Source organism: Podarcis raffonei, chromosome 4 (genome assembly GCF_027172205.1).
Source record: "Podarcis raffonei isolate rPodRaf1 chromosome 4, rPodRaf1.pri, whole genome shotgun sequence".
NCBI classification, from domain to species: domain Eukaryota; kingdom Metazoa; phylum Chordata; class Lepidosauria; order Squamata; family Lacertidae; genus Podarcis; species Podarcis raffonei.
Window position 1 is genome coordinate 10,270,527 of NC_070605.1, and position 72,089 is coordinate 10,342,615.

Sequence of the window (72,089 nt, forward strand, 5' to 3'; positions counted from 1 at the left end):
AGAACTTGAGATCTTAGGCTTTAATGAGAAGAGAATAGATTAGCTGACTGGGAAGCGATGGAAACTGAAAAGACGAAAACACCCTAAAGGTGTTTAGAACTGGGCATAGAAGTTGGATTTCAAAATGGGATCTCTATTTATCTACAAGCAGGACCGGATTTAGGTTTGATGAGGGCCTAAGCTGCTGTAGGTAATGGGGCCCTTTATATGTCCAGCTGTCCTTTGTCAACAACAAAATGTCACTGTTTTTTGTATTGAATATATGCTAATTGAATATATGGTAATTTATGGACCTAATAGGTATCTTAAGCCATTTGCACATAACAAAATATGTATTTTATCGAAGTAATTGTTGAACTGAAATACAATTAAGAAGTACATTAATAGTGAAATACAATTAAGAAGAAGCATATTAATAGTGAACTGATTATTACGCTCTAACTTAAAATGATTTTTTATTCACAACAAACTTAATAATACAAATACATTGGCATTTGGCAATAACAAAAGTTCCTTTAGAAACACAATTTACAAAGACTCACAGTGAGCAAACCAGTGATATTTTAGTACGTAAATCTGGCACTGCACATGGGGTTTCTAAGGCAGAAGACTGATGAGAAGAGAGACCATATATTGGTGGGAGACCATCTGCCCAAATATAATGGCCAATGGCCCAAGACAATCAGAGTTGTCCAAAAATATCTGGGAGGCGCCAGGTTGGGGGAGTTAGCTGCTTTGGTACTCAGCTCACTTCCTGTTATGTACTGAGTTGAATAGGACCCAAAATGCAGCAGTCTGATTGGTCCTAGAACAATAGGATTCAGAATGCAGCAGTCTGATTGGTCCACAGGAGCCACCCAATCCAGCTCCAGGTGGAAGTGAATCCACAACCTGATTGGCCTACAGGAGAATCCCAGAATTAGCCAATCACGTGCAGCCCATTGTGTAAATAATGTATATAAAGCAGATATTTTGGGGGAACTTTCATTCCTCCTCACCACTATGAGCTGAATAAAGAGCATGAAATCCACTCTCGACTCTGAGTATATTTCACTTCCAAGACATGGAGAAGAGAGAGAGAGAGCAGAGAGGTACACTGCAGAGCACATGTATGTGTGTGTGCAGGCCCCACATTGGGAAGCTAACGCTGTGCTTGTGTACTTGAAACGAAAGCAAACATTACGCCCACAAATAGCATCCCTCTGCCGTGTTTACTCACCCAAATGAGAGCTGCCCCCAGCTGCTCAGAGGAGGCGGCGGCTGGTGCCATATGCCCTCCATTCAAGAAGGATGAGTAATGGCATGCCCAAACTCAAGCCACCCCGAACGCTTCCAGAAAAGAACATATCTGCATTTGCCTGCGCGGAGCTCTTTATTTTCACAAGTGTTTAGCTGGCTGTGAGAATTCGGTTCTGTTTATTTATTTATTTGCTTCTGTTCCGGACGCGCACAAGAAAAACCAAGCGCCTCCTCTGCTCCCGGGACAAAATGCAGAAAGGGGTACAAGGCTGAACCCCATAAGCCAATTCTGGCTTTCATTGAGAATCTCAGCCTTCTCTCTCCCCCTGATTCAGCCGTTGTATAACACCTCTGGACCCTGGCCCAGAAAATGTGTGGTTTCTAAATGAAATATAGAAAGGGGTGTGTGTGTAATAACTTTTGTGCCAGCTAATTCCTCTGAAATGTAGGTGGCCCAAGAAATTGGCCTCGTCCCCATTTCATACTTTTAAAATGACTTGACGCTGGTATATATATAAATTCTGCGCGAACTTAAAGGCGTTCAAGTAGCAACTCCGAAAGGGCATGTCAACAACCCCTTAGCTGCTAATACCCGTTTGTGATAATAAAAGGACCGAGCCAGGAATAGTTGGCTGCCAGAAGCCAGCATTTCAAGTAGTACCCAAAAAAATAAAAGAGGGCAGGTTGGTTTTGCAGTCCTTTGAAGGATTTTGGTGGAGGTGCTTTAAAAAAAAGAAAAGAAAAAGGTAGGAGGCCATAAAGGAAATTTGAAAATGGACATGTGGACTGTAACGTATTTTAACATTTCCTGTGCAAGAGTTTAAACTTGGTTAACGATTAATCTTTATTTTTCCAATAAGCATTTAAATGGTAATGTCTCGGAGGTAAATATGATCATCAAAGGTTTCGTCTCTCATTGGAGGGAAGTTGGAACAGGAGGAATGCGAAGCTTGTAGAAGTTTTGTTTTTTAATTTTTTAAAAAAAAGCTTGTTTGCCCTTTTTATGAGTGCATGCCTGTCAGTGAGAATACTTCTCACAATTGCTAATTATGTCTTGTAATAGGGGTGGACCAGGTGAATTTTGATCAGCTTGCTGGTTCCAATTTGTACACACAAGATTAAACCCTAAATGACTTGTGAGTCCCAAATATCCACATCGACCTGCCGGTGCTCTAAAATCAGCAAGGCAGGCCTATCTGGTGTTCCCTCCTCAGTCTTCTTCTTTTTTAGGCAATCACTTGTAGCCGAGTAAGATTGTATAGTTAAAGCTCTGGTTTTCCCAGTAGTGATGTATGGAAGTGAGAGCTGGAACATAAAGAAGGCTGATCGCCGAAGAATGGATGCTGAGTGCTCACTGGAAGGACAGATCCTGAAGCTGAGGCTCCAAGACTTTGGCCACCTCATGAGAAGAGAAGACTCCCTGGAAAAGACCCTGATGTTGGGAAAGATGGAGGGCACAAGGAGAAGGGGACAACAGAGGACGAGATGGTTGGACAGTGTTCTCGAAGCTACCAGCATGAGTTTGACCAAACTGCGGGAGGCAGCAGAAGACAGGAGTGCCTGGCGTGCTCTGGTCCATGGGGTCACGAAGAGTCGGACACGACTAAATGACTAAACAACAACAAAAACAACAACAAGATTGTCTTCCATAAACACAGTTTTAACAGTGAGTCCGTAAGTGACTGTGGAGGCCAATTTTGGATCCACACGTCCTTCCACAGTGGGGACATAGGTTTGCAGGTGGGAGTTGACTATGGTGAGGCTTTGCCAAGCATGCCTTCCTCTTCGCACGTTTCTCCCTTGCGTCCTGAGTTCAAGCATCTTCAAAGTCTCTGACACCTTTGGTAAAGGCTGTTCTCCAACTGGAGCACTTGCAGGCCAGTGTTTCGCAGTTGTCAGTGTTTACAGCACATTATTAAAGATAATCTTTAATCTATCTTGCGAGAGTCTTTAAACCTCTTTTGTTGACCACCAGCATTACGCTTTTCATTTTTAAGTTTGGAATAGAGTAGTTACTTTGGAAGACGATCATCAGGCATCCTCACAACATGACCAGTCCAACGAAGTTGGTGTTGAAGAATCATCGCTTCAACACTGGTGATCTATGCTTCTTCCAGTACACTAGCATTAGTTCACCTGTCTTCCCAAGTGATGTGTAAAATTTTTTTGAGGCACCGTTAATGGAATCTTTTGAGGAGTCAGAGACGATGTTTATAAGTGGTCCACAAGGCCCACCTGGTGGTCCCTCCTCAGTACGACGTATATGGCATGGTCCCCCAGAAAGGGCCTTTTCAGTGGTGGCTCTCAATATTGGAAACTCCCTCCCTATCGAGGTGTGTCTGGCCCAACCCCTCTATGGTTTCCTGGCTGGAAAGCTTAAAGCCCATCAAAGCCGCCACATGGGAGATAGATTGTAGAAAAGGAAATATGAACTGGCCCCTCCCTGTAGCTTGACCATTCGTGGCTAGGAGAGGCTGGGAGCTAGATGGAGTCATAGATCTAAAAAAAAGCGTAGACTCGCACACACTGGCCAGCTTCCATTTTGACTTGAAATGTTCGTTTGGGGCAGGGATCAGCAACCTTTTTCAGCCGTGGGCCGGTCTACCACCCCTCAGACCATGTAGTGGGCCAGACTATATTGGGGGGGGGGATGAACGAATTGCTATGCCCCACAAATGACCCAGAGATGCATTTTAAATAAAGACACACATTCTACTCATGTAAAAACACACTGATTCCTGGACCGTCCGCGGGCTGGATTGAGAAGACGATTGGGCCGCATCCAGCCCCTGGGCCTTAGGTTGTATACCCCTGGTTTGGGGTTTCCTAATGCCATTTCTGTGCCACTTGCGAGACCATAGCTGTCAACGCTTTCCTTTTTTTATGGGAAATTCCCTTATTCTGAATAGGATTCCTCGCAAGAAAAGGGAAAAGTTGACAGCTATGTGCGAGCCTGGTTGTGTGTGGTATGGTTCTTGGACTTGGCCATGGCTTAAACTTGAAGCTCCGCCACAGTTCAGGGCAAAACCGGAAGAGCACGGAGAAATTTAGTTTAGTTCTCATTTCGATACCAGGGTGTTACGGAAGTCAATGCTGAAGGCAGAAAGCTCTGTTTGCGTGGCGAGTTCCCACCTCCCCCCGAAGAAATAAAGACACGGACACAAGAATTCAGGTTAATGGGTCAAATTAGGCCACAACTTTATTGATTACAGGAATTGAGCGGTATTGGCTTAGGCATTGGTCCTATTAACCGGCTAGAGGCCGGAAGGGTTAATCACCAGAGGAAGGAGTGCTGCTGAGGCACGTCAACTAGGACCTCCCCCGGGGTCACTGCGTGGGGGCGTGCCATGGGCCCACACCTCCCTAGGCTTAGGACAAGGCCATGCCCCCCGGAATCCTTTACCGGACTACCCTTGCTTGGGGGAAGTTGATGGCGCTCCTTCCCCCTTCATTTGCATAACAATAGGACAGTACCCCTACCAATGCCTAACCGCCACTCAAGCCCAAGCTCGCTGCCAATACCCTCAAACCTGTAACCAATCCCCAATCCCTGATATAATATTGCTCAACCAAACATCACTTCCCGCATCGGAAAGATGTACGTCATCATCTCTGTAGAGGGCCACCTTGGTGCACTGGATCTCGGGATGGTCAATGACCCGTCCCCCCAGAGCCACCACTCTACGTGCCACAGTACGTTGCAAGATCTTTCGGGCTCTATTCACCGCAGCAGGGTGAATCTCTCCACGTGTGCCTTTCTAGTAAGGATGACCACAGAATGCTAGTGCTGGGGTAAGAAGTGAGTTCCTCAAAGTCACTGAATATATTCCATTGCATATTGATGGTTTTACAATAAGCAAGATCGTTTTCGCCTAGCTGTATCACCAAAGCGTCTGGAGGGCCCTTGATCGCTGCTCTGTTCTTAATGATCGGCATGAACTCGGCCCGTCGCATCCCTCTCCCTGCCATCCATATCATATCTTTGCCTGGCGGCAAACCGAGTCTTAGCCCCAAGCCTTGTTCTTGGACTTGGCCATGGCTTAAACTTGAAGCTCCGCCACAGTTCAGGGCAAAACCGGAAGAGCACGGAGACATTTAGTTTAGTTCTCATTTTGATACCAGAATGTTACGGAAGTCAGTGTTGAAGGCAGAAAGCGAGGCATGAAAAGTTCCAAGCGTCTGCACTGCAGCACCACATAAAAGGGTGCGAACGTTACCCTACCTGGAAGACAGCTGGGTGGACATGCAGCTGCTGTCTTGTGGCCACCTCAGTAAAATCCAGTGCAGGAATGTCAGAGATAGCATATGGGAAAGGGTGTTAATGGCTTCCAGGAAGCCCAAGGAATTCTCTGGTTCTCTGCCAGAATAGATGGTTATTTCCTCCCTTATCCATTGTGAACTCTATTCTACCAAAAACGACTCTCTCCCTGCAAAATGCACTTCCATTTGCAGAAGGCGAAGGGGCGCAGAAGAGATTACATTTGCTTGGCTCTTATATATCCTTTTTTAAAAAAAAATGATTTTATTTGCTCAACACATAATAACAACAAAAAGACAAATTACACCATGATAAGAATATCATCAGTCGCACATTACATAAAGAATTAATATAAATTTCATAATCCATAAACTAATAGTCTCTTCCTTTTAAATCCGACTTTTCATTTACACTGGTACCTCAGGTTACATACACTTCAGGTTACAGACTCCGCTAACCCAGAAATAGTGCTTCAGGTTAAGAACTTTGCTGCAGGATGAGAACAGAAATTGTGCTCCGGCGGCGCGGCAGCAGCAGGAGGCCCCATTAGCTAAAGTGGTGCTTCAGGTTAAGAACAATTTCAGGTTAAGTACGGACCTCCGGAACGAATTAATTACTTAACCTGAGGTACCACTGTAGTGGAAAAGGCTGTGTAAAGCCGCCCAGAGCTATCTGTTTATTTTCACAACAAATCATCCTTTTTAATTAACTACCCTCACTGTGTTATCAAGCCGGGGACTGGACTCTGGACAGCAGTTGAGCTTTTTAAAAAAGTTTTGCTCAAAGTTGAGAGGCACAAATACAAGATGGGTGACACCTGGCTTGAGAGCAGTACATGTGAAAAGGATCTAGGAGTCTTGGTTGACCACAAACTTGACATGAGCCAACAGTGTGACGCGGCAGCTACAAAAGCCAATGCAATTCTGGGCTGCATCAATAGGAGTATAGCATCTAGATCAAGGGAAGTAATAGTGCCACTGTATTCTGCTCTGGTCAGACCTCACTTGGAGTACTGTGTCCAGTTCTGGGCCCCACAGTTCAAGAAGGACACTGAGAAACTGGAACGTGTCCAGAGGAGGGCAACCAAAATGGTCAAAGGTCTGGAAATGATGCTTTATGAGGAACGGCTAAGGGAGCTGGGCATGTTTAGCCTGGAGAAGAGGAGGTTAAGGGGTGATATGATAGCCATGTTCAAATATATAAAAGGATGTCACATAGAGGAGGGAGAAAGGTTGTTTTCTGCTGCTCCAGAGAAGCGGACACGGAGCAATGGATCCAAACTGCAGGAAAGATTCCACCTAAACGTTAGGAAGAACTTCCTGACAGTAAGAGCTGTTCAACAGTGGAATTTGCTGCCAAGGAGTGTGGTGGAGTCTCCTGCTTTGGAGGTCTTTAAGCAGAGGCTTGACAACCATATGTCAGGAGTGCTCTGATGGTGTTTCCTGCTTGGCAGGGGGTTGGACTCGATGGCCCTTGTGGTCTCTTCCAACTCTATGATTCTATGATTCTATGAAGTTGCTGGGTTGTTGTTTTTTGTAAATTCGCAATTTTATGGCAAATCGGCAAAGGCAACACTGACAACATGGGTTGCCATACATGGGATGCCAGATTTCCCCGGACGGTTTTCCTGATTTCTGCCTGGACACTGCTTCTGACTGCGGTATTCTGTATATGTCCAGGAAATTCCAGCAACCCTACCCCTTCCAACTCTTCTATGACTGGTATGGAAGTGCAACCGGCTGCGTCACCTGCTTCAAGCTGAAGCAGAAATTACCGTATTTTTCGCTCTATAAGATGCACCAGACCACAAGATGCACCTAGTTTTTGGAGGAGGAAAACAAGGAAAAAAATATTCTGAATCTCAGAAGCCAGAACAGCAAGAGGGATCGCTGTGCAGTGAAAGCAGCAATCCCTCTTGCTGTTCTGGCTTCTGGGATAGCTGTGCAGCCTGCATTCGCTCCATAAGACGCACACACATTTCCCCTTACTTTTTAGGAGGGAAAAGTGAGTCTTATAGAGCAAAAAATACGGTACATGGTTAATAGGCATGAAAGCAAAGATTCCACTATTGCATGTGCTAAGTGAAGAGACAGAGCGTATCACAAACATTTTGGTAGGATTTCCATCCCATTCCTTTCAGCATCTGGCTAACGGATGGCTTCTAACATCACTCGAAGCCATTTTTATTTATTTTTTGTTAAGGAGCAGGAGAGGAAATCTCTCCGAAAGTGGGATTGAGCTGCGCACCGCACTGCCTGGGAAAGAGATTGGGGAGAGTTATTGCAATCCCCGAAGCCTTTAGCCGTACAATGCAGGTGCAGAATTAAAGGGGGGTAGGTGGGGGGCGAGAAAGGCTTCAGGGCTCCGGTGCTGGTATAAATCAGAGGTTGTTACGCGCACGGAAAGATTATAACAGAACTGGAAAGGGTACAGGGAGAGAGCAAGAGATTACTGCGATCATGTTGCACGTTCTGCGGGAGAGGACAAGATGATGATGATGATGGGTTTTGCAAGAGGAGGCGAAATTGGAGGCAGCAGGTTCTGCAGCCTGCAAAGGGGAGAATCAAAGGGAATTCCCACACAAAGAGAAACGGACCTGTCCCTTTCGATTTCTCTCCGTTTTGCAGCTTTCCAAACTTGAATTCATTTTACCACATTTCCACCACATCAGTTTGCGATTTTTTAATGAAAAAAAATATGTTCTCCTAAAAAAAAAAACAAATCACATGCATTTCCTCTGCATTTCATATAATATACATGTGCAAATGATGTGCATTTTGCAAAGGACACATTTTTATTTTTGTTGCAATTCCCCCTAATCCAATTCATTCTTATGTGCTATTGTCACCAATGCGTTCGTACAAGGTGTGGCCAGAAAGTTCGGTGAATGGCCACAGAAATCGGACAGAGAGAAATATTCGAACATAAGTACCTTCAAAGTAGGCCCCCTCTGATACAATGCACCGTTGACAACATTCGTAGGACTGTTAGAAACTTCTGGAGAAGTCCTTTTCTCGTACTGCTTTCCGTTCCCTCGTCACAGCAACTTGGGTGTGTGAAATGTTGGGAAATCTGTGCCCTTTCAGTGCAGATTTCAGTTTTGGAAAAAGAAAGAAATTCGGTGGGGCCAGATGGGGAGAATATGGAGGGGGGGACACAACTCAGTAACCTCATTTTTACTTATCAGTGACTCCCCTTCTTCTCTTTCTATAGTTCATTTTACATATCATAAATCCCTGCATAATTTACAGAAACTATACCATTAAGTATCCCATTATTACATCTGTCAAAACTTATTTACACTGTTGGATTTATCTTAATGCTGCCAGTGTTTTCAGCTGTATACAGTTATTTCCCATATATTCAATAAACGTTTTCCAATCTTCTCTAAACGTATGTTCTTCTTGTTCTCTTATTCTGTATGCTAAGTCTGCAAGCTACACATATTCTGTCAACTTAAGTTGCCATTCTTCTTTGGGGCAAGTAACATTCTTGCTTCTGTAGAAGCACACATAAATAAATTTCTATACAATTTTGGTAGTTCTGTCCCTATAATTCCCAAAAGAAAATCTTCTGGGGTTTTTTAAATTAAAGTTATTTTGAACAGCCTTTTCAATTCATTGCATATCATTTCCCAGTAGTCTTTAACCCTACTGCAAGACCACTATATGTGCATCTAATCTTGCCCCGTTCTAAAATTTATTTATTGGTGTGTGTTTTCTTTTCGCAAATCTACCAAAGAGCAGAGGTGAAGAGTTTGTGTGCTGTGTCCCTTCTTTTGATAAGACATGCGAGGGTGGGAGACAAAATGGGGGGTTGAGGAGGGAAGTTGGTGGGGAGTGAGGAATATCCCTGTTTTCATCAGAGGAATGTTGAAAGGTATGCACTGGAAGTAGAATATTTCCATCCCTGCTAGTAGCAAATGTTGAGGGGGCTCAGAACTTACAGGGTTAAGAGTTCTGAGTGATGACGCCTCACATTCTGAGGGCGGGCAGAGAACACGGAAGGGGCGTGGATTTCTCTGTGTGTTTTTCAGTCTGCGTGTTAGGCTCCATGGAGAAAGGAGCAACATGAGTTGATCTGTACAGCAATAAAGACTTTAAGATAAGGAGAGCTGCGTGACAGCCTGAGTTATTGCCACCACACGACAGAACGTTCCGGCTTCTGCTTCTGCTGTGTTTACTCTGCTGGAGTCAAAGGTTCCAAGGGGTAAGAGCAGAGCTGCGCGGAGGAAGCGCGCCGGACCCCCTGGTCAAATTTGACCCCCCGCATAGGTTATGGGAGACCAGCAATAAAGATAAGCAACGTTCGTGCGTGTGAGGAGGCGGCAGCCGGAGGCCAGCCGATGAGAAGGCCAGCTAAGGAGTAGCTGGAGCCAGCCGAAGGGAGCTCGCTGGGAAGGATCTGCCGGACCGGGAGGTACCTGTAAGTAAGCTGGGCCCCCGGGGAGAGATGGCAGACAGCCATGAATCGCGTGCAGTCCCTTTTGAAGAGGCAGACGGGATGGAGCCCTGGAGAGGTTGGCAGGCACTGAAGAGAGTGGGAGCCACACCAGAGGGGGCTAGACGCCAGCCTGAGAGAGGCCCAGAGGGGGCCAAGAGCTGCACAGGGGCTGTGGGACGCCCTAGAAGCCCAAAGTGGGCTGGAGCCGTGTCCAAAAGCTGCTGCGATGCTTTGACACGCCAGAGAGACAGGCAGCCGTGTGCTGGAAAGCTGCTGGAAAGGTTGGGGGGGCGCTGACGTCCAAAGGCAAGTTTGAAAAGTTTTCCACTCGGAGATGTTTTGTTTGTGCCTCGGCTGAACACCTGCGACGCAACTGCCCACAGAGAGCGAGAGAGCCAAGGCAGGATGCGCCCAAGGTCATTTCCCATGGGAACCAGCCGGGTTTCCATGGCAACACAGGGAGCAGACGTGGGAGCCTTTTTCAACTGTCTGCGTCGATGGCGGTTCTGGAGAACACCTGCAGCGAGAGCTCCAAAGTCGGGAGGAGCAGGAAGTCAGTTGCTAAGGCAACAAAGAAGGACAACTCCAGTGGGGGGAGGGTCCTACGTTGGGTTGTTAACTCAGCTGCGAATGCCCATTTGGTAACAGCGCCACCTGATGGACAAATGTGGAACTGCAAGGCTGTTTCAACTGAGAAAACTGTTAGTTTTGCTACAGGTGCACAGGGCCATGTAACCCATGTTGCTAACTTGTTTGTCTCTTTTTTACAGGCTGAATTGAAGGTTTATGTTCTCCCTGAGATAAAGCATTGCTTGCTGTCTGTACCTTCTCTTTTACAGGAGGGATATTCTGTGAGTTTTGAAAATGATGTTTGTACAATTTCCAGAGGTGGAGAGCAACTGGTACGTGTTGAAAGAAATCAGAACAACCTCTTTGTTCTGGAATCACCTCTCGAGGGTGAGGGGAAAGCCACTGACCACACTCATGTGTCGTGTGCTTGCGTGTGGCACAAGAGGATGTCACATGGGTCCTGTGAGGACGTCCAGATGTTATCAGAGTGCACCAAAGGTTGCAAGGTAAAAGAATGTGGTAAACCTTTGAAGTGCAAGGCTTGCAGGAAAGCCAGAAACAAGGGGTTTACTGATCCCAGGGTGGAGAGGGTCACCACTAGGCCTTTTGAGCTTATGCATGCAGACCTTGTAGGTATGCCACAGCCAAGTCTGGGCAAGGCCAAGTGGCTGATGGTGCTGACAGATGATTTTAGCAGGAACGCATGGGCTTTCACGCTGAAAGCTAAGGAGGAAGCAGCGCAACTGATCAAAGATTGGGTTGCAGAGGTGGAACAGAGGTTCTCCACCAAGGTGCAAGGTTTCCAGTTTGACCGTGGTTCTGAGGTCACTGGGTCTGCTCTAAAGGGTTTCTTTCGCCAGAGGGGGATACGTCACAAGGTGACTTCTCCTCAGGAGAGTGGCGTGGCAGAGCTGAGGAGTAAAGCCCTGGTTCGAGCATCCGAGATTCTACTGGATGACTCTGGTTTGCCTCACAGTTTTTGGGGGGAGGCGGTAAAAACGGCCAATTTTACGATGAACAGGTGCTACAATTCAGTGGTAGGTGACACCCCGTATTTCCTGCTTCATCGGCAGAAGCCGCTTGTGCATTTCTTTCGCACTTTTGGTTGCAGGGCCATGGTGCCTGTACCAAAGTGGTTGCAGCAAGAAGGTGGTCCAAAGTACCAGGAAATGATCTTCTGTGGGTATGAACCCGCGACCAAGGGGTGGAGATTCGCATACCCAGAAGGTGATCAGACCAAGCTTCTGGTCAGTAAACAGGCTGAGTTCTTTGAGCAGGCTGGTTGGGCAAGGCGCAAAGCGCGCTCTGACGTTCACTCAGATTGTCTGTCTGACTCTGAGGAGGAAAGAGAGCCAGAGCCTGAACCTGCTGGTGGAGACCAGGTCCCTGAACAGAGTAGGGCGTCTCCACAGGTTGTTAAGGGAGTGTCCAAGAGTGAGCCCTCATCTCCTGTGCGCATAATGGAGAAAGCTCACAGACGTGTCAAGTCAGAGGGGGAGTCTTCTGATGAGGAAGACGCACATGCTGGCCCCAGTGGGTCAGGAGAAGAACCCCAATTCGTGCCCAGGCGGTCTTCAAGGGCAACAAAGGGAATTCCACCTGAGAGGTTTCAGGTCACAAATGCGTGGGTTGGTTTCGCACAGTGCGAACCTGAGGTTTGTGAGGTTCAACAGGTGCCTAACAACGATGCCAAGAAGGGGCGGAAGGCAATGGGGAAGGTGTTGAACACTCAGAAGTCCTCTCAGAATGTGATTCGAGAGGGGGTGTTGAGGGGGCTCAGAACTTACAGGGTTAAGAGTTCTGAGTGATGACGCCTCACATTCTGAGGGCGGGCAGAGAACACGGAAGGGGCGTGGATTTCTCTGTGTGTTTTTCACTCTGCGTGTTAGGCTCCATTGAGAAAGGAGCAACATGAGCTGCGTCTCACCGGGAAGATTTACGATGTGTTGATCTGTACAGCAATAAAGACTTTAAGATAAGGAGAGCTGCGTGACAGCCTGAGTTATTGCCACCACACGACAGAACGTTCCGGCTTCTGCTTCTGCTGTGTTTACTCTGCTGGAGTCAAAGGTTCCAAGGGGTAAGAGCAGAGCTGCGCGGAGGAAGCGCGCCGGACCCCCTGGTCAAATTTGACCCCCCGCATAGCAAATTCATCAATTTGTCCTCCATGAATTTGTCTAATCCTCTTTTCAAGTCCTCCATGTTGGTGGTCATCACTAAATCTTGTGGGAGCGAATGCCATCGTTTAACTATGCGCTGTGTGGAAAAGCACTTCATTGGATGCCCCAAATTCTTCTATTAAGGGAACATTTCTCTCTCCACTTTTCCCACAGCACACATACTCCATCCTCACTCAAAATCGTGATATTTCATTTCTGATTGACACCTGCGCTTTGCATAGATAGGTAAAGGGACCCCTGACCATTAGGTCTAGTTCTGGACGACTCTGGGGTTGCGGCGCTCATCTCGCTTTATTGGTCAAGGGAGCCGGCGTACAGCTTCCGGGTCATGTGGCCAGCATGACTAAGCCTCTTCTGGTGAACCAGAGCAGCGCACAGAAACGCTGCTTACCTTCCCACCGGAGCGGTACCTATTTATCTACTTGCACTTTGACGTGCTTTCGAACTGCTAGGCTGGCAGGAGCAGGGACTGAGCAACGGGATCTCACCCCGTCGCGGGGATTCGAACCACCGACCTTCTGATCAGCAAGTCCTAGGCTCTGTGGTTTAACCCACAGCACCACCCGCATCCCATTTGTATAGATAGTTGTTTAGTCGTGTCCGACTCTTCGTGACCCCATGGACCAGAGCACGCCAGGCACTCCACTCTTCAACTGCCTCCCGCAGTTTGGTCAAACTCATGCTGGTAGCTTCGAGAACACTGTCCCACCATCTCGTCCTCTGTCATCCCCTTCTCCTTGTGCCCTCCATCTTTCCCAACATCAGGGTCTTTTCCAGGGAGTCTTCTCTTCTCATGAGGTGGCCAGAGTATTGGAGCCTCAGCTTCAGGATCTGTCCTTCCAGTGAGCACTCAGGGCTGATTTCCTTAAGAATGGAGAGGTTTGATCTTCTTGCAGTCCATGGGACTCTCAAGAGTCTCCTCCAGCACCAGAATTCAAAAGCATCCATTCTTCGGCGATCAGCCTTCTTTTGGTCCAGCTCTCACCTCCATACATCACTACTGGGAAAGTACCTAGATACCTAACTGCTAATGTGTGATCAATCTCTGGGCTGCCATTATACCACCGATGCAATAATCTTTGATAAATGCTCAAAATGTGCAAAGGTCACAAGCGCAACTTTGCTTTTGCCCACACTGAGTCCTTGCGTACTTTTAAAAAAATAGACACGAACTGCCAGAAACCAGGCCTGTTGTGTGTCAACAATATGCCCTCGCTGCATATATTTCAATGCGCACTGCTATCTTCTCTGTGCAGGAAGCGAAGCTCAAATCTGCCTTTATTTGGGAGCCTTTCCACACCTCCCTCTTGCAACCATTTGCCAGTTCCTGCTTGCAAGAGCCCGTGTAAACAACATCACATAAATATAGAAAGAAATCAGAGGGTATTTTTAGCTGCCCTGAGCTCCGCTCTTGAGAGGCAGAACAATAAACATTCCTGTTTGGATCTGGAAAGGCAAAGCGGCCAAGAGATCTTTACTGTTGGTAGGGATGGGGGAGGAACTCAATTCCGTTCATGTTTAAAGGTGAACCTAAATGATTTACGCTGCCGGGAACAATGCTCAGACTGAAACACAACCATCCTTCAAAATTTGCGCTTCCCTGAATTTTGTGATGCAGTTATCTGGCCAAGAAATCAAAGAATTATAGAGTTGGAAGAGACCACAAGACTCATCAAGTCCAAACCTCTGCAATGCAGGGATCATTCACCTAATGTGGAGCTTGACCCTGAGACAAGGAATCTCCTTCTCTACTGACTGAGCTACCCCAAAGATGAATATGCGGAGGTATAGCGTGCGTAAAACTGCATATAATTCTTAAAAATTCATCCAAGATGGAAATTGCTTTGCTGTGATATGACCAAAGCTGTCTTTCCCATTGGGTTTACTGGTGCGTTGTGCCAGGTTGCCAGGCTCTCAGGGGTGCCCCAGCGAGTGGGGGAGCTGCACGGCTTTGCTGGAGGCCTCCCCTTTCCCTCCTGCACACCTAACAGCTGCACCCCGTCAACCATATGGCTCGCGGGTGTGCAGCTTGCTTCCCAAGCCTCCGCGGGAGGAGAGCGATCCACGGCTGAGGCTTGAGAAAAGGTCAACAACTCTGGGAAACAGGGGGTGGGGTGCCGGAGGGATCTTTGCACCATGGCGCCGGATATGCTTAAGATGGCCCTGGATATGACATGTACAAAGGTGTACAGTGGTGCCTCGCAAGACGAAATTAATCTGTTCCACAAGTCTCTTCGTCTTGCGGTTTTTTCGTCTTGCGAAGCACGGCTATTAGCGGCTTAGCGGCTATTAGCGGCTTAGCGGCTATTAACGGCTTAGTGGCTTAGCGGCTATTAACGGCTTAACGGCTTAGCGGCTTTAAGAAAAAGGAAACAAACTCGCAAGAACTCGCAAGACGTTTCGTCTTGCGAAGCAAGCCCGTAGGGAAATTCGTCTTGCGGAACGACTCAAAAAACGGAAAACCCTTTTGTCTAGCGAGTTTTTCGTCTTGCGAGGCATTCGTCTTGCGGGGCACCACTGTATATTGAGAGAAAGTCATACTGCTATTCAAGAGGACACAAAGGAGTGCAGCCACTGGGCTGAAAAATATTCCTCCCAAAATATAGTGTGTCCTATTTTTATACGCAGTGACTGCAGCAAGAATATTGATGGCCCAGAAATGGAAACAAGAGGAGCTGCCTACGATAGAAGATTGGAGAGCCAAAATGATGGACTACGCGGAATTGGACAGAATGACAGTAAGGATTCGGAATCGACGAAATCAAAGATTTACAGAAGATTGGGAGAAGTTTATTCAATATTTGCAAAAACTAAGTGATAACCAGATTACGGTTGTAAGTTTTAAGGAAGCTCTGTGATGTGAAAATCTAATAATAAGTATAAACAATGAAATTGAAGCTACCAGAATAAATAACAATAAGTAGGATTGTGTTAAAAGTTATAAAATGAAGGAAGTTCAGACAAATTGAGGGAAGTCAAAAAATGGAATTAAGAGGTAATTAAGAAGTTTGAATGTACAACTTTGTTTTCTTTTTTTTTGTATTTGTAAACCAATAAAAATATAATTCCAAAAAAAAAACAAAATATAGTGTGTCCTTGTTTGGTACCAATACATTTAACACGGACACTTAACACGATGCTGTGGTCTAAACCACTGAGCCTCTTGGGCCTGCTGATCAGAAGGTCGGCGGTTCGAATCCCCGCAACAGGGTGAGCTCCCATTGCTCTGTCCCAACTCCTGCCAACCTAGCTGCTTGAAAGCATGCCAGTACAAGTAGATAAATAGGTACCGCTCCGGCGGGAAGGTAAACAGCGTTTTTGTGTGCTCTGGTTTCCATCACGGCCAAAAGCAATTTAGTCCTGCTGGCCACATGACCCGGAAAGCTGTCTGTGGACAAACTCCAGCTCCCTTGGCCTGGAAGTGAGATGAGCGCTGGAACCCCATAGTTGCCTTTGACTGAGCTTGACTGTCCAGGGGTCCTTTACCTTAACTACCAATACAGATAAAGGCTGTTGAGCTGTATCCACCATTGTGAGGTCTGAGGTGGTTATGGTGATGCCTCCTCAGCTGTTGCCATTGGCTGTGGACTGCCTGTGATGTCACAAAAGCACATGGCAGCTGTGCTGATATAAAGGCGGTCCGCTCCCTCTTCTCTGGCAGAACACAGGGGCCAACAGCTGTGGTTGTCAGCACTGGGTGGTCTCCTTCATGTGGAGGTGAACTGGCCAGTGGAAGGAGGTGAGGAACAAGGATACCAGGCAGCTACATTTGTGTATAATAATAATAATAATAATAATAATAATAATAATAATAATAATTTATACCCCACCCATCTGGCTGGGCTTCTCCAGCCACTCTGGGTGGCTTCCAACAAAATATTAAATTACCGTAATGCACCAAACATTAAAAGCTTCCCTAAACAGGGCTGCCTTCAGATGTCTTCTAAAAGTCTGGTGGTTGTTGTTCTCTTTGACATCTGGTGGGAGGGCGTTCCACAGGGCAGGCGCCACTACCAAGAAGGCCCTCTGCCTGGTTCCCTGCAACTTGGCTTCTCGCAGTGAGGGAACCGCCAGAAGGCCCTTGGCGCTGGACCTCAGTGTCCAAGCAGAACAATGGGGGTGGATTCTCTCCTTCAGATATACTGGATTGAGGCCGTTTAAGGCTTTCAAGGTCAGCACCAACACTTTGAATTATGCTTGGAAATGAACTGGGAGCCAATGTAGGTCTTTCAAGACTGATGTTATGTGGTCTCGGCGGCCGCTCCCAGTCACCAGTCTAGCTGCCGCATTTTGGATTAGTTGTAGTTTAAGTGTCACCTTCAAAGGTAGCCCCACATAGAGCGCATTGCAGTAGTCCAAAAGAGAGATAACCAGAGCATGCACCACTCTGGCGAGACAGTCCGCGGGCAGGGAGGGTCTCAGCCTGCGTACCAGATGGAGCTGATAGACAACTTCCCTGGATACAGAATTGACCTGCCCCTCCATGGACAGCTGTGAGTCCAGAATGACTCCCAGGCTGTGCACCTGGTCCTTCAGGGGCACAGTTACCCCTGTGTATACAGTTTATAAAAGGAATGGCATTGAGTCACCATTCTCCTAGAAGCAAACAGACCATGTTCTTAATGCTGTTAAGGGGAGGGCAAAGAAAACTAAAAAAACCTGGTATCGGGAGAGTTGCCCCTTTAGGTACATGCATCCCAAGCCATTTAACAAGATGTGGGGAGGAAAGCTACTGCATATCAACCTAAGCAAATTGTGCTTTTCTTTTCTGGTTATTTAGCTATAACTTTTGATAGAATACAGATAATTGAACCAACTTTGTTGCATTACAGTCTTCATTAAATTATCTTTCCACTGATACACAATTTCATGGCATTACTCAAAAAAAAAGTGGTGTTATGAGCCATCAAACCTCAGAACTACACTTTCCCCAAAATGTTTCCACAATTTTGGCCACTGGCATAGGCCTCTGGTTGTCATTCAGAGCAGCAAATACTAAGCTAAACAGATCGACGTTCTGGCTCAGCGTTACGAAGTCAGCTCCCTGCGTTCCTGCACTGTTTTCTTTAATAATCCTGAGCTGTCCCGAAGATGACAAGGCAGGCAATTTCAAAACCTGCAGACCTCTTCAGGCTCATAATGGTGGCTGCACTCGTAAAAGCCCCAACTCCCTTTCTCATTACTCCAGGTGAGAGTGATGCTATCGGGACCGCCGTAATCTATGTCTCTTGTTTTAATGCTATAATTACTTGAGTGTTTACAGATCTCGGAGCCTAACCTGCAAGGGACTCCTTGCCAAGACTGCAGGCTACAGGGCGGGTGGAGCGAGGAGAGGGCTGCGGCTCATTGAGAAAGCATCTGCCTTGCATGGAGAAGGTCTTTGGTTCAGGCCCCAGCAGCTCCTGATGTGGTTGGGGAAGAAATTTGCCTGAGCCTCTGGCCACTGCTAGTTGATGGACTGGCAGTTTGACTCTGTACAGCAGCTTATCTTCCAAAGCAGAGGGAGATCTGTGTGTTGGGGAGAAAAGGTTAAAGAGAAACCTTCCAGCAGCTGTTAACAACACCAGTGCTTTGGAGACTTTAACCATAACACAAGGACCTAGGAAGATCCTGCTGGATCAGTGCAATGGCCCACCTCAGACCCTCCAAGTGTCCCTATTTTCCTGGGACAGTCCTGGATTTACAGAAGCCATCTCAGTTTTTTTATTTGATCCTGGAATGTCCTGCTTTTCCTTACAATGTCCCTATTTTCATCAAAGAAATGTTGGAGGGTATGTGTCACGGTCCGGTCTACAGGCAATCAAAGTCCCGGCTGAGGACGTCGGGACCGGGGGCAAGATGGCGGGGTGGGAGCAGGAACGAGAGTCCAGAAGTCCAAGGGTCCGAGAAGCAAGGAGCCAAGGTCCGAGGATCAGGAAGCAAGGAGCCAAACGCAGCAAGGCAGGGAATGTGTTGCTGTGGCAAAGAGCCGGAGGGAAATGCTGACCTTATATCCCCTCCTGGCTCTTGCCACCAGGGGCAGTGAGTTACCAAGTGGCCTCACCTGTGCGGCCGCACCTTTCCTCTCCAGAACAAACTTAGGAAGGCCCCAGTCCTGCGAAGCCCTACTGGTCACAGGGCCTGGCTCCTGCACGCACTCCTTACAGTATGGCATTATGGCGACTCCCGAGCCAAGCAGATATGGAGCTATACAAGGTTTAGAAGACATCTGAAGGCAACCCTGTCTAGGAAAGCATTTTGTTTTATTATGTTTATGTTGGAAGCCATCCAGAGTGGCTGGGGCAACTTAGTCAGATGGTGGGGTATTATTATTATTATTATTATTAGGCTAATGGCCCATCTACTCCAGCATTCTGTTCTCATGGTGATCACCCAGATGCTTGTGAAAAACTCCCAAACAGGATATGAGCACAAGAGCAACACTCTCCCCTCCAGTGTTTTCCCGCAACTGGTATTCAGAAGCACTGATGCCTCCAAGTTTGGAGGGCAGAACAGGTGTAAAAGGTAAAGGTAAAGGAACCCTGGATGGTTAAGTCCAGGCAAAGGCGACTATGGGGTGCGGCGCTCATCTCGCTTTCAGGCCGAGGGAGCCAGCATTTGTCCACAGGCACTTTCGAGGTCGTGTGGCCAGCAGGACTACACCGCTTCTGGTGCAACGGGACACCGTGACAGTGTGGGATGCAAAGGTGCCCTCAAGTGCAGCATTCCGACAGAGGACTAATGGCCTCCATGTTCTAACCGGTTGCTGTGACAACCGGTTTGTCGGTTGCTGGTAGTTTTGAAAGATAACTGCCCAGCTGCAGTCACCTCAGGACCAACGTCCCTCTGGTATAGTTCATTTGCTTGTTATGTAACCTAAGTCTGCCTTCAGGTACGGTTCTGTAAACCTGAATGAATCTGAGAGGAAAATAGTTTTATATTAACATGAATCAGATTCGCGTGTGTACTTTTTAAGAGGGATTTTTGACCAGGAATACATCTTTACTAGTAGAACTCAGACGAGTCAGCAACAAGCTGATCGCTGCATAAACTTATAGAGGGGATTGTTGTTTTTGTTTTATTTGATCATTTTTTCGATACAAACAACAACTGCAAATGACACATACAACAAAAACAATAATAACACAATTTGACAATTCAGATTTGAATACACTGATATACCTATGACTACATCTTTTTAAACAATATTTCCCCACCTCTCTCTCCTCCCCCTACTTCCCACCACTATCCGCCTTATCGCTTAAATATTCATTCCAGATTTCTTCATATTTATCCATTCTTATTTTGCGTCGACATGCAATTCGTTCGTATGTAGCTAGTCTGTCCATATTATCAATCCATGTGCTCAATGGAATCTCAATGGAAACAAGCTGATCGCTGCATAAACTTATAAAGGGGATCGTTTAACTCTGCTAAAGTAAACCATCCCACAGACAGAAGCCAGAGTGCGTGGAAACACTGTTTACCTTCCCACCGCAGTGGTACCTATTTATCTACTTGCACTGGCATTCTTTTGAATGGCTAGGTTGGCAGGAGCTGGGACAGAGCAACGGGACCTCACCCCGTCACAGGGATTCAAACTGCCAGCCTTCTGATTGGCAAGCTTCAAGAGGCTCAGAGGTTTAGAGCACCCAAGTTGTTGGCCATCATGACGTCTTGCAGGAGCAAATTCCATCATACCATACCCGCCAGCATTTCTCTGGTGGAAATAGGAAAGTCCTATTCCATCATCATCATCATTTTACTATTTATACCCCACCCATATGACTGGGTTGCCCTAGTCACTCCGGGTGGCATCCAACAAATATAAAAACATAACAAAACATTTTTAATTTTTTTTAAAAAAAATCTTCCCTAAACAAAGCTGTCATAGGCGACTATGGGGTTGCGGCGCTCATCTCACTTTCAGGCCAAGGGAGCAGGCGTTCATCCACAGGCAGCTTTCTGGGTCATGTGGCCAGCAGGACTAAACCGCTTCTGGTGCAACAGGACACCATGACGGAAACCAGAGCACACAGAAACGCCGCTTACCTTCCGACCGCAGCAGTACCTATTTATCTACTTGCGCTGGTGTGCTTTCGAACTGCTAGGTTGGCAGGAGCTGGGACAGAGCAACAGGAGCTCACCCTGTCACGGGGATTCGAACCGCCGACCTTCTGATCTGCAAGCTGAACTGGTGGTATTCAGAAGCATTGATGCCTCGAACTATGGAGGGCAGAACTTAGCCATTATAGCTAGATGGGCGTTTGTTCTGATCCAAAAGGGCTCTCCTTCTGTCCTTACATTCTTCCTACATCTGGTAGGAACCAGGTTGGGGAAATCCATGCTAAACAAAGCAATCAGGACCAGCCATTTCTACAGAATCTCTTCACTTCTAAGGCCAGCCCTTTTAATTAAATAGCAAGCACGTTCCACCTGGCTGTCTCACCAGATCTGCCAGCCCTTCTTAGCCAGATTGTCGAGTCTCTGATCCGGGGCCAAACAGATAAGGCATTTCTATGCCTCAGCACAGATGGAATAGCTTTGGGTTGTTCTCAGCCGACAAGTTGGAACGCACACAAGGTTTCCTTTAAGGGCTCTTAAGCGGCTGGATTCTCTGCAACAAACAAATTTCTTCTTCTTTTCCCTTCGCTTTCGTAAGGTGTTCTTCCTTTCCTGTGTTTGTAATGGGATCCAGCCTTGTTTGACGGCTGCAGCCAACTCCGAAGGAGAGGTGCTGCGTCAGGGCAGGGAATGGAGTCAAGGGCCAAATCATAAAAATGCTGCTATTGTATTTAAAACCACTAATAAAATAAGCACCAGTGATTTATCTACGAGCGACTATTGGGGACGTTTACAGTTAGGTGAGATCATTATCTAAAGAAAATAAAAATCTGTGTTCTTCACCCACAACATACACCCACCTACCCCAATTCTATTTGTTAAACAAAAAGGATATTGAACACTTTGGATAAAGAAGTATAGCAACAACAACAACAACAAACAAACAAACAATAATAATAATAGCTTATTTCTACCCTGCCCACTCTGCTCCCAACAAATGATTAAAAATACATTAAAACATTAAAACATCAGTCATTAAAAACAGAAGAATTCGTCTCCCTTACTAATGCTGTATCTGCTCTGAGCTCTGAAAGACTTGTGTTGCTTTACAGAATTCTAAATTCTGCACCCATGTTCTGCTAGTGGATGCTAAATTCTGCAGCACTGTGAACTTGCAAATATGATTTTGTTTCTGCAAAGTAGGCCACTCACGAGTCATTACTAGCATGCCATTTTAGGGGGGGGGTGAAACTTAATTTTTGCAAATTTCTTCATTGAGGGGTCTTAAAAATATGTTTTGGGGCGTGAGGAATTCAAATCTGCTATTATTTTTATAAATGGTCAATGTTTAGCTTGGTAAGTCTGTGTCTGAAATAATATGAGAATTGAAACACGGCTGTGCTTCAAAACTCGCACTTCTCTGAATTTTGCAGTGCAGTTCTCCAGGCAAGTAATGTGGACAGAAAAGTCTATCCTGCAGTGAAGTGTGTGTATAAAAATGCAAGTATGTGTGAAAACAAGATTTTAAAATGTATTAGGGAAGATTGCTTGCAGAGTAATACAAACGTCTGTATACATTTTGCACTAAAATGCTGCTGAATTTTCATAAGGCCTCTTTTTCATATTTAACAAAAAATAAAATAAAATTGAAAACCGATGTGGATGTGTGCAGAACTGAACTTAGGATTGGAAAGATGAGAAACCGAGAGAAGCCAAAATTGACAGATATGCCCAGCCTTCCTTCCACAATCATGTTTGGCACAGTGATTACCGTATTTTTCGCTCTATAAGATGCACCAGACCACAAGACGCACCTAGTTTTTGGAGGAGGAAAACAAGAAAAAAAATATTCTGAATCTCAGAAGCCAGAACAGCAAGAGAGATCGCTGCGCAGCGAAAGCAGCAATCCCTCTTGCTGTTCTGGCTTCTGGGATAGCTGTGCAGCCTGCATTCGCTCCATAAGACGCACACACATTTCCCCTTACCTTTTAGGAGGGAAAAAGTGAGTCTTATAGAGCAAAAAATACGGTACTTTAAAAAGTGAAATAAATCGACTGTTGGGTTTTAGAAATTTGTATTGGGTCATAAACGTTGGATGGGGGGGAAGAAATGTGGGTGTCAGTATTGGTGGGTTGTTCCCCAAACTTTCTAATCTGGACTGACAGGCTGTGGCACCAAGGGAAGTAAAACTGGTTTATGGGTCAGGGTAGGTAGGATCGAAAATGGAAAAATAGCAAGAGTCTTGAATGTTAAAAAATATGGCTTTGTACAGGCTGTAAATGAGGTAGACAAAATACTCCCCGTCTGAAGGAAAGATCTATGCCTTTGCCAAAATATTCTGTCCTTTAATCGCAGGGTGGATAAATGGCTTTTAACAATTCGGTAAAGGTTTTGAATGTCTAGAAGGGAGAATTACCCTGAACAGAACCGAATTTTATAGGGGACGTGAAAGCGGGTTTGCTTTTCAATAGTTTTTCCAGGGGAGCTCTGCTGCAGACTTCACAGGAGTCACCGAAGGTGGAATAACTTGGAAATCGTGGAAACAGCCTTGCAGATCCCTAAATCAGACACTGTTAAGAAAAAAGAAACGTACAGAGGGAGATCCTGTTACCTGAAATGTGTACGGGACTGCAGTACTCAGCTCATTAAAAGAACGAGCAGCCCCAAGTTTAATGGAAAACACTATTCTACTGTGTGAAGCTGGAATATACGTTGCCAGCCATCGCTCCCCACAAACCCCATGCCATTTTCCCCCCATTTTCTTTCCAAAGTGTGTTAAGATCCCTTGCAAAGGACCCTGGGGCAGCTTCACGGACCTCTAAGCGGAGTACAGAAGAAGTTTTTAACCAGGGCTGAAGCTCATCTGAAAGCCCTTCTCTCCAAAATCCAGTCCTACATCAGTAGCAGAGATGGGGGGACCTGTAGCCCTCTTAATATTGCTAGACTACAACTCCCATCATCATCATGATTATTTATTCAACTTATACACCGCCCTATACCTGAAGGTCTCAGGGCGGTTCACAACAAGACCTCAACATATAAAATCAAACCAAAAGCAGAAACCCAATAACCCCCCCCCCCAAAAGCCACATTCTAAAAGGGTGTTGGATGTCAATAAGATCAACCAAAAGGTAAAGGGACCCCTGACCATTAGGTCCAGTCGTGGCCGGCTCTGGGGCTGTGGTGCTCATCTCGCTTTACTGGCCGAGGGAGCCGGCGTACAGCTTCTGGGTCATGTGGCCAGCATGACTATGCCGCTTCTGGCGAACCAGAGCAGTGCACGGAAACGCCATTTACCTTTCCGCTGGAGTGGTACCTACTTATCTACTTGCACTTTGACGTGCTTTCGAACTGCTAGGTTGGCAGGAGCAGAGACCGAGCAACGGGAGCTCACCCCATCACGGGGATTCAAACCACCGCTCTTCTGATCGGCAAGCCCTAGGCTCTGTGGTTTAACCCACAGCGCCACCCGCATCCCTTAGTTCAACCAATTTGTTGTTGTTTAATCGTTTAGTTGTGTCCGACTCTTCGTGACTCCATGGACCAGAGCACACCAAGCACTCCAGTCTTCCACTGCCTCCCACAGTTTGGTGAAACTCATGCTGGTAGCTTCGAGAACACTGTCCCACCATCTCGTCCTCTGTCATCCCCTTCTCCTTGTGCCCTCCATCTTTCCCAACATCAGGGTCTTTTCCAGGGAGTCTTCTCTTCTCATGAGGTGGCCAAAGTCTTGGAGACTCGGCTTCAGGATCTGTCCTTCCAGTGAGCACTCAGGGCTGATTTCCTTCAGAATGGATCGGTTTGATCTTCTTGCAGTCCATGGGACTCTCAAGAGTCTCCTCCTTCATGGATCACTGCCTTGCTGTGGCGAAGGGGCTTGAACAACTCAGAGAAGCTATGAGCTATGCCGTGCAGGGCCACCCAAGATGGGCAGGTCATAGTGGAGACGTTTTACCAAACGTGATCCACCTGGAGCAGGAACCGGCAAGCCACTCCAGTATCCCTGCCAAGAAAACCCCATGGACAAAGACAACAGATCAACCAAAGGCCTGGTTATAAAGGAACGTTTTTGCCAGCCGCCTAAAGGTGTATAATGAAAGTGCCAGGTGAACATCCCTGGGGGAGAGCAATCCGCAGACGGGGAGCCACTGCAGAGAAGGCCCCGTTCTCGTGTTGCCACCCTCTGGACCTTTCGAGGAGGAGGCACATGAAGGAGGGCCTCAGAATATGATCTCAGGGTCCGGGAAGGTTCATATGGAAAGAGGTGGTCCTTGAGGTATTGCGGTCCTGAGCCGTGTTCAAAAGTGAATGTGGCCCTCGGGCTGGAAAATGCTGGGCTGCTTCTGCCACCGGCGACACCTCTTGCATTTCCGCACTTGCTGCCCGGGCTCAATCTTTGCTGCTAATTCCTCTCTTGGCACAGGCAGAAGGCGTATGAGCACGTGTGTGCCGTACGGTGCTCTGGAGGGTAATGGCTTCCCAGGGAATACGGATCTCTCCGCTATGTTTCTTCCACCTTGACCCGGAGGGATTTCCTCCGTATGTAACGGGACCTGCCTCTACCATCCATGAGTGAGAGAATATAATACGAGCTGTCAAGTCGCATTAACTGCAGATCCAGCCGTTCGTGACCCCGGGGCCTGGTTTGCAAACCGCAGCAATCTGTGGCGTATCACAACATGGATACTTTCGCTAACGGATGCCTGTCGTTTTTCGGGGGGGGAGGGCGGCAAGGGTGTGCTTTGAGAACGCCTCTTTGAAGTCCTTTCCTCATCTCGAAGTGTCTGGTGGGGTTGGGGGAGGGAAGAGCAGCAGGAAATTGTTCCTAGCCTGAAGGGAGAAGTTTGGAACAGGAATTCAAATTCTCTTCACCTAATAACACTTAATGGTTCCCACCCCCCACCCCCAAATCGCCCTTTCTCATCCACGGAAGAAAGAAAACGATGCAGGAACACACCATGCACAGATGGCTGACTTCTTGGTATATAATAATCACAAAGCTACACCTGGAATCTGTTCCTGGTTTTACCATGGGAAGCAAGGGGCTCCTCTGACGTGTCGAGGTACTCGGTCCTCTTTGTGCTTAGAAATTACGGTCGCCTGGGTCTGGCGGTTCTTCGTGGCGTACGGGAGATGTTCCCAGCAAGCACCTGCTCCACGGATGTGGTCCTGTGAGGGGTGGGGCGAAAGCAACTGAGTGGAGGCCGGTCCATTCATGTCCTGAACCCTATGGCGAAGTCATGGAGGGGATGGACCAATCCTTTATTAACAATTTCAACATAACAAAAGATCAAAACATATCATATTATCCCACCCCTTTTTCCCTACCTCCCCATCAAACCCTCCGTCCCCCCACAAGACTTCCCTCAGCTCCTCTCTGATTTATCAACACATATTATTCTCTGCATACTGTAAAACTGTATAAATTCTTATATTATCTGTCTACTATGTAAACAATGAATAAATTTGTGTATGTTTATTCAAAACCTGCCAAGGAGTCCAATTCATTTTGTTGTCTTTTTATTTTTATTATTTTTATTAATTTTTATTAAATGTTACAAAAAAATGAAAAGAAAAAAAGAAATAGAAACAATACATAACCATACATTAAAACATTTATCTACGCAATTTTCCAGAATGCAGACTAGAAAAGAAGACAAAAGATAAAAGAAAGAAACAAGAAAAAGAATGAAGAGAAAAAACGCTTTTCATAATCAATTATTCCAAATTCATACTTCAAACATTACGATATATAAATGCTAGTTAAAATATTATAAAAGACTTCCACCGCATTCACCACACGTCTCTTGGTTATCTAATTCACCTTTGTAAGTAATTTGTAAAAAGTTCCCCTTCTTCTTTGAAGTCACAGTTGTCCTTATCTCGCGGTTTGTATGTCAGTTTCGCCAGTTCTGCATAATCCATCAATTTCTCTTGCCACTGTTCTTTGGTCGGGGTTTCCTGATTCTTCCATCCTTGTGCTATCAAGACTCTTGCTGCTGTTGTAGCATTCATGAATAAATTCTTTATTTTTCTTGGCAGGTCTTGTGAGGGGATGGACCGATCCTGAGGAAGAGGGGGCATCCAGTCCAGCATCCTGTTCTCAAAGGGGCCAACCAGGAGCTGGTGGGAAGGCCAAAAGTAGGACCCAAGTGCACTCTCCTGTGGTGGCGCTGTGGTCTAAACAACTGAGCCTCTTGGGCTTGCCGATCAGAAGGTCGGCAGTTCGAATCCCCACGATGGGGTGAGCTCCTGTTGCTCTGTCCCAGCTCCTGCCAACCTAGCAGTTCGAAAGCACACCAGTGCAAGTAGATAAATAGGTACCGTTGTGGTGGGAAGGTAAATGGCATTTCCGTCACGGTGTCCCGCCGGAAGCGGTTTAGTCCTGCTGGCCACATGACCCGGAAAGCTGTCTGTGGACAAACTCCAGCTCCCTTGGCCTGGAAGTGAGATGAGCGCTGGAACCCCATAGTTGCCTTTGACTGAGCTTGACTGTCCAGGGGTCCTTTACCTTTACCTACCAATACAGATAAAGGCTGTTGAGCTGTATCCACCATTGTGAGGTCTGAGGTGGTTATCGTGATGCCTCCTCAGCTGTTGCCATTGGCTGTGGACTGCCTGTGATGTCACAAAAGCACATGGCAGCTGTGCTGATATAAAGGCGGTCCACTCCCTCTTCCCAGGCAGAATGCAGGGCCAACGGCTGTGGTTGTCAGCACTGGGTGGTCTCCTTCCATGTGGAGGTGAACTGGCCAGTGGAAGGAGGTGAGGAACAAGGAGACCAGACAGCTACATTTGTGTGTATGTGTGTACAGTTTCTAAAAGGAAGTGGCACTGAGTCACCATTCTCTAGAAGCAAACAGGCCATGTTCTTAATGCTGTTAAGGGAAGGACAAAGAAAACTCCAGGGGTCCTTTTTGATTACCTTTTATCATTCAGAATAATAATAATAATAATAATAATAATAATAATAATAATAATAATAATATTTAGTCCCGCCCTCCCCAGCCAAGACCAGGCTCAGGGCAGCTAACAACCAATAATAAAAACAAGTTGATTAAAATACATTTTTTTAAAAAAAAACAAGATTAAAATACAGCATTAAAACATTAAGAGGCAACCTCTTCACAGGAGGAGAAAGGAAAAAGAAAGAGGGGGAGGGAATCAAACTGATTATAAGCCGAAGGCCAGGTGGAACAACTCTGTCTTACAGGCCCTGCGGAAAGAAATCAGATCCTGCAGGGCCCTGGTCTCATGAGACAGAGCGATCCACCAGGCGGGAGCCAGTGTTGAGAAGGCCCTGGCCCTGGTTGAAGCTAATGTGACTTCCTTAGGGCCCGGGACCTCCAAAATGTTGTCATTTGTGGACCTTAAGGTCCTCCGTGGGGCATACCGGGAGAGGCGGTCCCATAGGTACGAGGGTCCTAGGCCGTGAAGGGCTTTAAAGGTCAAAACCAGCACCTTGAACCTGACCCTGTACTCCACCGGGAGCCAGTGCAGCTGGAAAAGCACTGGGTGAATATGCTCCCATGGCAGAGACCCCGTGAGGAGCCTGGCTGCAGCATTCTGCACCCCCTGGAGTTTCTGGGACAGCTTCAAGGGCAGCCCCGCGTAGAGCGGATTTCAGTAGTCAAGCCTGGAGGTGACCGTTGCATGGATCATTGTGGCCAGGTAGGGGTGGGAAAGGTAAGGGACCAACTGTGGATGAAGAACATAGCCATTGGCGTAGTAACCCCTGAAAGCCTTCTCCTCCATGAGTTTCTGCTCTTTCACAGCCATCCAAGATGGTGGCCATCACTTCCTCCTGTGGCAGGGAGTTCCATAGTTTAACAATGCACTGCGAGGAAAAGGACTTACTTATATCTGTTCTGAATTTTCCAACATGCAGCGTTATTGTCTGTCCGGGGGTCCTAGTGTTAAGAGAAAGGGGAGGGGGCTTTCCCCTATCTGCTTTCTCCCTGCCATGCCTAATTTTATAAACTTCCATCATGTGGCCTCTTACTCGCCTTTTTTCTCTTAGTTGAAAAAATTCCCAGATACTGCATTCATTCCTCCTAGCAGTGTGCGCCATCTCCTAGCAGCGCAGCAATAAAACTACTCGCACATTTGCAAAGCTAAGCAGGGTCCGGTATGGTTCGCGATTGGATGGGGGACCGCGTGTTGAGATTCCTACGTTGCAGGGGTTGGACTAGGTGATCCTCAAGGTCCCTTCCAACGCTACAATTCCACAATTGTATGAGATTTGATTGCTGCTCCACCTGGGAATAATGCCGTTTCCTATACAGTGGTACCTCGGGATAAGTACTTAATTCGTTCCGGAGGTACGTTCTTAACCTGAAACTGTTCTTAACCTGAAGCACCACTTTAGCTAAAGGGGCCTCCTGCTGCCGCCACGCCGCTGGAGCACGATTTCACTTCTCATCCTGAAGCAAAGTTCTTAACCTGAAGCAATATTTCTGGGTTAGCGGAGTCTGTAAACTGAAGCGTATGTAACCTGAAGCATATGTAACCCGAGGTACCACTGTATCTCTACACCCTTCAAACGGCAGATACCTTCACACAAAGGACTGTCTTCTCGCTTCTCTGCTGGAGCTGTTCCCGAACCTTAGATCTGCTTTTGAAAATGAAATACTCTCTTTTCCTGCGTCCTATTTCCCCCCTTCTCTCTCAACCCCCCCACTTACTTCTCTCCTCCTGCCGCATGTTAACGGGCCCGTTTCAAAGGAGATTTGGTTTCGACAGGGGCAACTGCCCGGTAACTGCGATGACGGCTCCCGGCGAGCTCTCTCGGCCTGCTGTGGCCGTGCGAAGCTGAGATCTTCCATTTCTCACATTTCATCCTCTGCCTCGGACGGCTGTTGGCTTTTCAACGCCTGGGTTTTAAGAGAGCTGCTGCTGTTGCTACATCAGCCGCCACAGCCACTGTCAGGGCGAGAAATGTCAATGGCAAGGCTGAGGAAGTCTGAAAGAATTCAGCTTTGGGAAGACAGACCGTGAGCCTTTTGGTTTTAAAGACAAACTCAAACAGGCCCAAAGGCTTAGGGCAGGAGTAGGCAACCTTTTCTATCCCAAGGTCTGCATTCCCTTTTGGACAACCTTTGAGGGGGTCGCATATTACTGGCTAGTAGCAGCTATCAAGAGCCTATTATTATTATTATTATTATTATTATTATTATTCATGCCCCATCTTTTTCCCTGGCAGGGACTCAGGGAGCCATACAGATAAAAGTAAGAACAGATAAAAATGTAGGGAAAAGCCCATAATTTTTTGAAAAAAACCAATTAAACATGGATCAAATTAAAGCTATCTAATGTACAGGGACACGGGTGGCACTGTGGTCTAAACCACAGAGCCTAGTGTTTGCTGATCAGAAGGTTGGCAGTTTGAATCCCCGCGACGGGGTGAGCTCCTGTTGCTCGGTCCCAGCTCCTGCCAACCTAGCAGTTTGAAAAAACGAAGTGCAAGTAGATAAATAGGTACCACTCTTTCTCTGAACCAACCTCGGTGTCATTTGACTCCTTCATCCCTGTTCTGGGAGCAACGCTCAACCTACCAGTCGGTAAAGTCTAATAAGGCTCTCCCACTCCCAAGGTGATTGGCTTTCTAAACTTCCAAGCTGCGGATTACGATTGAGAGTTTAAAGGCCAGTGGCAGAGGCTCAAATCCTGAAATGTTCTGTGATTGGATATCATGTATCGAATCAGAACACAGAGGCTCAGAATCCTTAGTCCAGACTCAAGATCAGGCAAACACAGACCACTGAATACATAACACCTTCTAACTCTGTGATTCTATGATAATTTAGATTTCTCCAGGCCAAGAAATGTTTTTTGGGAGGGAGCTGTTTTGGACCAAACTGGTGGTACAAAAAGTGCAACAGATATTTGTGTTGTAGGTTTTTTTTTTAAAATGAACCCACTTTTTAAACATGCACACACCACAAGCTGACCATTCCGGCTGTTGTCCCACCATCCATATTTGCAATCCTTCTGCAGGTGGAAAGTTTAACGTAGGTGCTGAAAACAGGCCAAGACGGGCATTTAAAACATGACAGTCAACGCGAGCATTTTGTCAAAGGAAAGAGGCGAGTGACACTCTGTGAAACTCAGCAGCTCACCAGGGAAGCATTTAGGAAGCTGGCCTCTGCTTGAGTGAAAGACTACAGGCCCAGTAGAGAGATCAGCAGAGCTTCTGAGAGTCAGCTACAGGAGAGAGAGAGAGAGAGAGAGAGAGAGGTCATGCTCCATCTCCATTATCGGGGACAGTATTTTTTATTTTATTTTTTGTAAATAATTTTTATTTGATTTTTCAAGTGTAAAATTACAACAGTATCAAATACATTGGTACGTCTGGTTGCGAACGGGATCCGTTCCGGAGCACCATTCGCAACCTGAGAGAAATGCAAGCCGCGTCTGCGCACGCGCAGGTCGCGATTTTCTGCGTCTGCGCATGCGCAAGTGGCGAAACCCGGAAGTAACCCTTTCCGGTACTTCCAGGTCGCCACGGGACGCAACCTGAAAAGACGTAACCTGAACCGAACGTAACAAGAGGTATGACTGTACAAACTCAGATTTGGAAATTTCTCTGAATCTCTAGACTGCCCATAATCTCCTCCATGGGGCCTATTGTCAACATTTTCAACTGCATATTCTTTCATCGTCCATATTTTAAATCTATCCATATTGACCAAAGCTCCCATCATCCCTGACCAGTTGGTCATTGTGGGGTTGAAGGGGAGTTGGTGTCCATCCGCAGCTGGAAAACACTCAGAAGGCTTATAGAATAATAGAATCATAGAGTTAGAAGAGACCACAAGGGCCATCGAGTCCAACCCCCTGCCAAGCAGGAAACACCATCAGAGCACTCCTGACATATGGTTGTCAAGCCTCTGCCTAAAGACCTCCAAAGAAGGAGACTCCACCACACTCCTTGGCAGCAAATTCCACTGTCAAACAGCTCTTACTGTCAGGAAGTTCTTCCTAATGTTTAGGTGGAATCTTCTTTCTTGTAGTTTGGATCCATTGCTTAGTCTTTGTCGTGCATTATTTTCTGCAAGGAACACAACAGCATCTGCACGGCAGAACGCTTCCCTGCAGGACAAATATTATGCAAAACAGACATTTGGGTTTGGCAGATGTTTCTGTTCTAATGCCTTGTTTTCCCACTGTGCCATTCACCCTACTTTCAGGTCAATTAGAAGAATGCGGGGGGGGTGGCGTTTGCCTCTTAGGATGGGTCATAAGGAAAGGGTTAAAATAGGTGTGATGTGATTGGCCAGTGAGAATGCAAGGGGGGAATAAAAGAGTGGGAGGTTTTGAAAGTCACTTGAGTTGAGGTTTGAGAGTTGAAGAAGGAAGAGGGAGGATTAGGTGTGGGTTGGTAGAGTTGTATTGTGAGAGAGTGAGAGGAATTGTTGGGTGGAGTCAGATAGATAGTTGGGAATAATCAGTTTGAAGTTGTTAGGAACTAAGAATAAGAAACTGACAAGAGAAAAATTAACTGAAACCATAAGCTTGTTCCTGCATTTAAAAATAAACTTGATTATTTGTTTATCTTAACAACTGACTGGACTCCGTGTGTCCCTGTGAGATACGGGGCGGTGGCAGCGGAAAAAGCAATCGCAGTGGCGGCACAGGGTCAATAGACCGTCAAACGTCCAGGGGCCCTGTGTGTGATCGCCACAGGGGAATTCTATAGCAAGAATGGGGAAATTGTGGCCCTCCAGATGTTGGTGGACTCCATATTGCATGCTGGCTGGAGAACGTACAAAATTCAGCTGAGAGCCACATATCCTAAACCCTGTTGTAGATTATTCATAATGGTTGCAGAGTGTACAAAATTCAGTTGAGATATATGCATTCCCCAAAGGAGGATTATGTATATTGACCAGGAAATGTACACAATTCCTTTTCATAGACAGATCATATGCACATTCTCTGTGTGGCCAGGGGGATTTGCACAATCGCTGGATGTTTTGCACATTAATCACTCAGCTTATCAGGGACCCTAAGACTGCCATTCACTCCTTTAAAAAAAAAAAATGACACGATTGATAGTGACGGGGAGAAATTGTATTCATTTCTCATTTAAAGACAAACTTGCCCAAGTAACACATTTTGAAATATGAACTGGAACCCAGCCACCTTCTGGAATGTGTGCTTCTCTGAATTTTGCTGTGCCCTTCTCCAGCCCAGTAATATGTCAAAAAATGCATACACTAGGATAAAGTGTGCATATAAATGCATATAATACTGAGAATAACATACATAAAATGCATTTGGGGGGGGAATCTTGCCTTGCATAAATGTGTACATTTAAGGCAAAATGGCATGCAATGGCATGTACACTTAGATACTGATAGATTTTGATGAGGGCTTTTAAAAAATATATATGCAAAAACTAATGTGGCAATATGGAGAACTTAGGAATTGCAAAATGAACTTAGGAATTGCAGTTACAGATAGGTAGCCGTGTTGGTCTGCCATAGTCAAAACAAAAAAATCTGAAGAAGTGTGCATGCACACGAAAGCTCATACCAAGAACTAACTTAGTTGGTCTTTAAGGTGCTACTGGAAGGAAAAAAAATTTTTTGTTTAGGAATTGCAAAATGAGAAACCGGAAGAAACTGCAATTGACAGATCCCTCTATCCATAGGCAATTGTGTGGATAGGGTCATACGTCAATGGCCACCACCGCCGCATCATGCCTAAAAATGTGCAGCCACGGTCAGATGTGCGCAGGGAGCATTGAACTCACGCAGTTCCTATCCTTAAAAAAAAAAAAAAATTCACTTTTGCAGACATTCAGTGTTGAAGAATGCAATAGAGCTACCTCTTTGGAAAGATGAACACTCTATAAACCTTCAGAGGGTCCGATTCCAGGTCCTTTACGCACATAAAATACCATACCCCCTTCTCCCCACATTCCCTCCCCCCCCCCAACATACGCAAAGAATAGATTTGGCTATGATTGCACCCAGGAATGAACTGTTTGATTTTCACCCGTTTCCCCGCAGCCTGCCAAGTATTTCCTATCCCTTCCAGAGACTTTTCTTTAAATCACAAACATCTGTTAGATGACTTGATTCCCAGTGTGTTCATATCAATGAGTATCGGGCCTCTAACGAACAACAGCGAGCCCTCCTCGACTCCACTCTCTCTCTCTCTCTCTTCCAGGGAAACTTGCTGCACACAAATTGTCCTATAAACACTTTGGAGGCTTTCAATAAAGGCTTGCGCAGCCCTCGACCCATGCTCTTGGAAAGCTGCTCTTCAAGGAGTAAATTAGGAGCAGGCATCCCCTGTTCCTTGCCAAATCCACCACCTTCCCCCCCCCCCGGTCTTGCTCAGGATATCGCAAGCTGCCGTGTCGAGGTGCGGCACTTGCTCCTTAATCCGGCCAACTCTCCCTACGCAACCAAGCTGCCTCTCTGCCAGTTCCAGCTGCGAAGCGTGGCCAACCCAAGAGAACGTGAGAGTCGAAATCAGAGCCCCGCTTCTCCAGCTGTCGGGGCACAACTTGTGCGGCACAGAAGGGCATTGGAGCAAGCACTGTGGACTGTGAGGGGAGAGACTTTGTCAGACAAGGCCTCTTTCCACCTGCCTTGCCCCAGCCTCTAGTCTCTGCTTCTCAATTTGTATTGTTTTATTGGTGACAGCAGTCACAAAATTAAAAGATTCCTGCTTCTTGGGAGAAAAGCAATGACAAACCTAAACAGCATCTTAAAAAGCAGAGACATCACCTTGCCGACAAAGGTCCGTATAGTAAAAGCTATGGTTTTCCCAGTAGTGATGTATGGAAGTGAGAGCTGGACCATGAAGAAGGCTGATCGCCGAAGAATGGAGGCTTTTGAATTATGGTGCTGGAGGAGACTCTTGAGAGTCCCATGGACTACAAGAAGATCTAACCTATTCATTCTGAAGGAAATCAGCCCTGAGTGCTCATTGGAAGGACAGATCCTGAAGTTGAGACTCCAATACTTTGGCCACCTCATGAGAAGAGAAGACTCCCTGGAAAAGACCCTGATGCTGGGAAAGATGGAAGGCACAAGGAGAAGGGGACGACAGAGGACGAGATGGTGGGACAGTGTTCTCGAAGCTACCAACATAAGCCTGACCAAACTGTGGGAGGCAGTGGAAGACAGGAGTGCCTGGCGTGCTCTGGTCCATGGGGTCACAAAGAGTCGGACACGACTAAACAACTAAACAACAACAACAACAAAATTGATTATAGTTTAGAAATTACTTACCGTCCATGCAGTACTAAACTGACATACAAACTGCAAGATAAGGACAACTGTGATTTCAAAGAAGAATGGGAGCTTTTTACAAATTGCTTAAAAAGACAACAAAATGAACTGGACTCCTTGGCAGGTTTTGAATAAACATACACAAATTTATTGATTGTTAACACAGTAGACAGATAATATAAAGATTTATACACTTTTACAATATGCAGAGAATAATATGTGTGGAGAAATCAAAGAGAGGAACTGAGGGAAGTCTCTGGGGAGGTGGGGGGAAGGGGGAAAATAATGAATAGAATATGTTTTGATACGTTGTTGTTTTGAAATTGCTAATAAAAAATATTTTTTAAAAAAAATTATTGTAACAGTGGATTTCTGCTTAACTTTTTTATGTTGATATTATTATTTTATACTATTCCAATGATTGTTGAATGTTGCTTTTTTGATGCAGGTTGCTTATTTTAAAGTTATGTTTTATTATCACATTTTTGTATTGCATTAGATGGTTATAAGATGTACAATTTTTTCTTTCTTCAGCTTGTAAACCGCCTTGAGCATTATAAGATAGAAAGGCGGTATACGAATTTAAAATGATGATGATGCCTTCCTTTTCGGCTCTTTCTGTGAAACGCTGCCACAAGGATATTAGCACTAATATTAGAGATAAGCTCTGCCTGTTGCCTTTTCAACAGCAAGTGGAAGCTTATCTCTGATTTAAGTGCTGTGGGACCACAGCGCTAAGATAAGGGACAAGCCTCTGCCTGACGTCTTTTAAAGGGCAAGCAGAGACTTATCTCTGATCTTAGCACTGTGGGACTACAGAACTAATATTGGGATCTTAGTACTGTTGCCCACAGTGCTAAGATCAGAGACAGGCCCCTCCCTCCTTCCAGCTTGAAATCTGAATCACCCGACATTGTGACATGAGCCAATTGACAGGTAGGTGGTTCCACTCACCTGTCAAAATATGGTCCACAGTGGATTGGCGCACAGGCTAAGAAAGTTCCCCTGCAGCCAAGCTGGTGCAAAAAGTATTACTCTTCTTTCCTTTGGACCACATCGGCAAGGCCAGGAAGGGGGTCTTGTCATCTGGGCAGCCCAGGACCTCCAGACACACTGCCCAGGCTTGCGCCCGAGGAAGGTCACTTTGGTGGTGCTAACGCAGCGGTTCAGCTTCACCCCCGGAGGCATACTCCATTGTCTCTCGAGACTCATGGACGCCAACAACAAAGTCATGCTCAGAGTAGAACTGAGATGAATGTACCTGAGAAAGTTATGTCCATTCCTCCCAATGCATCTACTCTGAGTAGGACTTCACCAAATACAGTCGTACCTTGGTTCTCAAACGCCTTGGTACTCAAACGTTTTGGCTCCCAAACGCCGCAAACCCGGAAGTAAGTGTTTCCTTTTGTGAACATTTTTCGGAAGCTGAACGTCCGACGCGGCTTCCACTTGAAGCTCCTGCAGCCAATTGGAAGCCGCGCCTTGGTTTACGAACGATTTTGGGAGTCGAATGGACTCCCGGAACGGATTAAGTTCGAGAACCAAGGTGTTGTTGTTGTTGTTTAGTCGTTTAGTTGTGTCCGACTCTTCGTGACCCGATGGACCAGAGCACGCCAGGCACTCCCGTTTTCCACTGCCTCCCACAGTTTGGTCAAACTCATGCTGGTAGCTTCGAGAACACTCTCCAACCATCTTGTCCTCTGTCGTCCCCTTCTCCTTGTGCCCTCCATCTTTCCCAACATCAGGGTCTTTTCCAGGGAGTCTTCTCTTCTCATGAGGTGGCCAAAGTCTTGGAGCCTCAGCTTCAGGATCTGTCCTTCCAGTGAGCACTCAGGGCTGATTTCCTTCAGAATGGATCGGTTAGATCTTCTTGCAGTCCATGGGACTCTCAAGAGTCTTCAAGGTACCGCTGTACAATAAGGTTACCAGATGTCCCTGTTTCCTGGGGACAGTCCCGGGATTTAAAAATCAGTCCCCATACAAAATCCTATCATTCCTACTGAAGTTGAAAAGTGGATTCATTCAAAAAAATCTGGAAACCTTACAGTACAACCCATAAGAGAGAGAGAGAAACTGACACAGGTTGGATTTAAAAAACAAATGAGATGGTTTGCTAGTTGATTCCGCTCCTGACCTGGCAAGAGGCCTTTGAGGGGGAAAGCTTGCCAGGATGGTAATGAGGATATTGCAAATGCAAAATGGCATTCCTCATGGAGTTGCTAGCCAGCCCTGACTCCAAGTGGGCGATGCTGTCTGAAGGCGATCCAGTCGCTGGCTGGCTCAATGTCCTTGGTGTGTTCTTGGCTCCTGCTGTGAGCAGATCCTGGCAGGCAGGCAGGATGTGTGGGCAAAGGAGACCCGAGCCGAACAGAAGATCTCTTTGACGGAGCTATCAGATCCAAAAGGAAAAGAGCGCTTGCTGCCAAGGAAGGGAGAAGCTGTGCACACACACCATACATTTAAAGCTCAGCTAAAAGCACAGGGGATACGGGTGGCACTGTGGGTTAAACCACAGAGCCTAGGGCTTGCCGATCAGAAGGTCGGCGGTTCGAATCCCCATGATGGTGTGAGCTCCCATTGCTCGGTCCCTGCTCCTGCCAACCTAGCAGTTCGAAAGCACGTCAAAGTGCAAGTAGATAAATAGGTACTGCTCTGGTGGGAAGGTAAGCGGCGTTTCCGTGTGCTGCTCTGGTTCGCCATGCTGGCCACATGACCTGGAAGCTGTACGCCGGCTCCCTCGGCCAATAAAGCGAGATGAGCGCCGCAACCCCAGAGTGGGTCACGACTGGGCCTAGTGGTCAAGGGTCCCTTTACCTTTACCTTTAAAAGCACAGGACTGCCCCCTGCCCTGGGAACTGTAGTTTGTGAATGGTGCTGGGAATTGTAGCTCGGCGATGGGTAAACTGCCAGGGTTCTTTGGGGGAAAGCTCTGTGCATTAAATGTATGCTGTGTGTATGCAGCTGGAGAGGGAAAGAAAAGATCTAAAGCAGCCTTTCTCAACCTGTGGGTCCCAGATGTTGTTGGACTACAACTCCCATCACCCCTAGCTAGCAAGGCCAGAGCTCAGGGATGATGGGAATTGTAGTCCAACAATATCTGGGGACCCACGACAATTGATCTGATTGAAATTAGAGAATGATTAAAGAGTGTGATAGAGTGAATGAATACATGAAAAAATATGGTTCCGGAGCTGGAATATTAATAGATAACATGTAAAATGTGCAGGGGTAAGCAAGGAAATAATAAAAGAATTAACTGAATAATTATTAAACTGCAACAACACACCAAGATGGAATAATTAAAAAAAATAAAATATTGAGATCACACATGGGTGAAGGGGAGTGGGGGGTATAGTGGAATTTATAAAAATTTCTAATATAATATTTCTAATTCCATTGCATTTATATATAGCAAAGGAAAGTCTATAGCAATTAGGTATATTTTAATCTAGTCAACTATGTAATAGGTTATGTTACGAATATGGATTTTGAATTTGATGTTTCTAATTCTTTTTTGGTTTTGGAATAAAGTTTTTAAAAAAGAAAGAAAAAAGAAACTATGAGCGAATTAGAAAACAACAACATTTGGGGACCCACAAGTTGAGAACCGCTGATCTAAAGAGATGCATTTCTGCATTTCTGCACCCTTGGGTGCTGCCAGACGGTCCTCGCGAAACACTGACCGTCCCAAGGGAGACCGCCTGCTAGCTCCCTTACTCACAAAGCCTGCCCTTTGGTGGGGAGGGGGAGAATCAAAACCACACACAACAGGGTGCATTGCCTTCTATTAAGAGTCTGGGTGTAATCCTTGACGCCTCCCTTTCCATGGAGGCGCAGGTTACAGCAACAGCCAAGGCAACATTTTTCCACCTTCGCCGCATCAAGCAGTTGGTCCCTTACCTTTCCCGCCCCGACCTGGCCACAGTGATCCATGCGACGGTCATCTCCAGGCTTGACTACTGTAATTCACTCTACGCAGGGCTGCCCTTGAAGCTGTCCCAGAAACTCCAGCGAGTGCAGAATGCTGTAGCGAGGCTCCTCACGGGGTCCCTGCCATGGGAGCATATTCACCCAGTGCTTTACCAGCTGCACTGGCTCCCGGTGGAGTACAGGGTCAGATTTAAGGTGCTGGTTTTGACCTTTAAAGCCCTTCATGGCCTAGGACCCTCGTACCTATGGGACCGCCTCTCCCGGTATGCCCCACAGAGAGCCTCAAGGTCCATAAATAGCAACACCCTAGTGGTCCTGGGCCCCAAAGAGGTTAAATTAGCTTCAACCAGAGTCAGGGCCTTTTCAACACTGGCTCCGGCCTGGTGGAACACTCTGTCTCTTGAGACCAGGGCCCCGCAGGATCTGATTTCTTTTCCTTTCTCCTCCTGTGATGAGGCTGAATTTTAATATTTTATTGTTTCAATATTTTAATGTTGTATTTTAATCTTGTTTTTAAGTTGTATTCATCCAACTTGTTTTTATTATTGCTTGTTAGCTGCCCTGAGCCCGGCCTTATTATTATTATTATTATTATTATTATTATTATTATTATTATTATTATTCAGACTGTGATGCCAGGAAACAAATGCCGCAGCCAGCCTGCTTTCTATGCAGGGAAAGTGGCAGCCACTCTGCGGTTTCGACACCATCCACAATCAGTTATTTTATAGGGCTGCAATCGGGTCGCCAGCTTTCCTCACTTTCTTTTCTGGCAAGAGACCGGTGCTGCTAACAACCATCCCGTGTGCTGAAACGACACGGGAAAAGCTTTGCCCATTTCTTCATCCGCACACCAGGAAAAGCTTCTAGGTTTCTGTGCACCGGGGTGTTGTTAAAGGCACAAGAGCCCATTCAGAAAACTGTTGGCAACCTCCAAGACACCGCTTTAAGGCTGCGTGGATCTGAGAAACCGCACAGGCTGGAAGGTAAATGGAGAGAAGGTGCTCAGAGAAGGTTTTAGCAGCCCAGTTAATCTCGGGTTTTATGAGCCTCCCTCGGGGGCAACTGATTGAACCAATCCAAATGAGTTACTTACTTAGTGCATGTGTTTGCTTTGCAATGAATGGAGCCCGTGGAATCATAGAATTGTAGGGTTGGAAGGTGTTGGTTTTCAAGCCAAAAGCCAGAGGAATTGGCCACCCTCCAGGTGCCCGGCTTGAAACCTTGTTGACCTCCCTGTCAGCGACTCCCGGCAAGACCAGGCGAGGTCTCAATCGGCGATCCTTCTCAACGTGAGAAGAACACACCACTTCACCCCTCCCATTCCCAGGGGTCATCCAGATCAACCCTCTGCACTGCAGGAATCTCAGCTCAAGCATTCGTGACAGGTGGACATCCAACCTCTGCTTAAAAATGGCCAAGGAAGGAGAGTCCACCAGCTCATGTGGGAGCCTGTTCCACTGCCGAACAGCTCCTACTGTCAGAATAATAATAATAATGTATTTATACCCTGCCCATCTGGCTGGGTTTCCCCAGCCACTCTGGGTGGTTCCCAACAGAATATTAAAAACACTTTAAAACATCAAACATTAAAAACTTCCCTGAACAGGGCTGCCTTCAGATGTCTTCAAAAGTCAGGTAGTTGTTTATTTCCTTGACATCTGATGGGAGGGCGTTCCACAGGGCGGGCGCCACCACCGAAAAGGCCCTCTGCCTGGTTCCCTGTAACTTGGCTTCTCTCAGTGAGGGAACCGCCAGAAGGCCCTCGGTGCTGGACCTCAGTGTCCGGGTAGAATGATAGGGGTGGAGACGCTCCTTCAGATATACTGGACTGAGGCCGTTTAGGGCTTTAAAGGTCAGCACCAACACTTTGAATTGTGCTCGGAAATGTACTGGGTGCCAGTGTAGGTCTTTCAGGACCGGTGTTATATGGTCTCGGTGGCCAGTCCCAGTCACCAATCTAGCTGCCGCATCCTGGATTAGTTGTAGTTTCCGGGTCACCTTCAAAGGTAGGCCCACATAGAGCGCATTGCAGTAGTCCAAGCGGGAGATAACCAGAGCATGCACCACTCTGGCAAAACAGTCTGCAGGCAGGTAGGGTCTCATCCTGCATACCAGATGGAGCTGGTAGACAGCTGCCCAGGACACAGAATTGACCTGCGCCTCCATGGACAGCTGTGAGTCCAAAATGAGTCCCAGGCTGCGCACCTGGTCCTTCGGGGGAGTCCTCCACACCAGCCCACCCCCTGTCCCCCAAGAACAGTACTTCTGTCTTGTCAGGATTCAACCTCAATCCATTAGCTGCCATCCATCCTCCATCCGCCTCCAGGCACTCACACAGGACCTTCACTGTCTTCACTGGTTCCGATTTAAAAGAGAGGTAGAGCTGGGTATCATCCACATATTGATGGACACCCAGCCCAAACCCCCTGATCTCTCCCAGCGGCTGCATGTAGATGTTAAAAAGCATGGGGGAGAGGACAGAACCCTGAGGCACCCCACAAGTGAGGGCCCAGGGGTCTGAACACTCATCCTCCACCACCACTTTCTGGACACGGCCCAGGAGGAAGGATCGGAACCACTGTATAACAGTGCCCCATATGCTCGGAAACGTACTGGGAGCCAATGTAGGTCTTTCAGGACCGGTGTTATATGGTCTTGGCAGCCGCTCCCAGTCACCAGTCTAGCTGCCTCATCCTGGATTAGCTGTAGTTTCCTGGTCACCTTCAATGGTGACCCCAAGTGGAGCACAATGCTTCTGAATACCATTTGCTGGAAACCACTGGAGACAAGACTTGTTCTTGTGCTCAAGTCCCGCTTGCAGGCTTCCCATAATAAGCGTCTGGTTGGCCAATGTGAGAACAGGATGCTGGACAAGATGGGCCTGATCCAGCAGGTTTTTCTAATCTTCTTATGCTCCAGAGAAATCCGACTCGGTTTATTATGGTCCTATGAAGTTTTCTTTCCTTGAGAAACTGAGCACGGGTTTGGACAAGTGGAAGAAATAGGGTCTGACCCAGCCCTACGTTGTCAAATCCCTTTTTGCATTATTAACATCGTGAGCACACACAGAATTGCTTTCGGTGGGGGAAAGTCTGCAAAGTAAATCTTTTTGTTATTAAATAGAGAAAAGGGGATCTGGAGCTTTGAGTGCCAAAGATTTATTCCCATCATTTCTGTTTTTCCCATCCATTTCTGGAACATCCCCGGATTGCCCCGCGATGGAGAAAGGTCTTTCCCGCTCTTATTTCTTCTTGACAAATGCTAAATTGCTCCAAGGGCAGCAGAGATGGAGGGAAATGATAAAGAGCTCTCTCCTTGTTTAAGTTACAGGTGGAGCTGGGCGATAAATTAGGATTATTAATTATAATAAAGCCTTAAATGCACGCTGACACATATATTAAAGGCATCCTCTCGCATCTGGAAGCAGAGAAACTGCTGCGTCTCAGGATCTCGGTGATCCGTCTAGAGCTCTACATTGTCTCTGGCTGTAGCCAATATGATTATTCAGAGTAGGATGAAAGAGGACTCCTGAAGAAGGCAATTATGTCATCCTTCCTGACAGAGGGCAACAGAGTGCATCATCACTTGATGGCATGCCCAGGAAGAGGAGAAGAGCATTGCAGTCACCTTGAGGGAATCAGCCAGACATTCACATTCTCCCAGGTTGAGTTGGGTGGGTCAGCAAGATGCTGAAATCCAGCATCGCCTGAGCTCTGTGAGTGCAGCTTTCTCCTGATTGAAGTGCAGAGTGTTTGAGGACCGGGAGATTCGCAGGGAAACCAAAATGCTTGTTTGCAAAGCTATTGTACTACCAACCTCACTGTGTGCTTGTGAAACATGGACCACTTATAAATGCCAGCTCCAACTCCTTGAAAGATTCCACCAACGGTGTCTCCGAAAATTTTTACACATCACTTGGGAAGACAAGCAGACTAATGCCAGTGTACTGGAAGAAGCAAAGATCACCAGTGTCAAAGCAATGATTCTTCAACATCAACTTCGTTGGACTGGTCATGTTGTTCGGATGCCTGATGATCGTCTTCCAAAGCAACTACTCTATTCCCAACTTAAAAATGGAAAGCGTCCTGCTGGTGGTCAACAAAAGAGGTTTAAAGACTCTCTCAAGGCAAATTTTTAAAAATGTAGTATAAACACAGACAATTGGGAAACACTGGTCTGCGAGCGCTCTAATTGGAGAACAGTCTTTACCAAAGGTTCGTGGGTTTTGAAGGCACTCGAACTCAGGACGCAAGGGAGAAATGTGCTAAGAGGAAGGCAGGCTTGGCAAACCCTCACCGTGATCAGCTCCTGCCCGGAAACCAATGTCCCCACTGTGGAACGACATGTGGATCCAGAATTGGCCTCCACAGTCACTTATTGACTCATTGTTAAAACAGTGTTTATGGAACACAATCTTACTTGGCTACGAGGGATCGCCAGAAAAGAAGACCAAATGCTTGCTTTCTGTATGACAGTGTCAGGGACTGACTGGGTGACTCCAGAGGAGTGGGAGACTCCATCTGAGGAACCCCCTAGGGAAGCCACAGAGGAAGGAGGCTCAGACCCAGGGGAGTCGTGGTGGGACTCTAGAAAGATCAGAGGAGTGTGGAATAATAATAATAATAATAATAATAATAATAATAATAATAATAATAATAATTTATTATTTATACCCCGCCCATCTGGCTGGGCTTCGCCAGCCACTCTGGGCGGCTTCCAAAAGAATATTAAAATACTATAATACATCAAATATTAAAAGCTTCCCGAAACAGGGCTGCCTTCAGATGTCTTCTAAAAGTCTGGTAGTTGTTGTTCTCTTTGACATCTGGTGGGAGGGTGTTCCACAGGGCGGGCGTCACCACCGAGAAGGCCCTCTGCCTGGTTCCCTGTAACTTGGCTTCTCGCAGTGAGGGAACCGCCAGAAGGTCCTCAGAGCTGGATCTCAGTATCCGGGTAGAACGATGGGGGTGGAGACGCTCCTTCAGATGTACTGGACCAAGGCCGTTTAGGGCTTTAAAGGTCAGCACCAACACTTTGAATTGTGCTCGGAAACGTACTGGGAGCCAATGTGGGTCTTTCAAGACCAGTGTTATGTGGTCTCTGCTGCCGCTCCCAGTCACCAGTCTAGCTGCCGCAGGAGACTTGAGTGAACAAGAAGAGGGAGCCCTCCAAGGACAGGACTGGGTGAGAAGAAGAAGAAGAAGAAGAAGAAGAAGAAGAAGAAGAAGAAGAAGAAGAAGAAGAAGAAGAAGAAGAGGAGGAGGAGGAGGAGGAGGAGGAAGAGGAGGAGGAGGAGTTTGGATTTGATATCCCGCTTTATCACTACCCGAAGGAGTCTCAAAGTGGCTAACAATCTCCTTTCCCTTCCTCCCCCACAACAAACACTCTGTGAGGTGAGTGAGGCTGAGAGACTTCAGAGAAGTGTGACTAGCCCAAGGTCACCCAGCAGCTGCATGTGGAGGAGCGGAGATGGGAACCCGGTTCCCCAGATTACGAGTCCACCGCTCTGAACCACTACACCACACTGGCTCTCTGCACACTGCAGAGGGACACGGTTTGAGCTCAGGATCTGAAGGAGAGGACAGGGATGGGGCCAGATGCCGAAACAGCTTCACAGCAGCTGCCCAGTCCCTCTGCATTGAGCTCCCCTCCAAGGTCACACAGAGCTTTACACAAAGCTGAACAGAAAGCTAGAAAAGCCCAAGGTGAGGAGGTGGACTTCCTCTCCTCTAGAGTTTGCATCTGCTTGGAAGACACCCGGAAAATGAGGGCTAGGAGGAAGAGGAGGTGCCCAGAACCAGTTTTGGCAATGTCTTCAGTGCCTGAGTGATCTCTGCTGTATACTAATTCCCTAAATAAAACAGACAGCTTTACTTCGAGTCTCCGAGTCTCCCTTCTGACCTCTTGATGAACGTGTTCGCCTGACAGCCCCCTGAGAAGGCTGGGGAACATTTGACCCTTTACATGTTGCTAGACTACAACACCCATCATGCCTAGACATTGTCCATGCCGGCTGCGACTAATGGGAACTGGAGTCCAATGACATCCAACAGTTAGCATTAGTCCTCGCTGCGGGATCACATTCACCCGGTGCTATACCAGCTGCACTGGCTCCCGGTGGAGTACAGGATCAGGTTTAAGGTGCTGGTTTTAACCTTTAAAGCCCTATACGGCCTAGGACCCTCGTACTCATGGGACCACCTCTCCTGGTATGTCCCATGGAGGACCTTACGGTCTTCAAACAAAAACACCTTGGAGGTCCCGGACCACAGGGAGGTTAGGCTGGCCTCAACCACAGCCAGGGGTTTTTTGGCCGTGGCTCCAATCTGGTGGAACACTCTGTCACAAGAGACTAGGGCCCTGCAGGACTTGACAGCCTTCCACAGGACCTGCAAGACAGAGCTGTTCCACCAGGCCTTTGGCCAAGGCACAGCCTGACCCCCTCCTTTGGTAATTCTTCACAGAACTCTAGCCCAATGGTTGCCATTAATTTTGATTTGAACTGATTTTATAATGAATTGATTTTAGAATGCTGTATTAATTTACTGTTGTTAGCTGCTCTGAGCCCGGCTTTGGCTGGGGAGGGCGGGATATAAATAAATTGTTGTTGTTGTTTCAGTACAGGGCTATGCGAGTTTTGAAGGCAACCCAGCCAGTCATCTGGCTGTTGCGTTTTGTAGCAGTTGACGTTTCCAGGTCGTCTTCTAGGGCATCTCCATGTAGAGTGGATTGCAGTAATCCAACCTGGAAGTTGGATGAACCAACGGTCGGACTTGCTATAAGGCAGCTGCCTATTTTCTGAGCAGCAAGCCGAGTCCCTGAAGGCTGGAGATGACCAAATTGTAGAATCTTGATGGTTTTAAATAGAAAGCAGGAAGACACAGGAAATTATCGACTGGCTTGCTTGACTTCATTACCCAGGAAATGCGGCGCCACAGCTGTGTAGCTTCCTGCCCCGGGAGAGTCGAGTGGTCCAAGCTCTGGGTTCCTTCCAAGACACTGTGAAGATTTTCCTCTTTCGGAATGGTGTGATGTCATCTTCAAAATGTGCTGTTTTATGACAGTTCGCCGTGTTGCTTTTTAGCGTCGGCTAGTTCTATCTGTATAGTTAAAGCTATGGTTTTCCCAGTAGTGATGTATGGAACTGAGAGCTGGACCATAAAGAAGGCTGATCGCCAAAGAATTCATGCTTTTGAATTCTGGTGCTGGAGGAGACTCTTGAGAGTCCCATGGACTGCAAGAAGATCAAACCGATCCATTCTGAAGTAAATCAGCCCTGAGTGCTCACTGGATGGACAGATCCTGAAGCTGAGACTCCAGTACTTTGGCCACCTCATGAGAAGAGAAGACTCCCTGGAAAAGACCCTGATGTTGGGAAAGATGGAGGGCACAAGGAGAAGGGGACGACAGAGGACAAGATGGTTGGACAGTGTTCTCGAAGCTACAAACATGAGTCTGACCAAACTGCGGGAGGCAGTGGAAGACAGAAGTGCCTGGCGTGCTCTGGTCCATGGGGTTACGAAGAGTCGGTCACGACTAAACAACAACAACAACAAGAATCATAGAATCATAGAATCATAGAATCATAGAATCATAGAGTTGGAATAGACCACAAGGGCCATCGAGTCCAACCCCCTGCCAAGCAGGAAACACCATCAGAGCACTCCTGACATATGGTTGTCAAGCCTCTGCTTAAAGACCTCCAAAGAAGGAGACTCCATCACACTCCTTGGCAGCAAATTCCACTGTCGAACAGCTCTTACTGTCAGGAAGTTCTTCCTAATGTTTAGGTGGAATCTTCTTTCTTGTAGTTTGGATCCATTGCTCCGTGTCCGCTTCTCTGGAGCAGCAGAAAACAACCTTTCTCCCTCCTCTATATGACATCCTTTTATATATTTGAACATGGCTATCATATCACCCCTTAACCTCCTCTTCTCCAGGCTAAACATGCCCAGCTCCCTTAGCCGTTCCTCATAAGGCATCGTTTCCAGGCCTTTGACCATTTTGGTTGCCCTCCTCTGGACACGTTCCAGTTTGTCAGTGTCCTTCTTGAACTGTGGTGCCCAGAACTGGACACAGTACTCCAGGTGAGGTCTGACCAGAGCAGAATACAGTGTCACTATTATTACTATTAATAAAAAGTTTATTATTAAGAAGTTCTATCTGGTGACAGCCCACCTGGGGTCCATGTTTTCAGTGGGTAGGGAATGTCATAAATAAGAACCAGGCAACAGGAAAAGAAAATGGAGGAAATTGCTTATAGAACAGTTGCAGCTGAGATGGATTTGATCAGCACAGGCGCTGAAATCAGATCCTAGGGCTTGAAGCTCAGCTGAAGCTTTGCCAAAAGGACCTAGGTGGTTGTTTTATCATCAGTCATACCACTGGCCCCTCTAGCTCAGCCCTTTCCCAACCTGACCGCCATGCTGGCCGAGGCTCATGGGAGCTGTAGTCTGAAAATCTGGATGGCACCAGGTTGAGGAACTCCAGAGGTTTAATCAGAGTTTTTTTCCTGCTCGATTGGAGATTGAAACTGTTAACTTCTGCATTCAAAGGAAGTGTTCTGCCAGGTTTGGAAACAACAGCAAGTACCAACTGTAGAAGAATGGCGACAGAAGGTAATGGAATATGCAGAAATAGCTAGATTAATGGGGAAATTCGACATCAGAGCGATGAAACATTTCAAAAAGAATGGGGAAAAAATATGTCATACATAGGAAGGATAAGGTGAAATAGTGAAAACAGTAGAACTGAAATAAACCTCATAATGTGAAATACAAAGAAAATTTCTGGATAAAGAAAATAACAAAAAGTAAAATGTACAATGTGATTAATGTAACCAGTGGTAGTTGTAAATGAATATAGACAGACAATAAGAATTGTATATACAGGAGGATTTATTTGACTATAGACACTCTATGGACAAATACAAAAAAAGAACAATAATATACAAAACAGATGAAGACAATGCAAAAAAGTTGTGATATAAAGATGTGATATAAAAGGCCAGAAGAGGGAAGGAGGGAAGTCAGCTCTGGGGAGCAGGTGTGTGCTCCAATACTTTGGCCACCTCATGAGAACATCCCACCTGATGTTGGGAAAGATGGAGGGCACAAGGAGAAGGGGACGACAGAGGACGAGATGGTTGGACAGTGTTCTCGAAGCTACCAGCATGAGTCTGACCAAACTGCGGGAGGCAGTGGAAGACAGGAGTGCCTGGCGCGCTCTGGTCCATGGGGTCATGAAGAGTTGGACACGACTAAACAACTAAACAACAGCAACACAATTATGTGTATGTGGAGTGTGCAAATGAAAACCAATAAAGAATATTATGAAAAAACAAAAAACAAAGGAAGTGTTCTGCCCCAGAGCTATGGCCAATAATGTGCTTACTTCAAACTCTTCCACTGAATTAGTGTGGCTTATGTTACATTCACAACATACATTTAAAGCATTATGATGATATTATTATTATTCATTTCATTTCTATACCTCTTTATAAAGTTAAGAAAAACACATCTCAAAGTGGTTTACAAGCTATAGACAGTTATGACTTCCGCCAAAGTATTCTGGGATCTATAGTTAAGGGTGCTAAGAATTCTTAGGAGATGCCTCATTTCGCCCTGAGCTATAATTCTCATCATCATCATCATCATAAATTTTATTTATACAGTGGTGCCCCGCAAGACGAACGCCTCGCAAGACGGAAAACCCGCTAGACATAAGGGTTTTCCGTTTTGGAGGCGCTTCGCAAAACGAATTTCCCTATGGGGTTGCTTCGCAAGACGAAAAAATCTTGCGAGTCCCCGTGGTTTTTTTTCGCTTCCCCCCCCCCTTTTCCTAAGCCGCTAAGCTGCTTATCAGCTGTTCCACTGATAAGCCGCTTAACAGCTGATCGCTGAAAGCCGCTAGACTGCTGTAGCGCTAATCCGCTAAGCTGTCAATGGGCTTGCTTCGCAAGACGAAGAAACCGCTAGACGAAGAGAATCGCGGAACGGATTCTTTTCGTCTTGCGAGGCACCACTGTACCCCACCCTCCCCAGCCAAGACTGGGCTCAGGGTGGCTAACACCAGGTATAAAAACAAGTGATTGAAATACAACTTAAAAACAAGATTAAAATACAACATTAAAATGCAGCCTCATTTCAGTAGGAACTCAAATCAACAACTTTGAGGGGGATGAAAACGTCAAGTCCTCACCAAGGCCAACTATCCAGACTGGTCCTACGTGGGCCAGAAAAAAGCCAGGGAAGTCCCCAAATTGGAGTTCCGTCACAGAAGGAGAAAGGAAAGAGGGGGAGGGGATCAAGTTGATTCCAAGCCAAAGGCCAGGCGGAACAACTCTGTCTTACAGGCCCTGTGGAAAGAAATCAGATCCCGCAGGGCCCTGGTCTCATGAGACAGAGCGTTCCACCAGGCTGGAGCCAGTGCTGGAAAGGCCCTGGCTCTGGTTGAGGCTAATCCTCTAGGGTGTTGTTATTTATGGACCTTAAGGTCCTCCGTGGGGCATACCGGGAGAGGCAGTCCCATAGGTACGAGGGTCCTGGTAGTTTAACAATCAATTCCCCTTCGCAGGGAACTCTGGGAATTGTAGCTTGGGGAGGGGATAAATGTAGTTGGGACGTAGAAGCCTAATTTCTACCATGTCACCTGTTTCTTGCCTTTTCTTTAAACAACAGTGGAATAACTGCATATACAGATTTAAGCCACAAGGTGCCATAGGAAGGCACTGGACATAGTAAAAGATCCATCGCATCCTGGTCACTGTCTCTTCGAGCTTCTGCCGTCGGGACGGAGATACAGGACGATGAAGACAAGAACGAGCCATCTTAAGAACAGCTTCTTCTCCAGAGCGATCTCGGCCCTGAATGGGAAGCCTGGACTTTGAAAGTCATCTAATCTTCCTTGCTGTACTATACTGTATTGTTTAATTAGTGTTTTTATGGAGCAGTCAAGTAATTTCGTTGTCCCCGAGAGGGGGCAATGACAATAAAGATGATATTATTATTATTATTATTATTATTATTATTATTATTATTAAATACGCTCAAAAAATGCTGGCAAATTTTAATAACTTTAAAAAATGCAAACCTATGCAGGAATGTGATAAACAGCTTATGATTGGAAAAAATGAGAAACAGAGAAACCAAACTGCACAGAACTTTTTAAGTGGATTTGTTGCACCAGAGCATCAACGCTCTTTGTTGTTGTTGTTTAGTCGTTTAGTCATGTCTGACTCTTCGTGACCCCCTGGACCAGAGCACGCCAGGCACTCCTGTCTTCCACTGCCTCCTGCAGTTTGGTCAAACTCATGCTGGTAGCTTCGAGAACACTGTCCAGCCATCTCGTCCTCTGTCGTCCCCTTCTCCTTGTGCCCTCCATCTTTCCCAGCATCAGGGTCTTCTCCAGGGAGTCTTCTCTTCTCCTGAGGTGGCCAAAGTCTTGGAGCCTCAGCTTCAGGATCTGTCCTTCCAGTGAGCACTCAGGGCTGATTTCCTTCAGAATGGAGAGGTTTGATCTTCTTGCAGTCCATGGGACTCTCAAGAGTCTCCTCCAGCACCAGAATTCAAAAGCATCCATTCTTCAACGATCAGCCTTCTTTATGGTCCAGCTCTCACTTCCGTACATCACTACTGGGAAAACCACAGCTTTAACTATACGGACCTTTGTTGGCAAGGTGATGTCTCTACTTTTTAAGATGCTGTCTAGGTTTGTCATCACTTTTCTTCCAAGAAGCAGGTGTCTTTTAATTTCGTGACTGCTGTCACCATTTGCAGTGATCATGGAGCCCAATAAAGTAAAATCTCTCACTGCCTCCATTTCTTCCCCTTCTATTTGTCAGGAGGTGATGGGACCAGTGGCCATGATCTTCGTTTTTTTGATGTTATACATCACTACAAAGCTCTTTAATTAATTTTAATTCTGCAAACCTACATTTAGCATAGAATTGTAGGGTTGGAAGGAACCCCAAGGATCATATAGTCCAAGCCTTTGCAATTCAGGCATCTCAACACGCAGTCTCCCATCCAATTAGAAACCGTATCAGACCCTGCTTAGCTTTGCAAATGTGCTAGCAGTTATCTGTCTATTCCTACTCTAGACAAGGGATCCATTACACTGACAGGGAGGGGAACCCCAGCCATCCCAGCATGTATGATCTCCATCACTGGCATTTTGCAGCATGTTTCTTTTCCATAAATCCAGAGTCAGTAGCCATGGGATCATTTCTGTGTTGGATAGACCCAGTCTTCCGATTAGAGATTCCATTTACCTGACTCTTGCGAAATGTCACATTCCGCCTTGATTTTCCCCAGGTCGGGGTTTTGTTTTTTGTTTTTTGTTTTTAAAGCCTTCTTCTTGGAAGCACATAAAACATTTGCTTATCCTGGAAAGGAAATAAACAGTTTGAGGGAATCATTCTTCAAAGAGAAAGGCGTCTTTGCAAATCCCTGAAGGAATATCTGTTCATTTCTTAACGTGACACACAACTTGCTCAAGCCAAACTACTTTTCTCTTGGACCAGTGCTGGATTCTGGGTGTGTGTGTTGTTTTTTTCAGGGAGAGAAGGTTCCTCTTTTCCAGACATTTTCTTTTGGGGGCCTCCCAGTCCTCTGAGCCAAGCTGTCCCAACCTGTCATTTCCTCTTTATCATCTCTTATGCAGCCTCCTCTGCTGGGGTCAGCTGTTGGATTCCAACCTGAGAGGCTGTAAGATCAAGTCCAGTCATCAGAAATTTACCTAAGGGATTGTGAGATTCGGCCAGTAAATCACAGCCCATTGAAACACCAGGACGTCTGATGGGTTCTTCAATTTCAGTATTTTTCCATCCTCTTCCCTGACGGATTCGGGATTGATCGAGAGCCCAATCAAATCATCAGGAGACTTTCTCCTTGTCAAAAAGCTGAGGCGGCAATGATGCTTATGGAATTCTCCACCCCCCACCCACCCTCTCCCCCCAAAACACTTGGACTCTCCATCACTCCCAGCGCTTAGCACGCTGTAAAATTGACTTACGGCTTCTGATTTATGTCTTGGGCGACATAGTCAAAAAGGAAAAGCTGGATTTAAATCTTATTAAAGCAGCGGTGGGGAGATGTGGTGTTAATAATTCCTTTAGGGTCAAGCCATGAATCTCTCCTCTCTCTGGATTGTGAAGCAGAAAAAAAAGGATGCAAGTATAAGTAAATAAATACAGCTTTGTGGCAAACTTTTTTTTTTGTCATGAAACAGGCCCTGGATAAGATTGATGCCGTAAGGCACAAATCCTCAATTTCGGAAAGTGTAGAGAGCAGGAGATAAAGCACAGAATTCCCATGGAGCCAGAAAATATTCGGAAGAAGAGTCCTGAAGGCTGAGCATGCAGATGGGCCCAGTTCCAATCCATGGCATTTCCAGGTACGACTGGGAGAGACATCCTGTTCAAATTCCTAGACAGCCTCTACCTATTGGTGTAGACCAGTGGCGCCCAAACTCGGTCCCTCTCATGGACCAATTGAAAACTGCATTTTTGTATACAAAAGAAGAACAGGTCAAATCTGTGGTGATACAACGGGCAAAGGATGTGGGACATAATATACAAATGACAGATTGGGAGAGGCTATGGAAAACAGATCTGAAATTTACGGCGTGTTCTTCATTGAAAGAAAACTATATGAAAGTGATGTATTGGTGGGACTGAACCCCAGTAAAGGGATGCGGGTGGCGCTGTGGGTTAAACCACAGAGCCTAGGGCTTGCCGATCAGAAGGTTGGCAGTTCGAATCCCCACGACAGGGTGAGCTCCCGTTGCTCGGTCCCAGCTCCTGCCCACCTAGCAGTTCGAAAGCACGTCAAAGTGCAAGTAAATAAATAGGTACCGCTCCGGCGGGAAGGTAAACGGCGTTTCCATGTGCTGCTCTGGTTTGCCAGAAGCGGCTTAGTTGTGCTGGCCACATGACCCGGAAGCTGTCTGTGGACAAACGCCAGCTCCCTCGGCCTATAGAGCGAGATGACCGCGCAACCCCAGAGTCTTCTGCGACTGGACCTTACGGTCAGGGGTACCTTTACCTTTACCTTTAACTCCAGTAAAATTAGCAAAAATGTATAGAACAAGTACCAATATATGCTGGAAATGAAGGTACCTTTTACCAGATGTGATGGAATTGTAATAAAATTCTGGGAAATGATCTATAATGAAATGAAAAAAACGTTTAAAATAACCTTCGCTAAAAAACCAGAAGCTTTCTTATTAGGAATTCTAGGTACCAAGATCCCCAGAGATCAGAGGGAACTGTTCATATATGCTACAACGGCTGCTCGGATGCTGCTAGCCCAGAGATGGAAGGAAGAAACAGTCTTGACCAAAGAAAAATGTCAGATCAAGCTGATGGGCTATGCTGAAATGAAAAATTTAACGGGGAAGCTCAGGAACCAAGAAGACAAGAGATTTTAAAAAGACTGGGAAATGTTTATGTTGTTTAGTCGTTTAGTCGTGTCCGACTCTTCGTGACCCCATGGACCAGAGAACGCCAGGCACCTCTGTCCTCCACTACCTCCCGCAGTTTGGTCAAACTCATGCTGGTAACCTCGAAAACACTATCCAACCATCTCGTCCTCTGTCGCCCCCTTCTCCTTGTGCCCTCCATCTTTCCCAACATCAGTGTCTTCTCCAGGGAGTCTTCTCTTCTCATGAGGTGGCCAAAGTACTGGAGCCTCAGCTTCACAATCTGTCCTTCCAGTGAGCACTCAGGGCTGATTTCCTTAAGAATGGAGAGGTTTGATCTTCTTGCAGTCCATGGGACTCTCAAGAGTCTTCTCCAGCACCATAATTCAAAAGCATCAATTCTTCGGCGATCAGCCTTCTTTATGGTCCAGCTCTCACTTCCATACATCACTACTGGGAAAACCATGGCTTTAACTATACGGACCTTTGTTGGCAAGGTGACGTCTCTACTTCTCAAGATGCTGTCTAGGTTTGTCATCACTTTTCTCCCAAGAAGCAGGCGTCTTTTAATTTCGTGACTGCTGTCACCATCTGCAGTGATCATGGAGCCCAAGAAAGTAAAATCTCTCACTGCCTCCATTTCTTCCCCTTCTATTTGCCAGGAGGTGATGGGACCAGTGGCCATGATCTTCGTTTTTTTGATGTTGAGCTTCAGACCATATTTTGCGCTCTCCTCTTTCACCCTCATTAAAAGGTTCTTTATTTCCTCCTCACTTTCTGCCATCAAGGTTGTGTCATAACGTATATTAAAAAACCATTGCAAACAGGTCAAAACATTAGCAGGATTCTAAATACACTTGTAATGTAATAGAAAGTACAGATAACTTAGGAAGATGAATAATTGGAGAAGTATTGATACACAGATGAAAATAGAATTAAGAGGACCCATGGATGGGATGGGGGAAGACAGGAGATTAAGAGCAATCTCGATACAGCGGGACCTCAGTTTTCGAACAGCTTAGTTCCTGAACAACTCAGAACCCGAACGCTGCAAACCCAGAAGCAGGTGTTCTGGTTTTCGAACTTTGCCCCGGAAGCCAAACATGCTCCTGAGCTTCCGTTTTTACTGGTGCGCAGCAAATTTGAGTCCCCCACATAGCAATGAAGTCTTTCCCCCTCTCATTTTACGCTTAAGCAGCAAATTTTAGTCCCCCCCCCCAATAATAAATAAGGCATTTTTTGTCCCGTTTTACCCTTAAGCAGCAAATTTAAGTCTCCACCCCATCGTAATTAAAGCCTTCCGTTTCTGATTGCAGTGTTCTGAGGTGATATTTGGTGATTTTGTTTTTGCTAATTTTTGCGTTTTTGTGTGGCTTTTTCATTTTTGTGTCTGTGGATTGTTTTTCATTTTATGATTGATTGATTGATTGATTGATTGATTGTGTGACTGCGGGAAATGGATAAAAGCCCCCCCCCCATCCAAACAATGACTCATCAGTGCAGGTAAGGAAAAAATAATATTTTTCATCTTTATCATCTACAATGCTGTCTTATTTATTTTATAGTTCAGAACACTGATTATTGCTTTCATTTTGTGGATCAATGGTCTCGTAAGATAGTAAAATTCATGTTAAATTGCTGTTTTAGGGGTTGTTTTTAAAAGTCTGGAACGGATTAATCCGTTTTGCATTACTTTTTATGGGGAAAGCGCACCTTGGTTTTGGAACGCTTTGGTTTTGGAATGGACTTCCATAATGGATTAAGTTTGAGAACCAAGGCATGTGGAATTTGTATGATCTTTTCATGTAACTTTACTCTTTCTTTTGTTCTTTTCTTTCTTTATTTCATTATATATAGAGAGGGGGGGGGTAAAGGGACCCCTGACCGTTAGGTCCAGTCGTGGAAGACTCTGGGGTTGCGGCACTCATCTCGCTTTATGGGCCAAGGGAGCCGGCATACAGCTTCTGGGTCACGTGGCCAGCATGACCAAGCCGCTTCTGGCGAACCAGAGCAGCGCATGGAAACGCCGTTTACCTTCCCACCAGAGCGGTACCTATTTATCTACTTGCACTTTGAGGTGCTTTTGAACTGCTAGGTTGGCAGGAGATGGGACTGAGCAACAGGAGCTCACTCCATCACAGGGAATCGAACCGCCGACCTTCTGATCAGCAAGCCCTAGGCTCTGTGGTTTAGACCACAGCACCACCCACGTCTAAATATATATATCTATCTATCTATCATCTATCTATCTATCTATCTATCATCTATCTATCTATCTATCTATCTATCTATCTATCTATCTATCTATCTATCTATCATCTCTCTCTCTATATATATATATATTTGTGATATGCACACTATTTATAAAGGTATAAGCAAAGTTTCAGGGGAGGCAAACAGGCTCCTGCACCACAGGCAAGCAGATCCCCCCTCAAGGAACTCGCCTAAGGCTGCAAACCCAAGTTTTTGCTTGTTGAAATCCTTCCACACTCTCTCTCCCCTGCAAACTATGGCTTTCTCCTGCAAGACAGTGCCCTGCAGAGTTCTGGTCCAGGAGATCCCACCCAGGTGAGCTGCTCCTTCCAGAAACATCCCATTTGAGACAAATTCACTGCTTAAAACTGGGATGGTTCCCCATCCTCTCGTTGCTTCGGGCAAAACCACCCCAGCGATGGGCTGGTTCATAGTAATCAAGACAAGACAAGATCATAACACCGAGAGCAGGAATTACATTATTTCTAGTAAACAATGTTCCACTCAAACAGGAAGAACTGGAGGAGGGGGAGCAATGAATCTGATGACAAAAATATTTATCTTACGAGAAAGATTAAAGGAATGTTGTCCCACTGAGCTTTGGAAATAGGAAAACATTAAGGCGTTCCAAAAACAGAGAGCTGCTGCCTTGCTCTTCGTGGGCTTTCGGCATAATCTACATGTGTGTGCATGCAGAGAGAGAGAGAGAGAACTTGGAGGCCCCAATCCAGAGGTTTCTCACACTTGAGTCCCATTGACGCCAATGGCCTTCCATTATGATTGGCTTGCTTCATTGGTTTCAATGGGTCAGGATACACAGTGTTCATGTTGTTGTTTAGTTGTTTAGTCGTGTCCGACTCTTCGTGACCCCATGGACCAGAGCACGCCAGGCACTCCTGTCTTCCGCTGCCTCCCACAGTTTGGTCAAACTCAACCTGGTAGCTTCGAGAACACTGTCCAACCATCTCGCCCTCTGTCGTCCCCTTCTCCCTCCATCTTTCCCAACGTCTCCGTCCCCTTCTCCCTCCATCTTTCCCAACGTCAGGGTCTTTTCCAGGGAGTCTTCTCTTCTCATGAGGTGGCCAAAGTATTGGAGCCTCAGCTTCACGATCTGTCCTTCCTGTGAGCACACAGGGCTGATTTCCTTCAGAATGGAGAGGTTTGATCTTCTTGCAGTCCATGGGACTCTCAAGAGTCTCCTCCAGCACCATAATTCAAAAGCATCAATTCCTCGGTGATCAGCCTTCTTGATGGTCCAGCTTTCACACAGTGTTCATACCCTCCATCATTTCTCCAATGAAAATAGGGATGTCCGATTCCATAATGATCATACATTCGACTTTTCTCCCACCCTTGGTGGTTTTCTCATGATTATCTTTTGCTGCCGCATATTATCATTAATCTATACCTTCTTTTCCTCAACTTTATTCTCAAAATAGCTTTTGCTGCTGATCTTGCTCCAAACCTTCTACCGTACTAACATAGAATCATAGAGTTGGTATAGACCACAAGGGCCATCAAGTCCAACCCCCTGCCAAGCAGGAAACACCATCAGAGCACTCCTGACATATGGTTGTCAAGCCTCTGCTTAAAGACCTCCAAAGAAGGAGACTCCACCACACTCCTTGGCAGCAAATTCCACTGTCAAACAGCTCTTACTGTCAGGAAGTTCTTCCTAATGTTTAGGTGGAATCTTCTTTCTTGTAGTTTGGATCCATTGCTCCGTGTCCTCTTCTCTGGAGCAGCAGAAAACAACCTTTCTCCCTCCTCTATATGACATCCTTTTATATATTTGAACATGGCTATCATATCACCCCTTAACCTCCTCTTCTCCAGGCTAAACATGCCCAGCTCTCTTAGCTGTTCCTCATAAGGCATCGTTTCCAGGCCTTTGACCATTTTGGTTGCCCTCCTCTGGACACGTTCCAGTTTGTCAGTGTCCTTCTTGAACTGTGGTGCCCAGAACTGGACACAGTACTCCAGGTGAGGTCTGACCAGAGCAGAATACAGTGGCACTATTACTTCCCTTGATCTAGATGCTATACTCCTATTGATGCAGCCCAGAATTGCATTGGCTTTTTTAGCTGCCGCGTCACACTGTTGGCTCATGTCAAGTTTGTGGTCAACCAAGACTCCTAGATCCTTTTCACATGTACTGCTCTGAAGCCAGGTGTCACCCATCTTGTATTTGTGCCTCTCATTTTTTTTGCCCAAGTGCAATACTTTACATTTCTCCCTATTAAAGTTCATCTTGTTTGTTTTGGCCCAGTTCTTTAATCTGTCAAGTTCGTTTTGAAGTGTGATCCTGTCCTCTGGGGTGTTAGCCACCCCTCCCAGTTTGGTGTCATCTGCAAATTTGTTCAGGATGCCCTTGAGTCCATCATCCAAGTTGTTGACATATTTACAAAAAATAAATAAATCTACAAACATTTCCCAATTCTCCTTCGTTTTGTTCTCTAATTTTATTAGTTAAACTTGCTAATTCTACATATTCCATCAATTTCAGCTGACATCCGTCTTTCATGGGTAAAAAAGGTAAAGATCAAGGACCCCCGGACGGTGACTATGGGATTGTGGTGCCCATCTCGCTTTCAGGCCAAGGGAGCCGGCGTTTGTCCATAGGCAGCTTTCCGGGTCATGTAGCCAGCATGACTAAGCTGCTACTGGTGCAACAGGACACCATGATGGAAACCAGAGCAGTGCATGGAAACGCCGTGTACCTTCCCGCCAGAGCGGTACCTATTTATCTACTTGCACTTTGATGTGCTTTCGAACTGCTAAGTTGGCAGGAGTTGGGACGGAGCAAAGAGTCAGAGCAATAATTGGGTGCACTCTTCCTCCCTTGGATCAAATCTATGCTTCCAGGTGCCATAAGAAAGCTGCAGAGATAGCGCAGGATAGTGCGCACCCCAGAAATGATCTCTTTCAGCTTCTGCCTTCTGGAAGAAGGTACAGGGTTATAAAGGCCAGGACTAGCCGTCTGAGAAACAGTTTCTACCCAAATGCTATTTTGGTTTTAAACGCATTGTAAGGAGTCTGTATGGGAGTCTGGTGTTGGAGGAGACTCTTGAGAGTCCCATGGACTGCAAGAAGATCAAACCTCTCCATTCTGAAGGAAAACAGCCCTGAGTGCTCGCTGGAAGGACAGATCGTGAAGCTGAGGCTCCAATACTTTGGCCACCTCATGAGAAGAGAAGACTCCCTGGAAAAGACCCTGATGTTGGGAAAGATGGAGGGCACAAGGAGAAGGGGACGACAGAGGACGAGATGGTGGGACAGTGTTCTCGAAGCGACCAGCATGAGTTTGACCAAACCGCGGGAGGCAGTGGAAGACAGGAGTGCCTGGTGTGCTCTGGTCCAGGGGGTCACGAAGAGTCAGACACAACTAAATGACTAAACAACAACATGGGAGTATATTGTATTTAAAAATGGGGTATCAGAGTTTTTAGGGGGCTAACCAGGTTGGGATAGCTGGGATAGCAGGCTTGTTGGGTTTTGAATGTCTTATGTAGATTTTTCAGTTTCGTTGTTCTGCATGGGGCAATGACAATAAAGATATCGTATTGAGAGCTCACTCCATCATGGGGATTTGAACCGCCGACCTTCCGATCAGCAAGCCCAAGAGGCTCGGTGGTGTAGACCACAGCGCCACCCGCGCCACTCCTCTTTCATGGATACTGCCTCCTCACACCATTTTGGGGCATAGAATTCTCTCAAGGCAGTAGTCAGTGGCTGGAAATTTCAGAAGGGGAGAGCACTGTTGTGCTCAGACCCTAGTTGAGGGTTTTCCACAGGCATCTGGTTAGCCACCACAAGAGCAGGATGTTGGCCCAGATTTGGCCTGATCCAGCAAAACAGTTCTTAACTATTTTCCATCTTAAAGTTTGGCACAAGCGAAGAAAGCTCTTAGCCCTCCTCTGGGAATCCTGGCCTCAATTTCTCTCCCCTCTCCTGCAGAGGGCCAGGAGACATGACCACGCCGCTTGTTCCGTTGATGCACGGAGACTAGGAGGTCACCACAGAACATGAAGGGAAAAGACTTGCCTTTGTGCTATCATTGGGGATGAGTAATAGAACACAGAGCTGCCCGTTTCTCTGCCAAAAAGAGCCAGGTTTATGGCAGGTGGGAGGGACAAGATTTAAGGGGAAGAAAGTTCCATTATGGGTCTGAAGCAAGAGAGAGAGATTTCGGGGAATGCTCCCAGCTCACGGAGAGAGGAAATGGCTTTTAAAAGCAAAGCAGTGAGCAGAGCTTCCAGCAGGCCGACTCCTAAGCCTTTGAAAACCTTCTCACCTGTGGGGAACAGCTTCAGGGTCCTCTGGCTTGGCAAGCGTCAGCTGTTCCTTCAGAATTCAGAAGGTTGAAGAGGTCTTCCTTCCCACCCCTTGCCCCTCCTGAGTTTTGTTTTTCTTTGCTTACATTTCCGCAGGGTGGGGAGTTAATTCCTTGTTGCCGCTGATAGTCTTCAACTGGCAACGGTCTTAAAGACTGCAGCGTGACTGATGAGCATCGCACCAGATTTTTGTGAAGTTCAGCTTCGTGTACAAAAGTACAGTGGTAACTTGGTTCTCAAACGCCTTGGTATTCAAACAACTTGGAACCCAAACACTGCAAACCCAGAAGTACCATCTTTTTTGCTCTACAAGACTCACTTTTTCCCTCCTAAAAAGTAAGGGGAAATGTGTGTGCGTCTTATGGAGCGAATGCAGGCTGCGCAGCTATCCCAGAAGCCAGAACAGCAAGACGGATCGCCGCTTTCGCTGCGCAGCGATCCCTCTTGTTGTTCTGGCTTCTGAAATTCAGAATATTTTTTTTCTTGTTTCCCTCCTCCAAAAACTAGGTGCGTCTTATGGCCTGGTGCGTCTTATAGAGTGAAAAATATGGTGCGTGTTCCGGTTTGCAAACTTTCTTGGGAAGCCGAACGTGCTCTGTTTTGAGTGTTGCGCTTCCAATTTGAGTGCCACACTCAAAGGAGAGAGCTCATATCTCATACAGCAGACATGGCAAACGAAGATCTGGTACAGAGGACAACAAAATGCCATGTGTTTCTTTTTGGGGGGGAAGCACTCCAAAATAATGTTTACCAAAAAAAACCCATTTTGCTCAGCTATTGGGGACGGATGGGCAAATATTGAACATCCTGCCACCAGAAAGGTGGCCATCTCCAACACCCCTAAATTCCTCCTGTGATAGGAATTTTATGGTCTTAGATATATGGTAATGTTCATAAGTGTACCAACCAAGCTCGTACATAGATCAGCACAGGAGGACCGACCTGAAGCCATTTTGATTCCTAAACTGAGCCAATGTTTTCTCTGCAAGGTCAAACTGGAAAAGCCTCCCCATTGTCTTTTCCTTCACAAATCCTGTCTTAAGGGTATGTCTGTGTCTGAATAAGGTGTGAGCCTGTGACCTGGCCCAGGAACTAAGTATTTATCATTACAAAAGACTGGCCAGGCTCCCCAGGCAATCCAATCAAGTAACCTGCCAGACAGGAGATAAACAGCAACAGGAGAAAAACAATATTCAAATTTCTGTTTTAGACCGCCTTTACTGTGATGTAGGTGTGATGTATCTGAGGGGTGGTCTTAGGTTACACCGCTTCTGTGATGTATGTATGATGTTTCTGGCGGTGGTCTTGATCTACAGGGTGGCAATTTCAAAAGTCTTTATAAGGCCTGGCACACCATTTTTCTGGGTCCCTCCTCTCTCCTGCAGGTGAGGGGAGCGCCCTGTTGCAACAGATCAATAAGGGCAAAGCCTACAGGCTGCTGTTTTGCTCCAAGTTATCCTGGTTGGTGTCTTTTTTTTTTTGTCCAAGGGAGCCCTCGGATTTTTCCGTTAACACTCCCAACCTTTCGCCTTGCAGACAAAGAAGTCTGAGGACAGGAATCGCAGCCTGGTGGAGTGTGTGTTTATAATCATTAACGGCTTGCTTTGCCCTTTGGAAAGGACAAATGGTATATACATTTAAAGGCACGCTGGGGCCAAGAGACTTTGGTGGAGTTATTTATATTCTGCCATACAGATGGCACCCCTCGCTGCGGCCTCAGGAATCTATCGGGGGGTCTGGCTGGTTCAGAGATCTGTTAGGTTTCCCCACCCCACCCCCCCACCCTTCTAACGTCTGCATATTTCCAGGTGTTGGATATATGATTTTAGAATCTATTCCTGGCACTTCAAAGCCCACAGTTTGGGGCTTTAAATGAGCCTCTACGGTTGATATTCTGCTTTAAGAAACCCCCAAATGTTTTAATATTTTTTTGTGGTTCAAAGAAAGCACTTTATCCCACAGTTTAGGAAGGGGGTGACCTCCCCTCTCTGCCTACTTTGCATACAATAAAAGCAAGCAAGAATAACCATAGATTGGGTACTGATTAAGATATTGCCAAAAGAGGGGGGGACACAACCCCCTCAAAAAAGGACACCGTACTTTTCTGTGTATAACACGCCCCATGTATAAGATGTCCCCTATTTTGAGGGACTCAAAATTAAGGAAATGGGGGGAGATTGCCCTGAGTTGTTGAGCCAACGCTGCCAATAACACATGTAGCAGAAGCCACAAATCGTCTGCTCACTCACTGCCACAAGCCGCCAATCGCCCATCCAATTGCCGCAACGACAGCCAATCAGGAGCAGCCCTCGCCACAGCCACCAGTCATGCAGCCTGGAAGTCATTTTGGACTCACAGCTGTCCACGGAGGCGCAGGTCAATTCTGTGTCCAGGACAGCTGTCTACCAGCTCCGTCTGGTACGCAGGCTGAGACCCTCCCTGACCGCAGACTGCCTCGCCAGAGTGGTGCATGCTCTAGTTATCTCCCGCTTGGACTACTGCAATGTGCTCTACGTGGGGCTACCTTTGAAGGTGACCCGGAAACTACAACTAATCCAGAATGCAGCAGCTAGACGGGTGACTGGGAGTGGCCACCAAGACCATATAACACCACTCTTGAAAGACCTACATTGGCTCCCAGTACGTTTCCGAGCAAAATTCAAAGTGTTAGTGCTAACCTTTAAAGCCCTAAACGGCCTCGGTCCAGTATACCTGAAGGAGCGTCTCCAACCCCTTTGTTCTGCCTGGACACTGAGGTCCAGCACCGAGGGCCTTCTGGCGGTTTCCTCTCTGTGAGAAGCAAAGCTACAGGGAACCAGGCAGAGGGCCTTCTCGGTGGTGGCACCCGCCCTGTGGAACGCCCTCCCATCAGATGTCAAAGAAATAAACAAGTATCTGACATTTAGAAGACATCTGAAGACAGCCCTGTTTAGGGAAGTTTTTAATGACTGATGTTTTAATGTACAGCGGTACCTCAGGTTAAGAACTTAATTTGTTCCGGAGGTCCGTTCTTAACCTGAAACTGTTCTTAACCTGAAGCACCACTTTAGCTAATGGGGCCTCCCGCTGCCGCTGCACCGCTGCTGCGTGATTTCTGTTCTCATCCTGAAGCAAAGTTCTTAACCTGAGGTACTATTTCTGGGTTAGCGGAGTCTGTAACGTGAAGCGTCTGTAACCTGAAGCGTCTGTAAACCAAGGTACCACTGTATTTTTAATCTACAGTGGTGCCTCGCAAGATGAAATTAATTCGTTCCGCGAGTTTTTTCGTCTAGCGAATTTTTCGTCTTGCGAAGCACGGTTTCCCATAGGAATGCATTGAAAATCAATTAATGCGTTCCTATGGTCAAAAAAAGTCCAAACAAAGCCAAATTTGGTACAACAAGAGTTTATTAAGTGCTCTTTAAAGTCACACATACTGTAAAGAGCATTTCAAAATTCAAACCCAGAATTTTTTTAAAAAAACAGCAGAGTGGCCCAATGGTCACAGAAAATCATAAAAATGCAGAAAAACACACACACAAGCTTCCAGATTCTTGCAAACCCCTCCCCAACTGTTCCCCCAGCCACCCACCACACAGAAATTCAAACCCAGAATTTTTTTCGTCTTGCGAAGCAAGCCCATAGGGAAATTCGTCTTGCGAAGCAGCTCGAAAAACGGAAAACCCTTTCGTCTAGCGAGTTTTTCGTCTTGCGAGGCATTCATCTTGCAGGGCACCACTGTAATTGTTGGAAGCTGCCTAGAGTGGCTGGGGAAAGTAATAAAATTATTATTATTATTATTATTATTATTATTATTATTATTATTATTAACTATTCAGGAGCATTGCTGCCTCCAACTGTAGCCTCCAACTGTGGCAGCAGAGCACGGCCATGCTCGAAGAATCTTATAATTATACAATCATACACCTAAAAATTTGTCTAATCCTCTTTTAAAACCCATCCCAGTTGGCGCCCATCACTGAGGGAGTTCCATAGCTTGACTGTCAGAACGAACACTCTAATAAAGACTGCCTGTAGTCTAACCTCCATGTAAGCTTTGTGCAAGCAAAGCAAGATGGATGCTCAGGAGAGAGGTCAGCGCTATCCTTCACCTGTAGTCTGCAGTGCCCCTTTCCATCCAACCTCCTCAGCTCTCTTCCGCCTTCTTCCAGCTGCTCTTACAGCGCTGAGCTCAGTCATCGAGGCTGCTCACAAACCAGGCCCTGAAATCCACCAAACTTGTTTTGAGTTCTTGAAAACCCTCTTCCAAAAGCCTCTTTTCCTTCCCTTTGCAGCCTGGCCCAGGCAGCGCTGCCAAGTTCCAAGGGAGAAAGTTTGCTCTCGTAATTATTTGTTTACCTTTTTAAGGCCGGGGCCAATTCTCCCGCCAGCCTGTCCTCTGTATGTGTGTGTGTGTGTGTACTCTGGGCCTTCTCATGTTATGGGAACTCTCCGGTTTTGGAAACGGTTTCGGAGGGACCTTGTAAAGCGATGCTTTCACATTTCTCCCCCTTTCACAGGGCTGACGCTGTCTTTGTGAGCTAATCCGGGGGACCGCCTTAGATCTCCAGACCATCCCGTAATTGGGGAGGGGGGGTGTCGTGACCCCGCTGTAGCTTTCATTTCTTGCCCCGGTTCGCTTTGCATATTTGCCTTTTGTTCAGGCCGGGCACAGCTCGGATGTGACCCCCTCGCAAAATTCAACAAACCCGGGCTTTGTGGAGATCCCTTGGCTCGGAGATGTTAAAATGCACTAGCAGTGCATGCCGTTTATAAAGCATTCAAAGTGCTGCTTTTAAATAATAATAAAAACCTTATAGTATTAAAAGGACAAGGAGGGGTTGGTGTTGGAGAGCGGTGGGGGGGCGGTTAATACAGAAGCGACTAGAATTTGTTTGAAGAAGATGCCAGCTTGGTTCTCCTTAGCAAACACACTGCCCTTGGCTATTAAAGGAGCCCACTGTTGAAAGTCCAGGCAGATTGCGTGGGGGCTGGCTGAGGATGGGCTTTCATCTACCCACTTTGGAGCTGGCTAGGAGTTGCAAGGGGGGGTGGAGAGAAAAGTTAAGTGTCAAAAGGACTTCTGTGGGAAGTTGCGTCGAAATTGCAGAGGCCCATCTGGCTCCCAGCTTGGGGCAAGTCACCAGCTTTCGGTTTGCGGTTCCCAGTTTGCTCTGTGGAAACGGCGGAGGCGACAGGCTCTCTGGAAAACGGGTGACTTCTCAGCTTCCCCTTTTCAAAATCTTCTGGGGTCTGCCCACGTTGTAAAAAGGGCTGCTGCTGGCATAATAGGTCGTTTCAAGAGAGTCCGAGAAGAACGGAGGGTGAGGAAGAGAGAGGAGAACGATTTGGGCTGCCAAAGACATTCCCCGTGCCCAAATTTCCTAGAGAAATCTGAGACGTTAAGAAAATAAGAAGAGCATACCTTCCCACACTACTCTGACAAAAAATTGGGATGTGTGTCTTTTGATGTGTGTCTGGCGCTGGTTCATTTCCAGGACATTCCAAGATCAAATTAGAAGCCAAGATGGCTTCTGTAATTCCGTGAATGTCCTGGGCAAATAGGGATGGTTGGAGGGTATGAGATGAGCCTGATGAATCAGGCCAATGGCCCATCTAGTCTCGCATCCGGTCCACACAGATCTGAGCAGGATCCGAGCACAAGAACCACTCTTTCCTCCTGTTCTCTCCAGAAACTGGTATTCAGAGGCACTGCTGTCGAGGCAGAGCACAGCTGAATTCAATCTCATGCCGGTAAATTCAGATTGCTCGGTGTCAGGGAACTGCCATCAGAACGAGAGGAGGAGGAGAGGCTCCACGACGATGCTGGAGAGGGGCCAAGTAGGGAGAGAGGCAGGTCTCCTGTTGGGGAAGAAATTCAGCGCGACACCAGGGATGGAGAGGGGCCAATGGGGGAAGCGGAGAGCAGGCTCAGAGACTCTTCACTGGACACCAGCGGAGAGAGCACAGGTCCTCCGCTACCCACGCCCACCCTGCGCAGAAGGCTTCTGCGCAGGGAGGCTAGGAGGAGACTGGGCGTCAAACAACTTTTATGTTGGAAAAGGTTGAAGAAACGCCCACTGTCGGATTCTGCCAGCGACTGAGCAGCCACAAAGTGAGGGGCTGTCCAGCCAGGAAAGGTTTAACCAGGCCACCTACCCAGGAGTGGCGGCAACTTACGCACGAGCAACCCCATAACCATTAGACTCGGTAATCGCTTATTGGGCGGTCCTGCACAACAAACTGTTACAGGTGCAACATAATACCCATTCCACATTTGTGAGAACTCAACCTACCTATATAGTGTGGCAGCAGCTACACTTTGAAACTCCCTGCCCCTGTACTCCTTTCGGCACCCGCCCAAAACATCCTTGTTTAGACATGCCTTACCCAGATGTTTAGAAAGCTGAAGGGATTTTTAATCTGTTTTTAGTCTATTTTCATTTTAACTTTCTGAAAGTCTTGAATTATTGTTGTTAACTTTCCTTAGTGATAACTTGATCTCCTTTTTTAAAAAAAAAAACTACTTTGAAGGTTGCTGTCTTTTTCCAAACAAGCAGCATATAAATGTTATGAAATACCGTATTTTTTCCTGTATAAGACGCACCTTTGCCCCCCTAAAAAGTAAGGGTGTGTGTGTGTGCGTCTTATGGAGTGAATGCAGGCTCCATGGCTTCAGCGAAAGCAACGCAAAGCCTCTGGAGCACAGCGGGAGCGCCTTCTGCACCCTGGAGGCTTTGCGTTGCTTTCGCTGAAACCAGGAGAGCGAGAGGGGTCAGTGCACACCGACCCCTCTCACTCTCCTAGCTTAGCTTTGCTGGAGAGGCGCTGCGCAGCTTTCCCTCTCTGCGCAGCGCCCCTTCAGCGAAGCAGGAGGAAAAATGGAAGGGGCTCCATTTCTCCTGCCACTCCGCTGAAGGGGCGCAGAGCAGAGAGGGAGAGAATATTTTTTTTCTTGTTCTCCTCCTCTAAAACTAGGTGTGTCTTATGGTCGGGTGTGTCTTATAGAGCAAAAAATACAGTGGAACCTTGGTTCTTTAATGGCTTAGTTGACAAACAAAGCGGCTCCCGAATGCTGAAAACCCAGAAGTAAGTGTCCCAGTTTGCAAATTACAGAAGCTCATGCAGTCAATCCGAAGCCGAGCCTTGGTTTTTGAATGGTTTCGTGAGTCGAACGGACTTCCGGAATGGATTAAGTTCGAGAACCAAGGTTCCACTGTAAATGTGAGCAGAGCAACGAATCTGAATTTCACGTTTGTATTGCAGGCTAGTTTCTAAACAGACTGCGCCCGAAACGACTCATTTCTTGCAGACATCCGTATCCAAAAGCTGCCTGAGCATCATGTTAGGCATGACATACAGAGGATGTGCTAGATGATCCCTTGAGTTCCCAGCCATCTCTTTGGTTTCAGAAACCAACATGGCAGCACCGGTGTTCCATTTGAGCTTCAATTGTGTTTGCCAGCCAGAACGATGTCCCGAGATGGCAATCTCTGGGGCTGCGTTTGATTATTCTCATTTTCAACCTCGGCAGGAACGCCGAAGTTCACATTTAACTGGGTTGTTTTCCCCACGGAGACATTTGCTTTTAATTAAGGGACGATATGTGAGCGCTACCAGAAATCTAATCCGGAGTCCGGTAGAAAGGAGTTACTATATAAAATAGAGTTCTAAAGGAGTGATTCTGGCTCCTGATAACATTCAGCCTCTCTGTAATTATTTATAGGCCGGTAATGGAAGAAGGGAAGACTATTTCACATGGGTATGACCCTTGCCGCCTTCCCTCTCTCCATCCTCACAAAGGCAAGAGGAGATGCCTTGGGTTCCTTCATCCCCACAGACAATGCGGAGGAAGGTAAGGTTGCCAGAACAGGCTCTGAGATTCCCCTCTGGAGGAAGATTCTCAGGGCCTCAGGGCAGCAGAGTAAGGACATAAGAGGAGCCTGCAGGATCAGGCCAATGGCCCATCTAGTCCAGCATCCTGTTCTCACAGTGGCCGGTGCCCATGGGAAACCAGCAAGCAGGACTCAATTGGTGGAGCATCTGTGGTTTCCAGTGACTAGCATTTAGAGCCGCTGGGAGAGGGGGGTTTGGACTGGGTGTCTATCAATATGCAGATGACACCCAGCTCTACCTCTCTTTCAAATCGGAACCAGCGAAGGCGGTGAAGGTCCTGTGTGAGTGCCTGGAGGCGGTTGGAGGATGGATGGGGGCTAACAGATTGAGGTTGAATCCTGACAAGACAGAAGTACTGTTTTGGGGGGACAGGGGGCGGGCTGGTGTGGAGGACTCGCTGGTCCTGAATGGGGCAACTGTGTCCCTGAAGGACCAGGTGCGCAGCCTGGGAGTCATTCTGGACTCACAGCTGTCCATAGAGGTGCAGGTCAATTCCGCCAGAAGGCCCTCGGAGCTGGACCTCAGTGTCCGGGCTGAACGATGGAGGTGGAGATGCTCCTTCAGGTCTACTGGGCCAAGGCCGTTTATGGCTTTCAAGGTCAGCACCAACACTTGGAATTGTGCTCGGAAATGTACTGGGAGCCAACGTAGGTCTTTCAAGACTGGTGTATATGGTCTCAGCGGCCGCTCCCAGTCACCGGTCTAGCTGCTGCATTCTGGATTAGTTGTAGAGTCCGGGTCACCTTCAAGGGTAGCCCCACGTAGATCAGAAGAGGAATGGCTACTGGGAGGAGCGCAGAGAGGAAAACGCTGTGGTGCAGCTGCAGCAGCCAAACCGGACGCCTTCATCTGCCCCAGCTGCAACAAAACATGTTGGTCTCTACAGGTATAGCAGGCGCTGTAACTCTCCAACTTCACCCCCAAAGTTTGGCTTCACCCCCAAGTTTGGCGCATTCCGCCATCGTCTGCCGAGACAGATGGATGCCACAGTGTGGAGAAGTATTTTCTTCTATCTGTCCTGAATCTTTCAACATTCAGCTTCCATGAGTTCTACTGTTATGTGAGGAGGAGGGAAAACATTTCTCTACCCACTGCGTCCAAGCCATGCATAATTTTAGAGACTCCTATCATGTTGTCTCTTCCTCATCTGCTTTTGGGCTTCCCAGAAAAGGCATCTGGTCGGCCACTGTGAGAACAGGGCTCTTTTGATGGCTTTATATCAATATGTTGCTATAGCTCCATACAGCAAAGGAAACTCCCTTATCCTTAGTCGAACCATTGCTCCATCTTGCTCAGTTTTGCCTACAGCAGTTCTCCAGGGTTCCTGAACGGGATTCTTTCAGATTGAATCCGGGACCTTCTGTATTCAAGGCAGATGCCTAAACTATTTCAGATATTAATATTACGCAGTTTGAAGCCACTGGATGCATAAAAACTAACTCCTTTTGGAATGAAGCATTGTCCAGACCCATTAGGCGTCATTCAAAACCTGCAGAACTTTATCCACAACAGAACAGAAACATCAACTGATAAATTAAAACAGTTCCATAAGACATAGGCCATTCCAAGCCATAGGCTTAGCATCTTAGAAAATGTGAACTACTCCAAACGGACCTATAAGCAAAGGTCTCTCTCTCTCTCTGCAGCCTCCATTATCCTGGAGCTGCTTACCTGGAGAGCTTTGTTTACATCCTGACTCTCACAGAGCCTGGGAACAAGACTCCAGCCAGCACCCTTCCAAGATGGCGAATTTGCAATTCAATACACCTCTCGTGTGATCTAAGGTTAAAAGCACCACATCTAAGCTTGTTGTCGTTTAGTCGTGTCCGACTCTTTGTGACCCCATGGACCAGAGCATCTGAGCTACCTGAAAGCAATAACAGCTGGGGCATAAATAAATAAATAAATAAATAAATAAATAAATAAACAAACAAACAAACAAACAAACAAATATCAATTCATCAAGGCAGCTCAGAGAACCCTTTTTTTTTCTTCTCTTAATTCAGCTTCAGCAGAACCTTCCAGTTAAACCCTTTCCCCAATACACCCGGGCGTTCACCGTTTCAGTGTGAATTAAACCCATTTGCTGTGAATCACAGGATAGGAATTCGCTGTTGCAGACTTCTCATTGGGACATCTGCTTGGCCACTGTAAGAACCAGATGCCAGGCAAGATGGTCCATTTCACCTGATGCAACACCTGAGCTTTTCTTCTGTTCTCTCTCTCTCCCTCTCTCCCTCTTCCTGCCTCCCACACAACCTTCCCTAAAGCCCTCATGAAACCCGGGACGCGGATAGCCCTTTGCCTCATTCCTGGCAGGGCTTCAAAGGCATCTCCCTCCTACCTTGAAGTCGAACATTAAGGACGGCTACAAATGGACTTGAAAGAACAGGAGCCTGAGGCGGGAACCAATTCTTGTGGCATCAATGACTTCTTTGAAGTAATCTAGATAATGTGCTCCTAGGTGGACTTAAAGGCGCTTTTCTGGGGGTGCGTGGTTTTTGTGTGTTATTATTTTTATTCCTGAAAGAAGTGGAGTGAAACTAATTGTTGAAGCTTGTAATAATTACCTGCTGTGCAAAAAACAGGGACGGGGGGGGGAGAGGAAAGGGAAATGGGACGAGGGACAAAAGGTAAGATGGAGGAGTAGATGTGGATACAACAATCTCCTTTCCACTGTTCCCACAGAAAAAAATTCAGCACGGCATTTTCCTCCCCCCTGTTCAAAGTGGGCGATTCAAGAGGTTGAAGAGGAGGATTATCACAAGGGGAGCAGTTTAGTGGGATAAAGCTGCCGGACCCGTCTAGAGATAAACATTCATTCCGCATCTAATTTTAAACTGTCTTTACTCCACCCTCAGAATAACTCCAAAGATTATTAGGCCTTTGCGGAAGGTGGAATGTTTGAAGATTCAGCACAGGCAAAAGCAAGAACTTTTTCACACTCTGCATATCACTAGGTTAGGTAAAGGGACCCCTGACCATTAGGTCCAGTCGTGGCTGCCTCTGGGGTTGCGGCACTCATCTCGCTTTATTGGCCGAGGGAGCCGGCGTACAGCTTCTGGGTCATGTGGCCAGCAGGACTAAGCTGCTTCTGGTGAACCAGAGCAGTGCATGGAAACGCCATTTACCTTCCCACCAGAGTGGTACCTATTTATCTACTCGCACTTTGACGTGCTTTCCAAATGCTAGGTTGGCAGGAGCAGGGACCGAGCAACAGGAGCTCACCCCATCGCGGGGATTAGAACCGCCGACCTTCTGATTGGCAAGTCCTAGGCTCTGTGATTTAACCCACAGCGCCACCCGCGTCCCTTAATACTAGATTAGGGGTCCTCAAATTTTTGGCGGTTCCATAAGCTCATCCCCAGGGCCCCCTATCCTATACAATGTATTATTCAGAATAGCAGTATGCATGGTCTACTAAGGACAATAATACAGCAGTACCTCGGGTTACATATGCTTCAGGTTACAGACTCCGCTAACCCAGAAATAGTGCTTCAGGTTAAGAACTTTGCTTCAGGATGAGAAGTGAAATCGTGCTCTAGCGGCGCGGCAGCAGCAGGAGGCCCCATTAGCTAAAGTGGTGCCTCAGGTTAAGAACAGTTTCAGGTTAAGTACGGACCTCTGGAACGAATTAAATACTTAACTCGAGGTACCACTGTAAAACAAAGCAGGAACAATTAATTGCACGTTTATTACAAATCCCGTTGGAATTATTTAGTTTAATTAATTCAACAAAACTAAAGCACTTGATCCAGCGATACCAGCGTTTCAAAGTCTGGTTGTCATTCACACTTCCAGCACCCTTCCTGCCACCCCTTTACCCTTAGATAATCCCACTGAGATCCCTTAAGCATGTCAAAAGTTGCATTTTCAGGCACTCTTCAATGAAGCATGTGCATTTTGTGTCCACGCTACTTGGCTGGAGAATCGCGTTACAAAATTCAGAGAAGTACAAATTTCAATGGATCACTGAGTTTCGGTTTGCACCTTCTTTCAAAATGTGCAAATTAGGAAGCATCACCTTTGCATGCAAAAACTTTGTCAAATTTCTGCCCTGTCCCTACGAGAAGGACGGAAAGGGACGTCTTCCCTTCTGCTGTGAAATTTTCAAGACTCTCCCTTTCTCGTGGCGACTCGTGTTTCTTGCCGGGACCTGTCAGCCCGAAGAGCCTCCAAGTTGCAAGTTTAACAACCTGCGATAAAGTGCACGACAGAGGGCCAAATCGCTTCACACGTCATTGAAACACAACCTCTGTCTGGGGCTAGATGGAGGCAACTGTTTTAACAG

The 72,089-nt window shown here is 46.6% G+C and overlaps 2 long non-coding RNA genes across 2 annotated transcripts; both read left to right on the forward strand.

The window, feature by feature from the left end:
* Positions 1 to 19,322: 19,322 nt before the first annotated feature.
* Positions 19,323 to 22,773, forward strand: LOC128412493 (uncharacterized). Its single transcript, XR_008330092.1, has 2 exons — positions 19,323 to 19,561; positions 22,172 to 22,773. It is a non-coding gene; the product is annotated as an uncharacterized LOC128412493 (long non-coding RNA).
* A 4,492-nt stretch (positions 22,774 to 27,265) lies between these two features.
* On the forward strand, positions 27,266 to 30,826 carry LOC128412494 (uncharacterized). Its single transcript, XR_008330093.1, has 2 exons — positions 27,266 to 27,498; positions 30,730 to 30,826. It is a non-coding gene; the product is annotated as an uncharacterized LOC128412494 (long non-coding RNA).
* Positions 30,827 to 72,089: the final 41,263 nt, after the last annotated feature.